We start from the raw sequence: 72,089 nt of genomic DNA, 5'->3' as shown, positions 1-72,089 counted from the left end.
TGATCCTGGCTTCTTGAGCCCAAATTCGGTCGCTGGTGCTCTTCTTGCATTCCTCGAGCTCCTTCGTGAAGTTCGCCTTCCTCCGGCTGTAATCCATGATCGCCTTCACATGGAGACTCCGAAAGTGGGCGGCCTCAGCGGCGGCTTCAGAATGGCCTTCTCTTGATTTGCGGAGCTCGCCTTCCGTCTTCTTTAACTTCCTCGTCAGGTGAAGGACCTCCTTTTTCAACCGCTGGATTGTTGATTTCAGCGGGACCCCCAGGGGCAAGGGGAGTGCTTCAGCAGGACACTGCCATCGGAAGATGCAAGCATCAAAGATCGACTCATTACAAGAAGAAAAGCAGAAAGAAGGAGGAGGGGGAAGGAGAAGCCTTCCACAACAAGAAATTCGACTTTATTGATTGAATAATTTTGAAGACAAACAGAAAGGAAATATGGCGACAAAATAAGGGCACAAGATCAGAGGTCTCAGACCTCAGGGGCAGGAGGTGGAGAACTCGGCGCGGCGGGTGCGACCGCGGTGGCGGCGGACGAGGGGCCGGCCTCGTCTTCAGACTCCTCAAGAAAGCCGAGATCGAGTTCGGGGTATTTGCTGGCCACCTTCTCTTGGCAGAGCTCGAACCCCTTGGTGAACGCCTCCTGGCCGAACTGGACATTCAGGTCCCTCATCTCCGCGGAGGCCTTGAATTCCTCCACCGCAAGGGCCCTGGCCTCCGAGACCAGAGCCGGAGTTTGCTCGACCAAATGGGCGACCTCGGCCTCCGCCTTCCTCGCCGACTCCTCCAAGATCCGTCTCTCCTCTTCCCGGGCTTGCCTTTCTCTTTCCAGGGCCTCCTGGAGGGCGACTACTTCGGCCGTCTTCGCTTGGAGGCGAGCAACCTCGGCTTGGCAGCGTTCCTCCGCCTGAAGGAGGTCCCTCCTCATGCGGCTCGTCGCCTCGACATAGGCGAAGAGCTGGTGCCCAATCTGCAAGGACGGATAGAGAATTACGACAAAGGCCGAGTGACCGTGTAAATAAATATCCGCTTACCTCGAGGAAGGACCCCAAAGAGTCCCAAGCCCGCTGCTCAGGATCGGCGCGGTCGATCCTCTCCACGACGTCGGACAGGATGCAGCCGTCGAGCAGCCGCCTGATCAAGTCCCTATCGTTGAAGGGGTTCTCCGATCCCTCCTCGGAGCAGACAGACTCGTCTGCAGCAGCTCGGTGGCTACTCGCCCTGCGAGCCACCGATTTCCTCCTCCCCGCGGCGGGCGCCTCCGTGGGGCGAACCCCCGGAGCGGGGGCCCCAGTCGGCGGGCTCCTCGAGGAAGCCCGGGGAGCCACTGGCTCGGCATCTGAAAGAATGTCGATGGCCGGGGCCGCCTGGACGGGCGCAGCCAAGCTCGTCTCCTCCGCCCTGGCCCTCTTCGCCGATCCGGAGGCCGCCGCGCCCTTTCTCTTCTGAGCTCTCATGCCCCTGGTGAGCATCCGCGTTGCTTCGGCGTCCATTGCTAAAAAAAAAAAAAAAAAAAAAAAAAGAAAGAAAGAAAAAGAAGAGAGTGAGAAGGAAAAAGAGGTAAAGAGAAGAAGAAGAGGAAGGCAAGAAAAGAAAAGATAAGATGAATACTCGCTGGATCCTGAGGGCTCAGGCCGATGTTGAAAAGAAGCTGCTCCCTCAGAAGATTAGGAAGGGAAGGAGCGGGATAAGTTAGAAGCTTCTGGGCGGCCTGGAGGTCGTCCTCCCCCAGGCTGGGAGCCCGGCGGATGGAATCCCTCAGAGAACCCCAAGGGGGCAGGCCCAGTTCCAAGGTCGGGCAGTGGACGAAGAGGTATTTCTCCTTCCAATTGTGAATCGAAGAAGGGGCGCCCTTCAGCAACCCCTTCTTACCGAACTGGGAGGAGAAGTACCACCAGTCCTTCGCCGAAGGATGACGTTTGAAGGTATAAAAATGCCTAAACAAGGAGAGGGACGGCTGAACCTCGACTATGTGGCAGAGGGAGAGAAACCCTATCAGAAACCTAAAGGAGTTCGGGGCCACGGAAGCGAGAGAGATGTCCAAGAAGCGGAAGAAGGCAGCGACAAAGGCAGGAAGCGGAAGCCGGAGTCCGGCACGGAACGCTTCCTGATACAAACAGAAGCGACCGAGAGGAGGAGTGCTGGCCCGGTCAGAGGGGCCAAGTAGCTCCAGATCGTACTCCGGAGGAACCCCATCAGAAGGAGTTCCTCTCGTCGAACATGGAATAACGCCCGGTGCGAAAACCGGGCGAGGCCCAGCCCCGGACGCGGGTTCGTCCGCAGAGACATGGACCTGGGGGTTTGAAGCAGAAGAACTCTCGGAACTGCCGGGAGCAGAAGAGCCAGAGGACATTTTGAGTAGTTTCGAAGGGAGGATCTAAAGGACCCTAAAAAGACGGACCGAAAGAGGAACGAGAGGCCGAAGGCTAACTCGGAGGGAGGCACAAAAGTAATGGTGAGAGGAGAAGCCCCTAGGCGGTGAGAGGAAGGTTGGCACTAACCTATATTACTCTGAGGGACCTGGGGGACGAGAAACAGGAGGCGCCTACGGCTCGAAAAGACGCTCACTAAAGCAGGGCTCTCGAAGAGAAGACAGACACCAGCGAAAACTCAGGAATGGAGTAGGACGCCTAAAGGAGGGAGGACGGGTTTAAATAGACCCTGGGATCCGGCGCCATAATGATCGCGAATCCCCCAGGCCAGTCCGCATCCAACACGTGTCCCACTCCCCCTGGCAGACGGCTAAAAGCGGCTGACGGTTGGCAGGATCATAATTGCGCCGTACCTAGGCCAGAGTACCTGCGGGATTTTCGAAGCATCCCCTCGTACCGCTCCAATTCGAAAAGACTCCGGCACGCGCTCATTTAATGCCAAAATATCTGGAGGCGGTAGTGCGCAGGATTCGAAGGGACGGTTCCGGCTGTGCCCATCTCTCTCTGTACTTCCTTCGTTTGAAATCCAAACTCGGAAGTAGGGGGACTGGTGTTGGGTATAAAATGCCCACAGCCGAAACCCTCAGCGGAATCGACTACAGGACAGCTCCGCCCGGACTCCTACGGGAGCCGGGCTCCGTCACCGACAACTCCAACAGTTACGAGCAGGACAGCTCCGCCCGGACTCCCACGGGAGCCGGGTTCCGCCGCCGACATCGACTACAGGACAGCTCCGCCCGGACTCCTACGAGAGCCGGGCTCCGTCACCGACAACTCCAACGGTTACGAGCAGGACAGCTCCGCCCGAACTCCTACGGGAGCCGGGCTCCGCCGCCGACATCGACAACAGGACGGCTCCGCCCGGACTCCTACGGGAGCCGGGCTCCGTCCTCAGCGTCGACCGCTGGTAAGTCTCGTCCGGACTCCTACGGGAGCCGGACTTCGCCTTTGACTTTAATTGCAGGGAGACTTCGCCCGTACTCTTATGGGAGCCGGGCTTCATCCTCGACGCCAACAACTGCAGCCGCAAGCAGACTCCGCCCGGACTCCTACGGGAGCCGGGCTCCGTCCTCATCCTCGACGCCAACAACTGCAGCCGCAAGCAGACTCCGCCCGGACTCCTACGGGAGCCGGGCTCCGTCCTCAACAACGACTGCTGGTAAGCCCCGTCCGGACTCCTACGGGAGCCGAACTTCGCCTTTAACTTTAATTACAGGAAGACCACGCCCGAACTCCTACGGGGGCCGGACTCCGACCGCTGCCGAACTTCAGCCGATGGATCTGCACCCCCTGGCAGGCCACCATAACGGCCACGATCCTGCTCCACTTCCTGTGGCGGATTCCGCGCAGCTCCATCATTCCCTGACAGGCCGCAGTAACCATCGCAGCTCTGCTCCACTTCCTGTGGCGGATTCCGCACAGCTCCACTACCCCCTGGCAGGCCACAATAACGGCCACGAACCTGCTCCACCTCCTGCGACGGATACCGGACGATTCTCCCATCCGCTGGCAAGTCACGACAACGGACGCTGCTCCACTCCTCGCAACTGATTCCACGTGGCGAGCTGCGGTGATAGCCACGATTCCGCTCCACTACCCTTCGCAATAAATTCCCTCTGACTATGGGCGGCCCACGACCAGACGGTTACAGACGTCGCCATCAATCCGTTACCTCCTCCGCCTATAAAAAGGGGGATCCAGATACGTTATTCTCTAAGCTCATTTCTTATCTCAAAACTCTGCTAAATTCTCCGTTCGAGCACTCCATTCTTGTTGAGGCAGAGAACTGACTTGAGCGTCGGAGGGTCTTGCCGGAGCAACCCCACCTCCGGTTTAGACTTCCTTTGCAGGTCCCGACGGCGACCGCGGCTTCCCCGACTCCAGCTTCTCCGGCGCAAGCAGATTTTTGCACCAACAAACTTTAATCATCAAAAAACATTCAAAGGAAAATTAGAAAATTCCAGATTCATATATTGGTATCCTCCCAGCCGATATATCTCAAGATATATAGATTAATATCAATAGAGATAATAAGAGAAACAATTTGTATGCACCCTATGGATAGGTATATGTTTGACGCCAACACAAACTGAGAGCTGAGTAAGAAAAACTTTAAACTGTACTGGATGGGCAAACAAATAAGCTGAAAATGTTTGTATCTTCTACAAAAAATAAAAAAGGTTGCATCACATAAAAGATTGAAATGAATGAGGCATGATTCACAATTACAAACTCATCATATGCCTGATCATGGACGTTCGGCTCCCTATACCATTCCTGGTATCTTTCGACATTGTGTGATTAAATTGACTTGGAAAGGTATGTTTGATACATCAACCAATTCATTATATACTCCAACCGTAACACCCCAACCAGAAAATGAACCAGTGGATCCAAAGTCTGAACATGGATCATGTAACGCTTTGGTGTTTGAGCTCCCAAGCGAGTTCGCTTGTTCGTTTGCAACCAAAAATAGCATTTCCCACCAGCCTTGGTCCTGTGGCTGAAAGGTGGAACCCATGATCCACAAAAAAATGCACCCAAAACAAGGACCCAGACAGATCACCTCAACTAAGTCATCCTACAAAGAACTCCTGATTCAGCAGTCCAATAGCCAGGAGGTAAGGATCTTGATCAAAAAATATTAATTCAAACGGCCCGAACAGAACATGAAGACTAACAAATTTCCAACTCAGCAGCATAAATGAAGGAAAGATTTAAATCATTCAGAATATAATGGGAAATCTCCAAATCTTGCTTCCATGCCTAAAATCTACCATTACGTTGAGCAGGTAACAAAAATATTTTAGGATACCCCTCTCAGACAAAACAAGGACACCTAAACGATTGACTAAAGCACTCACCTACTATTCTTCAACCATGGTACCTTTCTCACTAACATAGATTCCATCCAAAAACTTTCTGATATCCTTGTTTTTTACGTGGCATTTCTGTCAGCACAAAAAAAAAGGGGGATCTATGGTGTTAGTTTTAACACAGGAACTGTACAACAATAGAGTATGTATTAAATTCATTCACAAATTGACCAGCGATTTAGATGCTGACCTGGTTGATCAAGGCAGCAGACCGGGAAACAAGTTCAATATCACTACCCTCAATAATGAGCTCATCCTTGACCTTGTCGGACCGAACAATTGTCACCCCTTCAAGCATATCCACTTTCCGAACCTGTAGCATTGAGGATCGAACATCAACATATGGTTTAAACTTTGCAAAGGAAGAAAGCATTTGATTATTTTCTGCCCACTACAATTCTATGGTAACAACAGAATAAAAATATGATATCCAGTTTCCCTTCCAAGAACAAATCTGGACATTTTTAAAGTTCTTACCACAGCGTAGGTTGAAGCATAAAGGTCTAAGAAGAGACAAATTTTCAAAGGGGACTGAAAAGGACTACATCGGAAAGGGAGGTAAAATGATTGTGAGAAAAATTTGCTTGCAATGTTTAAGGTATATTCCCAAAGAAATTAAATTATCACTGTGAATACTTCATATATTTTCTTTGCAAGTAGTCTTAAATTTTTATAAGCTGTGCAATGTACATAGACTTGTTACGAGAAATCTAATTCAACAAATTATACAATAGTTGGGAAGTACATAAAAGCGGTATGCATATGCATGGGCACTTATGAATGCATAAATACATATATTAGATACATACACAAATACAAGTTATGATCACTAAGAATACCATGCTGAAAGCACAAGATTTATAGGCACTTACACAGGCAAAAATACACATACAGATGCATACACAAATACAAGTTAACATGTGTCCATACATGCATCATATGACCACTAAGAATTAAGGCATGGTGAACATGTATGCATCTTCACACCCCACAAAAATAAAAATAAAAATAAAAATAAAAAACCCTGTTAACCAGGCTCAAATTCAGATCCAGAAGCAAAAATATTACCACGAAGAAGTTACAAGTTTGCTGGTGACCACAAATTATGGACTACGTTGCATCAGCATGGTTTCATGGCTGAAACAACAGTTATCAACATGGCAAGATATCCAAGAGTCGGATCTAGTCTGTAGCTCAGGATATTCTAGTGTTCTCACAGCCAGCATGGTTAGAAGAAACTTAACATCCTCTAATTCATGTATTTATTTATAGTGCTGGATATTGTACCATTTTCAATAGGCCAACATTTATCATTTCCTCAAGATAAACTTTCATTTATAAAATTTATACTAAACTCATATTTAAAAAGCTATTGAATATACAATAGACATGCATATGAACACACACTTGTGCACATGTCTACACATCTACCCATATGCAATGCATGCAATCTCTAAGTTCTTTTAGTCATCTAAGTTCGTTAAGTATATAACCCCATTGTTTAGCACTTCAATTATCAGTTAATTTCATAATTTTCTAAAGCAAAATGATCTTTCTTTAGAGGTTCAATCTTGTGTAACTCACTTGTATCTTACTTCATAGTTGAATCCATGTTATTTATAAAAAGAAATGAAACAAGAAAATATTGATGCATATAAGTGCAAAACATGGACCATAATTCAAATTGAGATACGCTATGATGCAGCATGAGGTACAGCCAGTAGGTACTATGACCAGCTAAATCATGCCAAGCTTCACAAGGGCTAGTGAATTCTCGGGCAGAGACTTCTACAAGCAAACATTTGATTTTATTCAAAAATTGTCACCGAATTTTCCCATAAATTTTTCATTGAAAACAATATCAAATTCGTCGATTTTCTGTATTCATTGTTGAACAATTCTAGCACGTTTCCTTATTATTGGAACCTACTTCTAATATGATTTTGAACCAGGTCTAATGCCCGAGTTAGTTTTCAGAAAGAACTTCCTTCACAAAGCAACAGGTTATTTAATATAGTTTGCCTTCCATTGTATGTTGAACTTTGAAGTCTAATTCTGGCGATTGAATAGTCCTTTACTCTTCACGCTGTCACAAGAAAATCAAGTTGCAACTTGTGTCAATGCATGTGTTTGCATGTATCAACATGAATATATTTATATGTATAAATAAGTAAGTGCCTGGTAAATAGGCAAGATCTCCTGTAAGAAGAAAAATGTCCTTCGAGTTAGGATCCAAAAACCTAGGCATTCCAACACACAATGGCTAATCTAGACAGAGGTCACCCAAGCATTCTAAGGCCAGTCTACCACTATGGAAACCACTCTTAACAATGATACCTAATAGTCCCTTTTTGTTATCAAGGCTAATTGATGAAATTCATTATTTTTATGTAGGATGAAAGCAAATAAATAGACAAAGCACAGGGGCATAAGAAAGATGTTAGGATGTTCCGCTCCTCATGACGGCTCCTCCGCTTCGAGAATAACGAAATAGAAAAGAAAGTTATGATATTGCTGGCATTTAATGCAGAAAATAAGAAATTACAACTCCAGATTGCTTTTCTAATAACTCCAAGAAGCCACATTTTACCAATTTCCAATCATCAAACATCCCAGAAACCCTAGCGAACAAAGATCGAAACCTAACGAGTCGATCCACCACCAGATAAATCAGAGAGAGAGAGAGAGAGAGAGAGAGAGAGAGAGAGCAATCAAATAAAAATCCACTCTTTATCAAGAAGGAGATAAAAAGGGAACCGATCTAACCTTCTTCTCGCCGAGGAAGTTGCGGATCTCAATGCTACTGTTGGAGTTGGTGATGGAGGCGTTGATGGGGAAGTGGGCGTAGACGAAGCGCATCTTGTACCGGAAGCCCTTGGTGACGCCGGTAATGAGGTTTTGGACGTGGCTGATCGAGGTGCGGATGGCCGCCGTCGTCTTCCGAGACCCGAACCAGGCGTCGACCTTGAGCTTCCGGCCGCCGTCTGTGAGCTGGAAGTCGAGGTTGAGGTGCTTGAAGTCGCGGGTGAGCTTACCGCGGGGTCCCTCGACCTCGATCACCTTCGCCTTCACCCGGACTTTCACCCCCTCCGGGATGTCCATCATCTCCGTTGCCAGTATTGTCTTCATCTTCTCCGTCTCCGCCGCCGCCGCCGCCGCTCGCCGACGATCTCTTTCTCTCTCCTTCGGAGAGTGGAAGGAAGGGGCGATGGCGAACTCGACCGGGGTTTATGGCGGGAGGGAAAAGGGTAGGTGATTTTTTTTTTTTTTTTTGGTGAGAAAGAAAGGGTGGGGTGATTGACGTTAGGGTTTTGAATGGGTTTTGGGTGATGGGAGGGTGACTAGATCTGGACCGTCCAGATGGGGAGCGTTCCCGTTGGGCCGGTTGGATGTGCGGTCTGGATTGGTTGGGGTGCTACGGATGGGTTATCGGGGGGGCAGGTCATTATTTTCTACAGTTACAATTTGGGTTGGCTTGGATTTGGGTTAACACAAGCTAACATGAATTGACTAGGTTGGATTGGGTTCGACTAATCTTGATAAAGTTAGCTCTTGGTCAAGGTTTGAAATTATGGGCAATGGAACAAGAGTACAAATTGTGTCTGCCATTAATAATACTATCTCAAGTTCCATTGAACTAAAACCTGTGTTTTTTGTCTAGGTGAGCAATCAAGAGTCGGTAACTATTTCAAACCATCAAGTTTTATGGTAAACATCAAATCTACTTCCTTTTATGTAACACCAAGACAACTATATTAGACAATGGTATATGCGTCTCCTCATTGCAAGACTAGTTATAGACTCACTGCTCCTAATAATGCAAACATGATTCATGGGCGAGGCAAAACATATGTAAGGCTGTTTAGTTTTGGAATGGATGCAAGATTTACCATCCTCACAGGTTAATGGGAATAAAAATTAAATATTCATTAGCTGAATTATGAATTATAGGGTACTCTGTGAATCTCATATTAAATAATTTTAATTTTTATTATGTCTGAATCATGTTCTTATATTCATATAAAAATTAAATCATAAATAAATCATACATTGCATCATCGTGTGTCCAATATGATGATCCTGTAGCCTACAGAATGTCTTATCTTCTTCCGTGGGATGTTTGGTCTTTTTTCTGCTCACCCTCCTCCTTAATATGGATGATCGATGGGAATCACTCATATTTTTTTAAGAGTTGGAGAAAAAAATCAGGACACTTCTGTATTTATACCTGCACTTATCTTGTCCTATCAAAGACTAATTCTAATCAAAGTTAACTTCTAGTCCATATTTGATTAGGAATAGAACTTAATTAATTGGACTTACTATAATTGATTCAATACATATGACTAATCCAATGAGTTATACCTAACTAAGGAATAATTAAGCCACATAAGAGTCAAATCCAACATTCTCCCACTTAGCCTACACTATCACTTAAAATAACTCATTGATTTTTGTTAAAATATTTTATTTTAAAAGATAAAATACTTTAATTTTTTAAAAAAGAACAATCCTAAATCAAAATTTTTGAAAATGATTTGACGTACTCATTTTTTAAAAAATTTATCCAATTATCTATTCCTTGAAAAATCATTTATACTTTGATTAAGCAAAAACTATGAATATAGATTATGACGGTTATACATCTCAATTGATATACTCCTTTCCATATATCATGATATTAATAATTCTCACTTAATCCAGTCTTACATACTAGAGTACATAAGCTATTAAAAATCATAATACCTATGATAATGGTCCTTCTAGTATGTCATATGAATGACATTTTTATTTACTTTAATTTTGATAAAAATCAATCATAATGTATATAAATAATAATTAAACAGTAGCAACAGCAGTCATTAAACTATTAAGAGATCTCAAAATAAGTATCTATTACAAACTAAATATCTCAATAATAAATATTCATAATTTTTACATGCTCTTTGAAAACTTTGGACACCAAATATTTAATCAAAATATCAGTTATCATACAAGCAGTACCAATAAAATTAATAGACATCTAATGACTACTAATTCTCTCATTCATATTAAGATACTTGAATCAATACACTTATTTGCATTGGTTATCTTGCTATTATTAGAAAAAAAAACTATAACAGAATTGTCACAATAAATTATTAACGGCTTAAAAATAGAATTTATAATCTCGAGCTTTGAAATGAATTTTCTAAACCATAAAGCATGTGAGGAAGCCTCGTAGCAACTTATATATTTAGCTTCCATAGTAGAGCAGGCAACAATGTGCTGTTTTGCTCTCTTTCATGAAATTACTCTATCAATCAATAAAAAAAATGTAACATATTATGGATTTTCTACTATCGAGGTAACCAGCATAATCTGCATTTGAGTAACCGATTACCTCCAGCTGATCAGTCATTCTATAAGTGAGCATATTGGTCCTTAGTCTCTTGAAGATAATGCATCACTTTCTTGACAGCTTTCTAATAGTCCATACTTGAATCACTTTGATATCTATCAAGCATTTCTAAGATAAAACTAAAATTAGAACGAGTCGTACTTGAGCATACATCAGACTATCTACAACAGATGCATAGGATATATCTCTCATCTGATTTCTTTCAATCTCATTTTTGGAACACTGAAATTTATTGAATTTATCATCTTTAACGATTGGTACTTCACTTGATGAGTAGCTCAATATTCCAAACCTTTATAAGATCCTAATAATATAAGTCCTCTGAGATAAATCAAGCAACTTCTTACTCCTATCATGATGAATTTCAATATCAAGAATATAAGAAACATCTTTCATATCTTTCATGTCAAAATATTCGAAAAAAAAACTTTTAGTGTTATGCAAGAGACCAAAATCACTACTGACTAGTAAGATATCATCCATATATAGTACCAAAAATATAAACTTACTCCTACTTACCTTCAGATATATACATTGATCAGCAATATTTTTCTTAAATCCGAAGGAAGCAATGATATGATTAAATTTTAAGTACTATTGCCTCAAAACTTATTTAAGATCATATATGGATTTCTTTAACTTATATATCAGCTTTTTATTTTCTTGCACTAAAAATTCTTCAGATAGTTTCATATACACTTTTTTCTTTAAATCTTCATTCAAGAACGTAGTCTTTACATCCATTTAATATAACTCTAAATCAAAATAAGTTACTAATACCATAATGATTCTGAATGAATTCTTTTCAAAAATAAAAGAAAATATTCATGATAATCGATGCCCTCTTTTTGAGTAAATCTCTTTACTATAAGTCTAGCCTTATATCTTTCGATATTATTTTTGAAATCCTATTTGATTTTAAAAATCCACTTACAACTAACATGCTTAGATCCTTCAGCAATTCGACAAGTTTTTAGATTTAATTTTTGTCCATAGATTTCATCTGATCTTTCATGGCATCTAACCAAAGTTTAAAATTATTGCTATTCATGGCATCCTTAAATGATACTGAATCATCCTTCATCCTAATATCATAATTACATTCTTGTAAGTAAATAATATAATCATTTGAAATGGCCAATCTTCTAATTCTAATAGATCTTCATAATCCTCCAGATTCAATATCATTATTATAATTATTTTCAATCGGATCAGGTTCATTGATTATCTATTTGAAAAGTGATATATCAACCATTTGTTGATGTTTAATAATCTCAAGTTGAACATATTCATATGAAATATCTCTAGGTATTACTGTAATAAAAAAAATTCTCTTATTTTTTCTAATACTGCATTACGCAGTTTATCACTCCCACTATTTTTACTATCCTCAATGAACCTAGTTGTTCCAATTTCAATAATTCTAGTAATGTGCAATGGATAATAAAATCTAATTTTTTTTAATTTTTTTAGATATTCTATAAAATAACAACCAACAATTTTGAAATCTAATTTCTTTTCTTGTGGGTTATATAATCGAGCTTCTGTAAGATAACTCCAAATATGTAAATACACTAAATTTAATTTTCTATCTGTCTATAACTCAAAAGAAGTTCTAAGAACGATCTTACTGGGTATCCGATTTAGGATATATATAGTAGTTTTCAAGGCCTCTCCCCATAAATTCTGGGGTAATAAAGAATTACTAATCATACTCCTCACTATGTCTATTAGGGTGCGATTATGCTTTTCAGCCACACTATATTGTTGGAGATTTTTTGACATAGTATACTGTGCTACAATGCCATATTGTTCAAAAAATTTGACAAAAGATCTAGGATTACAATCAGATTTATCATACCTATCGTAGTATTCATCACCCCTATCAGATTTCATAATCTTAATTTTTCTGTCTAATTAATTTTCTACTTCAGTTTTATAGACCTTAAAAGTTTTCAAAATTTCAGACTTTTTATGTAATAGAAAAATATAACCATAATATGAGAAATCATCAATAAAAGTGATGAAATATCTTTGCCCTCTAAAATAAGATGAAAAATAGTCATAAATATCGATATGTATCAAATCTAAGAGTCTTTGACTTCTAGTGGCATGCTTTTTATGACTTTTAATTTATTTTTTTAATTCAATCAATGCACATACCAAAATTACTAAAATATAGATTCGATAAAATATTTTTTTTAATCAATCTAATCATCCTTTTTTTTGATATATAACCTAATCGCCTATACCACAACATTGAAAAGCTCTTATTTACAATACCATATTCTTTCATACCAACATTGACATATAACATAAGTAAAGATTGTTCAAAAAAAAATCCAAATTCATTTTATATAATCCATTGCGCAATATTCCAATACCAACCGAAATAAATTTTTTTATTAATTTAAAACTAAAATTCATAAAAATAAATAAAAAATCTTCTAAACCAAGTTTTGATAAAAGAAACTAAATTCCTAGATACTGAAGAAACATAAACGATATCATATAGATCTAATTAGAATCTGATATTTGTAATAAGTCTGTAGGTCCTAACTGAAATAACTTTAAATTTCATTCGATTTTTCATAAAGATCCATCGCTCTCTGTCATCTCACTTCCAACTTGAAAGGAATTTTCTTATTTTCGAATCATTTTCTTCTTTTCTCATAATCCTGCTTCATTTGTCCCTCCTTATTACAGAAGAAATATTTTAATTTGTGAAAACTTTTCTGTGATAGATTGCTCGATTCTTTATTTTATTTCTTCACCTTCTTTCTTTTAGGATACTCCCCTGAAACCACGTGAATCATTGGGATCCCTTTCTATTTCGATCTCTCTTCTTCTTGTATTCATTGGGAGATGAGTTCATTCATTGATCATGATTCCGTACGTGTGTTATAGTAAATTTTAAATTGGATAAACTAAGATGAAAGAGAATTGAGAACAAATTATATATAGAAACTTTCAGATACTATCATTCTCAAATCATTTAATTTTCTAGCTATATCACATATTTTCATAATGTGCTTTTGCATTTCAAAAATTTTATCATATTTCATAGAGGTTAATTTATTCATTAAGGTATCAGCTAAAGCTTTATTTTATTTGATAAATTATTGTTCTATAGAGGAAAGGTACCCAGAGGCCAATTCACTATCAAGAATAGATTTTCTAATATCTCTCATTATGGAGCTCTTAATAATCATGAGAGACAATCTATTAGAATGCTTCTACTTTTTATATAATTCTTTTCGATCTGGAGAACTAGTGGGAGTAAGTGGATTAGATTGAGGCTTACGAAAGGGCACATGTAAGTCTAGGCATCTTAAGAAAATAAAAAACTACTCGTACTAATCAAGATAATTAGATCCATCTAGTGTGAAAATATTAGAAAGATGCAGCAAAAGTGAAACATGGATCATAGCTGTAAATTTAAGAACATGCTTACAATTACGATTATGATGCAAATTTTGAAATATAATTCTATTAATAACACTTATTATATAACTATAAAATATCTTTGGACAAGAATCATAGTATATGATAAGTATCGCAACTAATTTAGTCACAAATCTAAACACAACAATCAATGCCCAAACATGCATCACATAAATCATAAATATAAAAATTTTCATAATCAATAATAATATGAAAATGTAAGTAAGAATAATAATTCTGACATGAACACATAATTTATGTTTAAATTGTGACCTATCATATTAGTTATATTTTCAATGATTTAACTAACTATGATTAGAAAAATCCGAAGTTATTCCCATCTTGGGTGTAGAACTCTCTGTTTTTATGCAATTTAAGTTAGCCAAGCTATCCCTGTTAATTTTGTATCTAATTACAGTCATCTGTGGTTCAACTATTATAGATACATCTTTATACAATTCTAAATTATAATGAGACAGAAAATCATTAGTCCTCAATAACTCAACTACCCAAGATCCATAAAGTGCTTCGAGCTCGAAAGTATACTTGAACATTGCAATAATGAGCAAAATTATTAAATAAATAATCTATAAATTATTTAATATTTTATATTACAAAGAACTGAATCAAAATATTTCTAAAGCTATCATGAGTCCAACGATTCGAAAATCACTCCAATCGGATGTAAAACGAATAAGTTACAGTGATTTTACCAAAATCTTTAATAATAGAGGACTTAACCATAAATCCTAGATAGATAAGGAGCTTTTTTATAAAATAGTTACTTTCAAATAAGATTTGTCAAAAAACAATATGGACCTTTCTGTAACAAAGTATTCTTCAGGGGGTTATTTGCAAAAGATTTAAAATAATCTTAGTTTATCGGGTTCAGGTCAGATTTGAAATCGTAACAAATTAAATCCAAAAATCGAAACCCAAATGCCTTAATGGGTGGGACCTGAATCGGAATGGGCTCGGATCTGGATCCATAAGGATCCAAAACCCGAATCCCATCTTCTTGACCTAAGAGAAAATCTTTGTGTACCGCGGGCGGTGCAGACCGCGCGCACCACCCATGATGATTGGTTCCCGCATGGGACTGAAATTTTTTTTTTTCGTATGTCGCACATCGGCCCTATGCGTGAACCAAGCACCACGGGCGGTGCGCGCGGTTCTACACTGCCAGTAGTGCGCAAAGAATTTCTTCCTGACCTAATCGCGTGATGCCCTACTTAGGGCCTCTCCCGTGCCATATGGGCAGCCGAGCAGTCGCCCCCAGCCACCCTGACCACCAGAGAAAACAGCAAGGAGACTAGCGGAAAACCCACCACCTCCCATCGCAACGGCACAAGCCGCTATTCTCGCCGCTGCACCGAGTACCGTGAGCGATGGTGCCACTGCCACCATGAAAAGCAACACCCCCACCCCTCCGTTCTAGCGATTCGTTGCTGTCGCCAGCATGGCAATGGCCGCGGCTGCTGTCCTGTTCACCGGACAGTGCGAGTGGGTCTCTACGGCTGACCCCAAAGCCCTTTTATTATTATTATTGTTATTATTATTATTATTATTTTCAAAAAATTAAAAAGCTATAATTTAATTTCTTAAACTTTGATTTATTTTGAAAAAACCAAAAATATGATTTTAATATTCTAAAAATAAGCCATAAATTTTTACATGAATACAAAGCATGAACCGGGGCTCTGATACCACATGTTAGATAATTTTAATTTCTGTTACACCTGGATCGTGCTTCTATGTTCATACAAAAATTAAATCCTAAATAAATTATACATTGCATCATCATGTATCCAATACAACGATCCCGTAGCATGCAGAATGTCTGGTCTTCTTTCTTGGGGTGTCTGATCTTCTCTCTCCTCACCTTCCTCTCTAACATTGACGATCAAAAGAAATTGCTCACACCTTTCTGAGAGTTGGAGAAAGGGACCAGGACACCTTTATATTTATGCTTGCACTTATCTTGTCCCATCAAAAGACTAACTCTAATCAAAGTTGACTTCCGGTCTAGATTTGATTAGGAATAGAACTCCTTAATTAATTGAATTTACTGTAATTGATTCAGTACATGTGACTAATCTATCAAGTTACATTTGACTAAGGAATAATTAGACCACGTTAAGAGTCAAATCCAACATCTCATTTTCTATGCAAATAGGTAGAATTTATATACTTGATTTAAAATCAATGTGCTAAAGATTGTGTTTTCTTTTTTTTTTATTTTTGGTAACATAAAAATTGTGTTTTATATCTCTTTTCTGACACCATAACATAACTTTTGATTATATTTTTAACAAAAAAAAAAAAAAGGGTCCAATGCAAGAGCAAACCCGGATGCTATTGTTATATATTTAATTTGGCAATCTAGATGGACAATAAAAAGAAAAGCAAAGATATGCATGCATAACATACTAGCATCTGCACATGGAGATATTCATGTTTTGAATGCCTAAACCCTAGTATATTGTGCAAATAAGAGAGAGAGAGGAGAGAAGGAAGAAAAAGTTGAGGAAGAGATTACTGGGTAATTTTTGAAAGGCATGCCAAGTGCGTGTACTCCATGTGGTACCTAGAAAAGCTCTCATCTATATTTTTTGCCTTCTCTTGTACTCATATCATCTTTTCAGGTATTGACTTCTTTTGATATGTGTGCAATGTATCGATTATATTGGTAATTTATGGAAAAAGAATGATCTTGTTCATATTCTTCCACTATATCTTTGATGGACCTAGCTCGATCTCTTAAGGCTCTACAGCATGGCCTGCTTCCGCTCAAGTCCATTCGTCGTCACTTTAACCGGATGCTGAAGAAGGCAAGTTTGGGCAACATGTCAAAATAGTCATTGAGGGTGAAGATGGTGGGTGGAAGTAGTTTGGAGGAGAGGTTCTCTGGCCCAAGAGCAAAGACAACAGCAACTTAATCAGAGGTGGAGAAGCGACCACTGTAACGATGGGTGAGGGCTGGGGATGCAAGGTCATGGAAAAGAAAGGGATTACTGCCCATATTTAAAATGTCAAGGCAAAGATAAAGAGCTCATCTCTGACTACGACTCTTCTAATTTTTAGTAAAAATTAATATTTAAATCTTAATAGTTGAATTGGTCAAAGCCATCTCAGAGTACCAGTATCACTAAAATTGTGGACATCGTTAACTTATCCTTTTGCGCTTGCTTGGTAGTGTTAGATTTTGCCCACTGAGTGAGAGAAAGGGGATTTGATTTCGAGTCGGCCCTTGCTTTGGCCCTTGAATTAAGTGTGCATGGGTAGTAGGCGGCACTACGGTAGTTGTCTGATTGAAAAAAAAAAAAAAAGGTAGTTGATATTTTGACCATTGGGACCAACCGAAGGCAGGTTTTAATGAATAATTTATTCATTCAGAATTTTGAATGTTGGAAACCCAAATGTTTGGTCCTAACGGATGCCTGTAACCAGACATGGGCATGGGCACTGGGCCGTGCCAAGCACGGCCCAGCTCAAGCCCATCGGCCATGATCTAAATGGGTCGTATCAAGCATGGCTCGTTTATTTTGAATCTCGATCTAGCATGGCTCTAGGTTTAGAGTCTGGTGGGCCGTGCCAGATACGGCCCGTGGTCCGTCAGATCTACAGGCCTAATGGATGATTTTTATTTTATAAAAAGTTTAATCCAAACGGACCGTGACAGGCTCATGGGCCATGCCAGTCCAGACCCTTATGAGCTGTGCTAGATTTAGATTACGGGCCGCAAACTCTCAACCCAGCCCGGCTCCTTTTCATGGGCCCTGCTTGGCACGATCTGTTTCATATCGGGCCGGATCGTGTAATCGACGGTCTGACCCGTTGCTTATATCTACCTTTAACATTTGTCCAGCCATCATCATTTTAAATATAATTTAAGTTTTTGATAGATTATACTCTTGAAAAATGAGGAGATTTGCTTTTCTTGGGTCCAAAATTATCAATGGGATATTCTGGACAAATCCACACTATTAAGTATGACATGTACCACTAAAAATATTTAGAAACCAAATACCATATGTTCTAGTGTTTTCTAGCATATGTAGATACAAAAATGAATGACGTCCACTATGATAGCATGCTAAGATACATGGTAAATCATTTAAATTAAGAATCTATATCATTGTACAAAATATGGTTTCACATCATTTTAATCATTCATTTTTTTATCTACTTGATGCATAGGTTAGAAACTACTAAAACACATAACTTTTTTTATTTTTAAGCAATTTAGTAATATAAATTATGATCAATGATATAGATCTTTAATTTGAATACCTCATTATTGATTTTGGATTTGAGAGAAGTAGATATCTTCTCTTCTTGAGAGGAGCAAAGTCTATCTCTTTAAAATTTTAAATGATTATGGTTACTATAGTTAGGTGCTTTGAGTATATAATTATTTTTTTTTTGACTATTTGATAATGAATGGTCATCTTTTACATCTCTTTATCTTTTATAAATAGAATGCATTGACTAAGAATTTAACACGTAGAAATCTCTTTCTTGCAAATCTTTCAAATCTCTCTCACAAATGAAACATCAAAAATCTTAGTATTTTCAAGATATTATTTCTTCAAGATGTTTTGGGTCTAGCTTAAAGATATTGAAAAGCATCACGCATTACGACCTAAAAATAGTATTTCCAAAAGTCTATAGCGGAGAAATTACTATTTTTTAAAAAAATACTTTAATTAATGTGCCTTGCATAACCAAATTGACTTTTCTTTCTACTATTTCTATTATTCACTTTCTTTTTCTTACTTTACTCCTATGTCTATGTTTCCTATAGATAGGGCTAGAGACCATTTCAGTATCAAAAAAAAGAAAAAAGACAAAAGATAGAAAAAAAAGATAAACAAGTATTTCTTTGTATTATATAATATTGATAGATTGCCGAGCAACTCTATCACCTTGCACAAGGAGGATAATAGAATGGGTAAAAAATGGGATGCTAAAATTGCAAACAATAATCACCAACATGCATAAGAAAATATCCTTGGTTCTAGTAAAATTTTTATCTACCAGGAAAAAATGGTCCTCAACCTTGAATAGGTTATAACTTTATTTCCCATGACAATAGTTGTTAGTGAGAATTATTAGTTATGTTGTTACCTTCTGTTGCTGTTGGTTCTCGGTTAGAGACTAATATTAGCTGGACGAAATAAATTGATATCGTTGTTAGGCTAGAGAAGTGTTGAGATAGAAGATAGGACTCGTAAAAGAAGCCCCATGCCAAAATTGTTCTCAATGAAAATTCTCGGATGCTCAAATTAGTCCGACATTAGGAATAGATTACCAAGCAACTCTATCACCTTACACTTATAAGATAATAAAAAGGGTGAAAAAAAAGGACAATACTGAACTTGCAAACAACAATCACAAACATGCATAAGAAAATATCCTTGATGCCTATAAAATTTTTACCTATGAGGAAAAGATGGTCCTTAACCTTAAATAAGCTATAACTTTATTTTTCATGAGTCGTAAGTGAGAATTGTTAGCTATATTATCACCTTCTATTGATGTTAGTTCCTAGCTAGAGGCTGAGGTCGGCTGGACAAAGTAAATTGAGGTCGTTGTTAGGCTGGAAAAGTGTTGAGGTAGAAGATAGGACCTACAAAAGATGTCTTTTTGTGGGGATTATTTTCGGCAAGACCTCTCCAATGCTTAAGTTAGTTAGTTACTAGAAATACTGGAAAGAAGAGAGAGAGAAGGCAGTTCGAGAGCCTACCTGGGTCTCTTGATGCTCCCAATTTGTAAAGGGAGGCCAATGGAAGTTGTTTTCCACAGTATGCGGAGGTCATAATCTTAAAGATTGTGCTTTGTGCACCAGATATGGCCAAGATGAGCTGTGTCACCTCATAATTTTAAATATATTATTAGGATTATCATGATTTGATACTAATTCCATGCGGAACCATCATCGAGAATCGCAGAGAGATAAGAGTTTGACTTCACCTCAGCTAATAGTCGAGGTAAATAGATCGGTCACACATGAAGAAGGTCCGTCTCGAATTCGATCGAGGTCAGCCAGTTGTCCTCGTAACACTCTCCATCTTTTTACAAAAATAAGAATATGACAAATATACTTTCATTTTTTATAACAAGGAAGGCTTCCTAGAAAGTATAAATACACTTCTATTTTTTTATTTATTATTTATGTAACTCAATCCATGCATTTTTATTTTAGATGCATCATAAAGTTTGGTGCAATATGTTCGACAAGTAAACAATGATGACTATTATTTTCCTTGTTGCATATTTAACTTGATAGAAATATTTTTATTTTTTGAGTCATTGCATTTTTCTTATTTCTCCCAATTTGCAAAATATTAGTAACAAGTATGATGTATATGCATTATAAACAATTGGTAGGGCCAAACTAAAACTTGAACTAAGTGGTGGAGTTACCAATCCACAACAAATCTTATTCCAGCAAGTTCAGGTTTCACACATATAGATGTGGCTATAAATGGATCAACTCGACTTCTTAATCTATTAAATGGGCCGGGTTTAAGTTTAGAACTTTGACTCATTTAACAGTTAAATTGGGTCGTATCTAGACCCTTTCAAGATCTCTTTAATCTTTTTCAGATTCATTTAACTTGCTTAAAACTTGTTTAGCTCGTTTAACCCAATCCAATCCATTTATCAAGTGGTTTATATTACTCAGATCAGGTTATCAAATAGTTTATACAAATGTGGTCAGATTACCTTGTTAAAAAAATGGCAAATTCAGTTTTGAAATTTTAACCTGTTTAATAAATATTGGGTCTGCGTTCACAGAGTTGATCCTCTATACTTCCACATTTTATACTCTATGCTACTACTATATAATGTGAATAAACATGGCAGGAATCCTGAATGCAAGGGGATTCCATAGAACGCCATCAGTTGGGAAAAACAAATCGCATTTTCACATATAAACCCCTGTCCGACTTAATATTATCAAACTCGGGCACGCGAGGACCCATAAATGACTTCCATCCCGTCTCCGAAACAAAATCCCGAGACCCGACCGATACGCGCTACCGCTGCCGAGGTTTTGCGAGGGTTCTCTCCCCCGCCGAGAGACCCCGAAAGAGGAGCTCCGAGAGAAAAAAAATGGCGATGTGGAGGGCCAAATCCCTTCATTTCTCCCTCCGAGCTGCCCTCGCCTCCCTTCCCGTCCGCGAAGACCTCCTCTCTCCTCCCCTCCTCCTCCTCCGCCGCTACCGCGCCGGCCGCCTCCACCGCGACGATTTCCCCTCCTCCAGGTATAGAAACTCTACCCCTATCTTCTCTCGATTCCTCCTGTCGTGTCTTCTTTCTCTTTGGATCTGGTGACGAGTGGCTTGCGTGGGCCGGGGAGGGATGGGGTAGGTACGAGCAGCTGGCGACCCCGACGAACTGGGGCGTCCGCATCGTGCCGGAGAAGAAGGCCTACGTCGTGGAGCGGTTCGGAAAGTATCTGAAGACCCTCGATTCGGGCATTCATCTCCTCGTCCCCTTCGTCGACAGGATCGCCTACGTCCACTCCCTCAAGGAGGAGGCGATCCCCATCCCCGACCAGTCCGCGATTACCAAGGACAACGTCAGCATCCTCATCGATGGCGTGCTTTATGTCAAGGTATCCAATTTTCTTTTGCTTATGGATTATCTCGTTTCATGCGCAATTCCTCTAATTGTTATTGCTTAAAAATGCTATTTTTGCCGAGTTTGTGTGATTATGTTGGTGTCTTTCTTGATCTTTTGTGAAGTTCTTTTTATCTCTCTGGTGATTTGATGTGGATTTGGTGGTCGGTTTCTCATTGCTCGTGAGAATTTTTGCAGATTGTGGATCCATTCCTTGCTTCTTATGGTGTGGAGAATCCAATATTTGCAGTGATTCAGCTGGCACAGACAACGATGAGAAGTGAGCTGGGAAAGATCACTTTGGATAAGACATTTGAGGAGAGGGACACACTCAATGAGAATATTGTGGTATGATTTCTTTATTGTGGCATTCTTTGCAGGTTCTGTTCTCCCTTTTTTGTGTGTCAGTGTCTGCCTGATGGAAATTATAGTGCTTTTAGAAGAGAAACATTTTTTTTAACAAAAATTTTTGTTAAACTTTATTCTTACTGCAGTTTCATATGTCTGGAATGATAATATTGGAGACCATGAAGTTTCTTGCTTCTCCTTGTAGACTTTAAGAAATCAAAACTCCCGTACCTGTGCATGCATGTGCACTGTTGTGGAGCGATAAATGTACTTTGACTCTGTGCTGCTAAGTTTCAAAACCCAATATAATGTAGCTTGTATCCTTTGGAGTAAATGGAGCACTGATGCAATGTTTCCAATTTGAAGGATGATTTATAGAGATGAAGGCCAGATCAAGTAAACAGTTATCAGTGGTGAGAAATTAACATGAATTCACAACCCACTGATGCCCCTCAAACCCATTTCATCACTGATGATGTATTCACAACTCACTGGTTAACATGAATTTAATGTAGCAATTCCAATTTATGGAGTTGAAGAATCAATTTTGCTCAAAGAAGCGTGTCCAATGAACTATCAAAGTGCTTTGTTAGCATGTTAGTCAATGCTAGCAGTTAAATTCCATTTTCCCTATTGTAGCAAAAAAATCCATTGTCCCTTCTCATCTTGTTATTGTAAAAGATTATATGAAAATTATAACTTGAGGTAAAGGAGCATGTGCTTCCATGAAGAAGATGTGATCTAGTGCTTGCGGTTCAGTAGATATACAAGTATTGCATACAACTATCATCACTTCTTATAATCACGCACAACTGCATAAGTTTTCTGAGATTATACAAGATACATTTAAGGGAGTTATGAGAAGATGATAACTGAAGCCCAGCAAGAACGACCGTTCAGCTCTATGTAATAAGAGCGGAAGGAAATGTTGGTGTTATTATTAAGCATTCACAAAATCCACCGCAGGGCCTTTCATGTGTATTTGGATTAAATTATGACTGTCCTGCCACTTAGTCAATACTAAGATATCAACTGTGAGAACATAACCATAACATTATTCGCACTTTGAAAAGTGAGATTGGCTTCATTGTCAGAGATTTGCAGGGTAGAATCAGTCATCGAAGTGTATACCCTTGCTCATCTCGGGTAGTGGTGGCAAGGGATTTTTGTCTGTTGCCAGTTGCAACACGATCACAATTAGAGACGAGCTCCCTTCCTATTAACCAATCAGTTATATAATGAATTACATATTCTCTAAGTGCAAGTTGCCTTGGTTAGTGCAAAACTAAATCTAAATGAACTAATTGTTGTCTGGAACATGGTTTGTTCCATACTTACCCGACATGAGTCAGGTCCAGACTTGTAAACATCAGCCTACTTTCAAGTTAAATCATATGTAGGCTAAACTCTCATATATGATACTCTCTCAACTTGACCAGAGCTGTACAGGATTCTATTCAAGCCCAAACTAAACTTAACCAAACTTATAGCATAAATTTGTAATTGTAACTAAACCAATTTGACCCGATTAAACACAACCTATGTTGTTTTTGGGTTGAAAATATAAACCTCTTGTAGCTATATTGGATTTGGTTTTGAATGGTGGGATTCACTATTTCATCAGGTTGAATTAGGATTGTGTTGTTTGCTGGTTGAGTTGTGTCTGTCTTGGCCCTTAACCTAATTACTCTGACCCAAGTTGCACTTTGGCATGGTTGAAGCCACTTCACCATGCTTGATCTTTGATCTAGCTATCATCAGTCTGAATTTTTTAGGTCATTTTTTACATGCTTGCTGAATTGAGAACTAGCATAATCTGTACCTAGTTATGGAGCAAGTTGAAAAGAGACTAAGGAAAAGAGAGGAAGTAGGTGATGGGAGGTTAACTTCAAGGGTGGTTTTCAAATGACAAGATACATGGGTTAATTTGATTTTCCATTTTCAAAAAGTGAAAATTAACAGCCCATATGTAGTGTAAATGATTGTCAGCAGTATCAAAAGTTTGTTTCCTTGGCCATCATGTGTTTTTGGTACCCTAGTTTGACTAAGTTCCCCTTTTTGGTTCTCATTGGACATGTAAGCCATAGAAACGTTCTATTTTTGTTTTTGAGGCATTTTAAATGTTGTGAACATTGTTTGATTGTTTTATCTTGTTTCCTCAGGCAATGTGAGGTATTAATGGCTTAAACTCGTATGGAGCAGAGTATTACATATGTATGGGGTGGTTTTATATGCAGGAATGGTTTGGGTAATTTCATCTGTCAATTGTTTTGCCAGTGTTATAGGTAGAGTGCAATGTGAGAAACATATTGTTTAGCCTCATCTTTGGGTAAATAGTCGTGCATACACAATGTGAAACCACCAAAATAAGATCAGTGGTGAAACTCCTTGAATGTACCATGATATGGTTCTTGTAATTGAGCAAATTTATCACTGGTCACAGAGAAAGGACTCATTTGTTTCACCTCTTAAGGGGTTACTATGTAAGCATCTTGATTCCCTGAAAATGCAATCATCGGAACATATTTAATACCTGTCTACTGCATCTATCATACATTTGTTTTTTGCTATTCTTTTATTCTTGTCTTTATTAATTTGGCTACAAGCCTAGATGGCAGCTAACATAAGGTTATATTTGGCTTTTTAAGACTTGGTTACTTTAGGCTTTTAGCATTTCATAACCAGACGAAAAAGGTCTCCCATCTAGTTCTTGCAACTTTTTGGCCAAGCACATATTTGTTAATTCTTGCATTATGGAGTTTTCTTTCTTTTTTTCTTAAAAAACTCGTAGGAGAAGGAATTGGTAATTAGTACTACTTATAATGATGTCCTTCTTATTAAAGTTTTAGAAGAAAGTGATGAAGTGATGGTATAACTAGTTTCATAATAATATTCCATCTAGATCCTCTCTCTCTCTCTCTCTCTCTCTCTCTCTCTGCGTGCGTGCGCGCGCGTGCGTGCATGCATGCGTGCATGCGTGCGTGTGTACAGAGAGAGAGAGAGAGAAAGAGAGACTTGGCTATGCTCAAGTGGATCTCATTTGCTTTAAAAAGCCAATATAATACCTGTAAAATTTTAGAATCTAATTATTGTATTTTGTGAGCATTTTTCTCATCCTCCTTCCAATTGTATGGAGATTTAGACCAGCAGCTTTGGACTTTGACTAGGATGGCTGTGTAGCCATGAATGCATGCAGAAAACATGCCCTTGCTATTATTTTATTTTATTCTAGTGGGTTCGTCTCCAGTTTCGTGAAATTTTGTTATCTAACAGAGAGCAATTAATGAGGCTGCTTCCAGTTGGGGTCTTAAGTGTCTGCGATATGAAATAAGTAAGTACATGAAGTATGAACTGATATAAATTTCTTGTTATGTGATGTATCTTTTTTTGGGCTTTATAATTTTTTTTATCTATCTAAACCAAGCTGGCTTTGCTTGTTTGTCATGTTTTCTATTTTCTATGAAGGGGATATATCTCCTCCACCGGGAGTGAAGGCAGCTATGGAGATGCAAGCTGAAGCAGAAAGAAGAAAACGTGCTCAAATTCTTGAGTCTGAAGGTGTGTTTTTTTTTTCCTGGAAATTAATAGATTTTTGTGCTCATCATTGCTATACACTGTTACTGATTACTTCATTAGGAAAGATTTTCTTCAGTATGTCATATGGAACATAACATAAAATGTTAATGTTAGATATTGTAGGCAGTCATATGCATCTATGTTGCATCTTACAATGAAGCGATTTAATTGCAATTCTTTCATTCAGCCTTCTGTGATAATAGAAATACAAAATTTTGAGAAGTACTGTTTCACGTGAGCAGGAGAAAGACAAGCACACATCAACATTGCTGATGGAAGGAAAAGTTCTGTGATATTGGCATCAGAAGCTGCAATGATGGATCAGGTGAATAGGGCTAAAGGTATGTCATTCTGTTTTATTTTAGGTTGTTAGCTTTGGCTTATCTTCTTTCTGGAATTGTACCTGGCAATTCTCTCAAACCCTAATCATCCAATTCATCGTGATAGATGGTTATTTCCAGCTGTTGCATGTTGTCTTATTATGTTATCAATAGCGCATGTTGTCTTGTTATCAAAATGCCATGCTGACGATACACTTGCCAAATAGGCTAAGCAAGCTACTTCTGTATTTTATTGTAATTGTATTTTCAAAATCTGTTGTTGGTGCCTGCTCTGTGAAGCTAATTATGGATCAATAAAGCATTAGACAAGAAGATTTCATTTCTCCTCTTTATTTATGATGATTATAGGAGTTATTAGTGCATGCTATGCCTGGGGTTATCATGCTTTCTACGGTATCTGGATAAGTATGTTATTCATTTCAATTTTAGCTAACATGGAATAAAAAGAGGGTGAAATTTTGATGCCTTTCGATCTCTTTTAAATGTTTATATTGGTTAAGAATCAAAACGAGGGTATGCATATATTCTTATAATGGCATTTGATTTGCTAGGTTTTGATGTATAGGAAAATTTTAAATAGTTTTGGTGCTGGATAAGACATGATTAGTTTATCACCATGGAGGAAAGCAGATAAATGTGGCTTGATGGACTAGACTGGTTTCTTTGAAGGCTTCATACCACTGGTCAAAGTGGTGCACATTGATCAATCAAAAAACCTGCATGTTGGTTGACAAAGTTCTTACTTTAACATTTATAGGTTCCCTTACCCACCTGCATCCACAACCACCTATATGAGCAACAAAAAAGGGCTGTTATCTTCGGAGGCTTTTGAATGGTTGGGAGGAAGGGACTGTTCATCCTAAATTGGGGATAGAGTTTGTAGATTTAAAAAGTAGGGTGTGTTGGTTCTTGACATTTTGGACATGATGAACATGGCCTTTTTTTGTTCCAACCATAATTATTGTTGCTTACAAGCTCAGGTTGAGTTGACAGATTTTGTTGGAAAGCTGTTGTAAGCACTGGGAGGGTAGCATTGGTTGGGTTAAAAAAATTGATTGTTGGAAGATATAAAAGAGGGAGGGCTGAGTTGAAGACCAGGGCAAATTCTAATACATTAGCTGCTTGAAGGGACATAAGTAAGGGGCCGTGGATATGAGTAATATATTTAATGGGTTATTGATGAAATATGTCCAACAACCAACATAGGAGATGTATAAAAAGAAGAATAAGAGAAGAAGCAATGTTTTTAAACCTAGAGCAACGGAGATGTACAAAAGTAAGAAAAAGAGATAGAGGCGATGTTTTTAAATGCGGAGCGGCCTGGACAACTCAACTGGTTGAACTACCAACCAGCGAGATCTATGGTCTGGATAGAACCTAAACCTAATTCCTCCCGTAAACCATTCAATTTAAGAAAACCAGAAGAACCACTGGTTCGATCAGTGGACTGGCCCAAGTTTCCTTACCATTAAACCTTGGTTCAAACATTTAGAATTGGGAATTTACATTATTGTTTGATGGAATAGGAAAAGGCAACCATCATGACCTCTACCTCTTCTTCATCTTCCTCATGTGCCAATAAAAGGCTGATGCTGGATGGCTGGTACATGGCAGATGCTTGGCACTAGATAAGTATGCCCTCCTATATTTTTTTCAATCTCTCTGTCTCTCTCTTATCTCAGTCCATGCTGTTGGTGGATGCTGGACAACATGAGCAGCCAGCATCCACCAACAGTAGCCAGCCAGACAGCAACCTGCAACCTCTCTCTCTCACACATCATTCAGTAAGCCACCACGTCCCCCCCCAACCCCGCACGGGCGAAGGGCCCCTCTTGGCTCATCATTTTCTCACTGCTACCTATCCTTTCCGTGTAGAACTCTCAGAGGAATCCTTGCTAGTTGGAATTGGAAAGATGATCGCTTTCCCCTCTTCTCTTCTTCCTCCTTATCTTAAATCCTTTTTAGTTTTTTTTTTCTCACCTTTTTTTTTTAATAAAAAAAGGGTTATGATCTTTGGAATGGATTAGGTTAGATTTGATTTTCATTTGGATTTTTTAAACGATTATTCATATGTACTATAGTAAATTTCTGATTGTTAGCTTTGATGTTTTATGTTTAGGGATATAGAAAGAATGGATATTTTATTAGATTGATTATCATCTAAAAGGTCCTTATCATTTTGAAGAGAATAAGTATGGTAGTTATTGTTTTAAGCAAACATTGTATTTTTTTCAGAGAAATATTGTAATAAGGTAGTGGGCTTAAGAAAGTATCTGTAACTGGTCTAAATTTTAAATATGTGCTGGAGTGTAGGATGTATCAAGTCCTACAAAAATAGACATGTTTAGTTTGTCAGAAAAATGAGTATATAAAATCATCATTCATTTCAGCTCTTTATTTATGTATTCAATGAATGTAGTTTATGAGAACTGGCTTTAATTGTTTTGGACTGATAAAACAAATAATAATGTGAATTTTAAACGAGGAATATCTAAGAGAGATATTAATCTGTTTTTTGTATTAAAAAAATAATAATAAATATTTATTCATGATGTCACAGTTCAGTTCTGGTTGACCTGATGATTCAACCGGTAAACCATGACCCGATCCCTTTTTCAGTTCAATGAATGTCAGTTTTTCAAAACATTCGATAAAAGGCTGCCGAGTAAGCGGGAGCATGGTTCTCTAGAAAAAATGCAGAATAATTAATAGAAGCATTCAGCTCTGATAATAAATAGTTGCTCCTCTTTGCTGCTCACTATTAAGTTTATTTCTACTGCTTTTCCATGACAAGTACTTATCTACTTTTATCTATATAATATCATGCCTTGTAATCTTAGCACCAATTTTCGCATAATAAGAATATCTCAATCACAAAAGTTCCTCTATTCATATTGTTGGTGATATGCACCACATGGTGCACCATTGTTATATCTCGAATAGCTGTGGCTGGGTTGGTTTAATCCTTTCACTTCAATGTGGTCATATAATTTTGGCACAGCTTTTGCCATCCTGATAATGTTAGTGTCTGTTCTGTGATATTGCTTGTATTTTTGGTGGTCTTTTGCACTCAGATGGATTTATGCAAGTCAAAGGTCGGCATGTAGGGATCTTGATTGTCATTTTAAGCACGTATCTTATGGTGTGCATGCAACTTCTACCTTTTTACCCTTTTTTTCTTCCTTCTCCATGAAATTTCTTGGGTGTTCATATATAGTTGTCCACAACTCTGCTCTGGATGTGGATAATTTCTTTTGAAAGTAGGAGACATGCACTTAAAACTTGTTCAAAATCCACCCTGATGGATTTTATTCCAAATATATCAGGAGAAGCTGAAGCTATCCTTGCTAGATCACGGGCAACTGCAGAGGGACTTAAGGTGTTATCAGAGGCCATGAAAGCAGAGGGAGGTGCTCAGGTAAGACTTCCTTCAACTTGGTTGCTTGTTTCTTACCATGATGTACTTCTCACCATGAAAAATCAATTATGATAGAAGCCTCTTGGCTTTTCAGTGCTTTCATTTGTACATCTAGTCACTATATTGGCTTTACATGGGAAGCATCTACTGCATCACCACATAAACCTTACGAGAGATGCATGCCCAGATTTTGACATGATGTCCCTCTGGAACCGTACCTTTTTTTTCCTCCTGTATATCAGACTGTTGCTTCTTTTTTCCCCTTTCAGGCGGCAAGTCTAAAAATTGCTGAACAATACATTAAAGCATTTGGCCGCATAGCCAAGGAGGTGAAGCAACGAACCTATGATACCCAGTTGAAAGCTTTAAAATGTGGCTCACTCCTGATCTCTGTATCCTGCTCCTTATTGTTGTCATTGCAGGGAACTACTCTGTTGCTCCCTAGCACTGCCGATAATCCTTCTGCCATGGTAGCTCAGGCTCTGACAATATACAAAAGACTCAGTGGTGATAGTTCTAATGCTTCCCCCGGGGAGAGGGCCCAAATAGAAACCAAAGATGGGAGTCAAACTGATAGCCTTACGGGACCAGATTGGATGGAAGGTCCCTCTTCAGGTACAACAGGTGTCCCTAATACTACCGCCGATTCAAGTGAAAGAGTGTTTTCTCTCCAAAGCCCACCAAAGGATTGAATTAATTGTTGGTTTGCCTCCAATTTATAAGAACAACGTTCGGCTGCTCGATTTTGCAAGCACGTGATATGAGGCTTGTTAATTTGTAATTCCACTGTCTTGAGAAGTCCTCGAAGGTATTTCTACATTTTTGATACATTCTAGTGATGAAGAAGGTTAAGAAATTGCTTTGGAGGTCTTACCTTTGTGCAACAGATCCGAGCAGTTGATATTCAGACAGTACTAGAATTAGCGAATTCATATAAGGAAGGAAGAGAAAGAATTATATCCTCTGGAATCCATGACATCTTGTCTGTCTTAGTCCAGCCTATTCCACCAAATTCTTGGCTTTTCAAGTGGAACCCCAACTGGTGGGGAATAAAATTTGTAATTTTACATCATTATTTCCTGCCTTCTTCATTTAAGCTGCGTGGAGTTTGTCAAAATTGTAAGCTCACGGATTTGTTTTGAAAGTTTTTGCTAATAAATACCTTTATTGCAGGCGTTAAGTTCTGATGAGTGGTCAGAGTAAGAGCCACAGGGATTGTTTTGTGTTTCGGTTAAGTTTTAGTTAGGATGACTAGGTTGAGATGTAAGGTCGGTTGATTTCTCATGGTCATGGGATTAAATAGGTAGACTTGTATTTCATGCCTAGTTCCTCTGAAATTGATGGATTATGTAGTGATAAATTCATTCCTTAACCTCTCTTTACTGGATCCAAAATTTCCTTTCTTCTAAACATCTGTTTCTTATTTTTAACTTCATCTTGCAATCGCAAGGAATTTGATTCTGGAGCAAACTACAACCTTATACAATACAAGCTACATCAAACATGTATCAAAGTTGCGTAGTTTATCAATGCATTTTGAGTGATCCTAGAGTTGCCATCCAAACTTAGAATGTTTGGACCATGACATTTTGATATATGGTTTGAATGCATGACCCAATCCAGAATGTCAAAGTGCTCGAGATCAGCATGCTGGAGGGCAGCCAATAGAGAAGACGAGATGCTCATCCTTTAATAACGTGTACAGGGCTTAAAAGAACTATGAAATTTGAGGCATGCAGCCACACACAGGTCTGAAATTTGAGCCTTGTGATATTTGACCAAGATTTCAAATCCAGATGACTGCCAGAACCATGTGAAAACAAGCAATGGAGTTTGAGACTCGATATAGATTAGCCATCTAGTTAGGACATGTACCTAAAAGCAAAACCATGAAGAAGATAACAGTTCTAGATAAAACACTGAATAAAACATCAAGGTCCAGCAGGCATATTTAGTCTAGAAGAATGACCAATATGAAATGGCCACTAATACCTATTAAGCCAATTATTAAAAATATAAACTTGGCAGATGATAGGGACTGCTTTACCAAGAATTAACCTGTAAGCATCTCATGAACTCAGCCTTCATACTTGGATAATGCTGGTAATGGTATAGGCTGGAATAGGTTCAGATCAGGATAATTTTAAATCAGTTTGGATAATTTGCAGCCTAAACTAGACCTGATCATTATCATGTCCAAGGAAGAACAACCAGACCCAACCAAGTTATCTACTCAAATGCAGTCATTTCTAGCAAGTTTTTGCTGGCTTAACCAACAGTAGGACGAATTAACCACACCATGTCAGGTCAGTTTCAGGTTGGATCAGAAAACCATCTGGTGCCGTATGTTTGGCCAACAGGTCATTGCATACAGTTTTGTTCTATAGATAGGGTGGAAACAGGGGGATGCCAACAACAATTGATATCTTCTTTTCCCACTGTAATCACTGCCATCTATTGATCCATGAATGAGTTCGTGGTTGCAATGCCATGCTTATGTATATCAAGCATATATTTGATCCTACAAACCTATATGTGCTACCTTATGGGAAATAGCAACTACTACTGCATGTTTGTTGAACAATTCAGTTCAAATCAAGCTCCCTCCAAACGAGAGAACTAACAATCCAGAAAAGTAAACTGAATGAATGTGTAGCTAGAATATTACATGCCAATCTATCCTGCTGCTAGAATTTTTCGCGTGAAGTTGCAAAAAATAAGGACATGATATCAGTTGAACATAGATAAACATTAGAGACCATATTTTCAAAATCAATTGCAGCTAGATTCTAATCTAGCCTCACCTCTTTTTTTCTTTTCTTTTTTTTTTTTTTTCATTTTTTGCTTGGGGGCCGGGGTGGGGGGGAGAGGGGGGGTAAGTTGTCAGGGGCTGGTATCCAGAGACTAGAACTCATAGAGGCGCAGCTCAACCATTGCTTCTTTCCTCCTAGGAGAAAACCAGGCCAAGATTTTCCCAGACTCTAGCAACCTAAAAGAGTAACTTAAGCCATACATGACATCCTCAACATGCGGAGTATGCTTGCCAGATGGGGAACTGAAAGAAATCCTCGAATCCACCCGAAAGATTATAGGCCCTGCCACCTGCACAAACAAAATGTTCTCTAAAAACATTGGACTATAGATAGAGCATCAGATAGATAATCCAGTTCAATAAATTGTCTCCCATGGAATACTTCATGCAGTAGACAGGACCAAATTTTCAACTCAGAATTACTTTTCATTGAATCTGAAATTTTTTAATTTTAATTTTATATTTTAATGAACTTCTAAGGAGATGAACTATGTCACTTTTGCGCGGGGGGAGGGGGGTGTGGAGTGGCATGAATTTCTTTACTTTATTATCAGAGCTTTTAAAAAGAAAAAGAAAAGGATTTGGTCTTCCAATGAGCAAACAATATTAAAGCTTAATTCAGTCCTAACATGCTAAATTCTCTACTTTGCCAGGTTTTTTTTTAATATCACAAAATGATTATGTACTAACACTTGATGCCTGAAGATACAAAACTAGATCATATTTCAGCTTTTAAGGTTACAAAAAGAATATTGACATACTAGAAACATACTTTGAATTCAGGGTTCTGATAATCTCATAATTACCCCTGAAGAAACAGAACAAAAGAACCAATTCATAGAGCTGACAACACGAAACTGATGGAAGGCCTGTTGGTTAGAACTTAGAACTTTATTTGAGTTAAGCTCTGTTGTTCATGATTATGCTAACAAATCTAAGCACATGCAGTATAGACCATAAATCTGAAAAAGAAAAAACACATAAAGAAAGCATGAAAAGATATACCTGCTGTTGAAGGATCAGGTTAAGCTTTGGGGAAGCAAGAGGATTCACTTCTCTGTCAACTCGACCTCTGAGGATGTCAGAAAAAAGATGACAAGCACCCTTCATAAATGCTGAAGCTGAAGAGATGTCTAAGCGAGCATCTATTCTTGTAAGGTCATTAAAATCATTTTTGAATTTCCCATGTTGAAGTGTGGAACACAATGAGCCAAACAAGTCAACACTGAATGGATTTCTCTTTTCAGAAGACAAACTTAGTCTGTGACCAACTTCTCCTTCCCCCGATTGGGCTTCCAATTTAACATCTGTGCTCCCATCTCCTCCAAACCACACCGCACAAGTACCACCTAACATGCAATATACAGTTAGGGAACAAGTAATAAAAATAATCCATGTGAATGGGCTTTTCAATACAAGCATTTCAATGATCTAAGAGACACGGTTCTGTCATACTTCATTTCATTCACTAAAATCCAGAATTGCAAGTATTAACTTGCGAATTACCCATCTATAAACATCATAAAAGAATGATAATATTTGAAGCTTTGCACAGCACACTGATGAAAGAAGATATCATCAACTACAACAATATATAGAAAAGGAGTAAGATAATCAGCTAGCAGATTGAGATTTATCCTAAAGACATATTTTCAAGTTGCGATATAGTTGTAGCTAAATAATTCAATGGACTAGACCATTCTTGCAAAGTTTTACGTTTAACAGCACTTATGAAGGGTACCAATCGTAGCTATGCCAGAAAGAATAAGCTAGCATGCACAGAAGGGTAACTGAAAATTGTGGTAAAACCTAAAGAATAAGAAGAATCTAGAATACAAGAAAGCATGGATAAGCTGATCATAATCCACATTCCGAATCTCATGGCTCATCTGCTTTATGATTGACACAACATCAAGATATAGTCAAATGTATCTGGTGCTAAGTAGACTAAATGATAGTTTAAGAGCTTTGAAATGACACACTCTCTATTTATTAAAAAAGAAAACACCTGCTGCCTTATCAGTTATCATTATGCTCATTTAGGTCATAGAGAAAAGTGTGTTCGCTCACCTCCATATCTTCGTCCACATATAGATGAATCAGAAAGTAACATAATGCTGAACTTTTTAGGGGAAATTATCACCTGGTCCTTTTCCTAACAGCCATTTTACTTTTAGTCCTTACATATAGAATTTTATGTTGAGTCCCTCGTCAAAAGTGGTGCCCATTTTTTGTGAACAGTAATGTAAGTGTCTGTACACAGTTATCCCTGATTTGAATGCACTTATATACAGCATATTGATCAAACATAAAATGGCCATGGAAGTCAATGGGTGGAAATAAAATTTTTAGTTAACAGGGATTGAATGTTCATCAATTCAGGGAGCAGACCTCAATTTTCCCTAATATTTATCACTGGCCTATGAAAAATATATGCAATTGATAAAGAGATGGAGCAGTCAAATTATCACTTGACTGTTGGATAATACTGTTAATCAACCAGATGTATCAGTTGGCTTTAGAAGTAAGGCCATGACAGAGAGCTAAAAGAAATCAAATCAGGACAAGAAGTGGTGGAAATGGTTTAAAGGAAAGAGCTGCATAACTAGACCCTTGCCAATGGAGGACGGCATCTCCACAAATCTTCACTAAAGGCACAGGGTAGTCTGCCTTGATATCTTTGATCAGCTTTACATCTTAAATTTCACCATCGATAAATTACATCCTGTCTTACAATGTGCATGTACTCAGCCTTTGGTAGCAAAAAAACTTTTTGTTACTGCAATATAGATTTCCTTCCTGAATAAGTGCTCTCTCTCTCTCTCTCTCTCTCTCTCTCTCTCTCTGTGCGCGCGCGCGTTTGTGTACGTGTGTTTGTGTCTGAAATTCGTTCCTCTTGCCCCTTACACAACAACAAAATGCCTCTCTTACACCCAATTAGCAAGATGCAGTCAACATGACAATGTTGGATCATGCTCTAAGAGTGAGCTAGATCACATGAGCATTAGCCACAGTATCAAACTGACCCAAACCTAATAATATATGGTTGCAAGGTGATAAGCAAAATGTAACAGAAGAAACATAAAAGAAAAGGAGAAAAGGAAAAAAACAAATTCATCATAGAGAAAATTTATTGTTAGCCTACTAGGCAAACTTCATAATCAGTAACATGAAATTCCATTTGTGGGAGATGGCCTTCCAGTACATACATGCGCATCTGATAATTCTAAACTTTAACATGCATCAGTCTGGAAATGTTGATAGAATGAAACTAACAGTAGGTTTTCTAAAAGGAAGTCCAACTAGAAATAGTCATAATATGACTCAGGCTCTAAGGATGATCCAGTGCTTAAACTTATGCTATTTTTCAGCTCCCATAGTGACTAGACTAAATAGTGGGATTCAAGGTTAGCTTTCTAATGGATGACTAAATGCCTTGAATGAGTAATTATTTTCAAGTTGTGCTTCCAAAAAGGCAACAAAACCATGGAAGGATAGACCATGAATGTTTGAGTCTGAACAGTTCAAACTAGTGAGAATCTACTTGATTTTTGCATGTCTAACAATGTCTAAAAGATGCCCTTGCAGCATCATTAATATCAGACAGTGCTGCTATGATGCCATGGAGGCACTTCCGCCATTTACCTAAGAAATTGGATTACTTAATTCTCCTTCCCAATGACCTATCATTGAAAACCATGCCCACTCTTTTAAAATCTCAATGGAAAGTATGCAAAGTGAAATCCCAGCCTTAACTTTACAGAAAGTAACATAATAAAACTGGATCTGCTATAAGCCCTCACTGCTGCACTTTAAAAGGAGATGTTCCTTAATTATTGAACTGTTAATAAATTTAGCTCGAGCCTACTTAAAGGAAGAAGTTGCTGCTCCAAATTTGGACAAGACATTTTACATCTAAAATCTCAAATACTGTACTACTCTTGTCTTCATAATTTTCCATATATCCACACATCTAGGAAAAATAACTAAACAACCTTCATAAAGTTGGGAAAAAAAAAACTCCAAAATGCAAATTCCAGTAGGCACTGCATGAGACAGATTCTATTAAATTAACACTGATACAGTTAATGCAGATGATTGTCATCTCATTGGGAAGTGTTGTTATTCATCAAACTCTATAAAATGCCACAGAAAACTGAATAGTTGCAGATCATACAGAAAATAAATGCATGAAGTTCAAAATTATAGCAAGAATGTATTTTTACCAACAATTCCTGATATAGCTGCATGAGGTTCTTTAAGCCGCACATCATATGAGGACTCCCAAGTAGGTTTGTTTTCTATTATCCTTCTTCCAGCATTCTTGTTGTCCTTTTCTCTCCAAAGGTCTCTGCTCCTCTCATAAGAAAATGCAGCTTTAGCACATATTCCAGGCATCAGAGCTAAGGGAATCTTGCAAGATGAGGAATTCAGAGCCTCAGGTTGACCACCATTTTTATGTAAGCCAAAACGATATCTCAATCCAGAGTCAGATACTAGAGATGTTATATCCAGTGATATTGAGGTGGGAACGTCCCAATAAGTCCCATTGCTGTCCACAAACAACTCTGGCCATGCTGCTTCTACCGTGATATCATGATTTGGGAGCTGCACAAACATTACTAACTTTAAAAATATTGCTAGATGAAGGAAAAAAATACAGGATCACTATAGATTACAAAAAAAAAAAAAGGAAAACACATAACATGAGCCATCTAGCATGAAGTGGAACATCAAACAAGACATGCAGAAAGGAACAAAATATGAAATCAACAATAAAATAAAATAAAAGGTCAGTCTTTAAGATGTAAACTAATTAAGATTGACATGCTCTGTGGAGGACATACAGAATGTGTAACTTCTTAAAAAATAGCTTTAACTTACATAATAGCTAGGTAAATACTGCAAACTGCAATTATCTGGAAATGTTCCCTAACAAAACTATATCAAAACCATGAATATAGCAGAGAGTTTTTAATAATTTACCTTGTGAAAGAGCACTGCTTTTAAGCGGCGGACACTCCTATGATAATGTCTTTCCATGTTAAAAAGTAGAGATGTATCATCGGTTAGAGAAAGTTGGGAGAACAGACCCAGTGCATAGAGCGACTTATCTAGAAAATGTTTTGCAACATCTTTAAATGCAGGCAACTCTAGCTCATCACCAATTCTCAGTTCTTTCTTAATACTGGATATTAATTTTCTTGGGCGAAACTGGCCGACTAGTGCAACCCACCTGACACAATTACAAAAAAGGTTAATGTCTACAGATCCACATAAGCTTTCACAGAAACTTAGTGTCAAGTACCCTTGCATGAACAATTATACACCATGCATTAACCGAAACATGCTGAAAGAAGAAAGAGGTGGGGGGGGGGGATATTCTAGTATGGTTGGAACAATAGTTAAATTTAGGTATAAATTAGTTGTTTTTTTTAATATATTGTATAACATTAAACTTGTAAGCAAAACTACATGGCATGCAGTGATAAGAAGGGAAATGGAAAGGGAGAGAGACATGGGTATTGGAGTGGAAGAAAAGGGGATTGGAAAAGGAGATGGAGAGGGACATTTAGATTTGGAGAGAATGATGGAATAAAAGTAGCATAATAGATGGGCATGTAAGAGGGTTTTAGGGAGGAGACATGCAAGGCGCAAGACAAGAAACAAGGGAAGGACTTTGGATGGGGAATGTTGAGGCTTAAGCAATAAATGTTGGCCATGCCTGTGGTTTTCTTCTGTTTTTTCAGGTTGTTGTGGGCTGTGGTTCTTCATATTGTTGCTTGAAAAGAAACAAGTCTACGAATGGATAATGAGTGCCTGTGCTGAAGTCAGATTTTGAAAGGATGAACAGAACTACCTGTAAATTGCCAATATTTCCTGCTACAAACGCATCACTAGCATGAGTCTTTTAGGGTTTAGCAGAAATATTTAAACTCGTATTAGTGGCAAGCATCACAGTTAGGTTTAGCAGAAATATTTAAACTTGCATTAGTGGCAAGCATCACAGTTAGATCCAATCACTTAGATATACTTTCAGGTTTCCTTCTTTTATCTTTAATGTGATCTTTATGTAAAGAATATGAGTGAAGCTAAAAATCAGCCAATAGAATTAGTAGTAGCTCAAAAACATTTAGTAAAGAATTTTCTCAAAATTTTTTATGTTTCTAGGAATCCCTATCCTTCCTGAGACCCAATGTTCTATCTAACATCTCCCATCTTCTGAGCAGCAACCAACATTTTATGATGTTAGAATTGGAATTAAAAACTGAAGTTTTTGTTCAATGATTAGAATATACATACATGCATGCATATATATGTGAAGTGTGAACCCATATTAATGTCATCTCAAACAGGTTCATTGATAAGAAATTCAAAAACTTGTCCATGGCACAAATCAGAAAACCAGAAAACGACCAGAACACATAAGAGAAATCCCCATAACCACAAAATTAAAGCATCACTTGTTCAAAAAGATGGTAAAATAACATAAAGAAACCCCAAACTCCCCAATGCCAGAGTAAGTAAAACTCACAGCAGGAAAACTCAATATACTCGGCAACAGATCAAAAGAAGCAAAACTTAAGAAAGAGATTAACCTCGAGGCTGTTGTTTGTTACCAGACAAAAATACAAAATATAATTTGAGAAAGAGGAAGCAGTTGGATAAAAGTACAATGACTCGGTCTCTTGCGTAAAACACAGCTGCTTCAAAGACCTTCATATATTTCATCCCAAACACACCCACTCCAAGAAACAATGAAGTATAGAAGAGAATAGCATCTTCCTCACAAATAGCCATCTAACATATAAAAGCCATAACTTCCCAAACGCCAAAAAGAGCTGAAATTACATCAGACAACCCAGAAATCCAACAACAGGCTCACCAGCAAGTCAAGTAAAAGCAAAAACGACATATTTGAAATTTATGATTCTCATTCCTGTCCATATTTACTCTTTCTCTTCACTATGGAGACGATAGACAAATTCGCAAACTGAAACCCCAAAATCCCAGCCAACACCAATCAAAATTGCAAGCAACTAACCACAAAATGTCCACAACGCCCTAAAAAAGACGACTTTACATCGAAAAACAGCAAAATTTCAAAAACGGACTCCCCAAAAGTCCAAAAGAAGCAATTTTAAAGGGCAGTTTGCAATTAATTCGTCTCGCTTCTTTCAGAAATGCCCTTTTTATTCTTCCTGTTCCCGTCAAATCTACTTTTTCCTCAACCAAAGAAAAGAAAAGCCACAAAAATCTATAAAAACTAACCCCCAAAATCCGAATTACACCAGCTTAAAAAACGCAACTTCACATCAGAAAACCGCGAAATTCCAACAGCAGACTCATAAGAAAGTCCAAAAGGAGAAATTTTGGAGGAGCTTTTGCAATCAAGTATTCTCATTTCATTCAAAAATGCTCTTTCTATTCTTCTCGACATACCAGTTGGAAGTGGCGGGGCTGGGCAATAAGGATTGGATGGAGAAGGAGCCGAGTTCTTTCTGGGAGGTGGGGGCCAAGGAGGGGATGATGCCAAGGGGCAAGGCGTTGGCGAGGAAGGAGAGCTGCTGCGGCCGGATGGTCCGGCTCGCCCGGGCCAGGGCCACCGGGACCGGCTCGCCGGGAACGGCCCGGGCAGTTCCCTCCAGTGTTTGGGGCGAGGAGATGTTCAGGTCCCAGAAGGCCGCGTCCATAGCCAGCCGAAGGCTCGCCATTGCCGCTCGCTATCTCTCTCTCCTCTCTTGTCTTTGACCCTTATCTCTCCGCCCCCCTATATCCATCCTATGAACTGAGGTTTTAAGAGGGCTTTGTTAACCCTCGAGTTCTCACTTCTCGCGTCAGAATGGGTGCTTTCTTGGGCCGTTTGGTTGGATGGACTAAGTTCGGCCCAAACAGGAAAACTAGCTCACAATCATGACCGTCTACGTATCAGAATTAATTTTTTATACACTACTAAATATATCATCCTATCAAATTGGATCACATAATCATTATTTTCTAATACATATTTAATACCTATAATTTTATATTTTTATTTAAAATTTTGAATGATAAAAATACTCCTCCTTTTCTAAAGGAATTATGATATCGGTGAGCATATTAATATAACGACATCGCACGGTTAAATTATGACTTTCTGTTCATAATTTGACCATAAGATGTTATAAAAAAAAGAGAGATATTTTTATCATTTAAAAATTTTATAAAATTTTAATGATAAAAATATTTTTTTTATGATTTTTAAAAAAAATTAAAAATTTTTGTGTGCAATAAGTTACAATTTGACTATAGGATGTTATAATTTTTTCGAAATAGGAAGAGCATTTTTGTCATTCAAAATTTAAAAAAAATAAAATTATAAATTATAAATATATTATTAAATATATATTAAAAAATAATAGTTATATATCTAATATATATATATATATATAAATATATATAAAAACTAAGGCCTCTCAATGAAGAAGCCTCCGTTTGCCGTATGGGTGTTGGGAGAGAGAGGAGGGAGCCACGTGGCAAAAAAAAAAAGTTTTGTCAAACGCATCGTGAGAGAGAGACAGAGAGATCAGTTTACAGAAGCTTCCGCGAGTTCATTGTTGTCGGAGGAGGGGCCATCGGGGTTGGGCAGTGGACGTCGGTGATTTGAGAGCGTGTATAGTGACAGAGAGAGATCGGCTCGCGGAAGCTTCTGCAAGTTCACCGCCGTCGAAGGAGGAGGGGGCACCAGAGTGGGGCAGCAACCATCGTTTACCGATCTGTCATCCCAGCCACCGTCAGAAGAGGAGACAGAGAGAAATCAGCTCGCAGAAGCTTCTGCGAGTTCACTGCCATCGGAGGAGGAGGGGATTTCAGAGTGGGGCAGTGGTTGTCGTTCACCGATCCATCATCCCGACCGCCGTCAGAGGAGAAGGAGACAGAGAGAGGTCGGCTCACAAAAGCTTCTGCGAGTTCACCGCTGTTGGAGGAGGAGGGAGTGCCAGAGTGGGGTAGCGATCATCGTTCACCGATCCGTCGTCTCGATCGCCGTCGGAGGAGAAGGAGATGAAGTAGACGATAAGAGAGAGAGAATAGAGAGCGTGGTTGATGGCTTAGCCATCTATCCCCCTCGATAACTTCAACAAAGACGTGAGCTCCTCTCCATCTCTCTCTCCATAAATCCTACTCCTTGCCTTCTTTTCACGATCTCACCATTTTCCACAAAACACGATCTTGCTTTGTGGGTTATATATCAATTGTTATCTTACACAATCTACTTTAAGAAAAGATCCCATATCAGCTAATAAGCAAGGGAGGAGTGCCGCTTTCTCTTTCGCAGCCGCTGGAGAGAGCTTGATGTAGTGATGGAGCGAGAGGCCACTATCATGCCCATCATCTCCGTGAGCACCAGTGACGAAACCAACAACCCCAAAATCGGCATGTCCCAAGAGGAGTGCAAAGATAGGATCCGCGAGAGCCTTCCGTTGATGGCTTGCCTCTCTCTCTTTCCCAGGCCCGAACCTGCACCATCTTCATCATCTCCGATGACCTCCGCCAAGATATCGAGGTAGGAGGGGAAGATCTTACACCATCGGTAGAGACGTACACCAAGAGGGCCGCCAACTGCTACTCAATTTCTTTCACTTTTACCTGTCTTCTCATTTGACTGCTGGATCTCCACATTTTTAGCTTTGAACCCAAGGGCAAAAAAAATATTAATTGAAATTATCCCCATTGGTCAACTACTACAGTCATGCATATAAATACAAATACAATATGACTACTGCCTACCTCCTACTACTACTTAACCTTCCATTCTTAAATGCATACAAAATGGACACAAACTACTGATCTCAGATATGTATAGATCATCATTGTCTCTTTGTCATTCTGGATGAAATTTCGAGTTGCTGGGACTAAGAAATTATTAATAATTCAACTATCAAAAAATTTGTCTCTACTTTTTCTCTGAAGTAAATCTTTAATGATGACTGAAAATTTAATAAAATAAAAAAAATATAATAAAAAAATATATATTATTTTTATTGATACGACTACGAAGACAAGAGATGTACGTGGGATGCAAATAGATGGTTATGCTAAGCTTAATGATGAGGATTTTGAAACAATTGATGTTAAAAATATTGATTCAAGAAATGATTTTTCTGTCAGTAAAAGACGAAAATGATTATGGTACTTCATATTATTATGTTCTTTAAATATTTTAAATTTATATTTTAATTTTAAATATTTAATATCATATATGATGTATTTTATATTATGTTAAATTTTTAATTTATAAAAATATTATTTGAAGAAATAAACTACTGACCTCAGGTATGTATAGATTATCATTGTCTCTTAGTCATTCTGGATGAAATTCTGAGCTACTGAGACTAAGAAGTTATTAACAATTCAACTATCAGAAAATTTATCTCTACTTTTCTCTAGAGTAAGTTTTTAATGATGATTAAAAATTCAATAAAATAAAAAATTATATAATAATAAAATATATATTTTTTTTATTGATAGACTATGAAAAAAAGAGGTATACATAGGATGCAAATAGGTGATTATGCTCTGCTTAATGATGAAGATTTTGAAACAATTGATACTGAAAATATTGATTCAAGAAATAATTTCTCTGTCAGTAAAAGACAAAAATGATTATGTTACTTTTTATTATTATATTATTTAAATATTTTAAATTTATATTTTAATTTAAAATATTTGATATTATCTATGATATTTTTTTATATTATAATAAATTTTTAATATATAAAAATATTATTTAAAAAAATAAATATATGCTGTGCATAGTACGAGGTTTTAAGTTAGTTTCAATATAATTGGATGATGTGCACGTTAATTTTATTGTAAAACACATAGTGTACAAAAGCTTTTTGATTATAATTTATCGGACAGCTCCGGATGTACCGGGCCTCATTTGTCAGCATGCATTGTATCACTTATGTCGCAGTGTATCACAGGCTAACCTTTATCATACGAATAGCCGTGATTGCGGAATCTTCGTAAATCGAACCTGAGACTTAAGAGGATCCAATGGTTGGATAAGGTGGAAAACTCTCCCGTACCCTTTTGATCCTTTTATGATAAAAAATTTATTTAAAAATTTATATTTTTTTAATAAATATTTTTTAGATAATATTTAAATAAAAAAATAATTTATCTATATTTTTTTATGTATGAAAAAGAATTTTGAAATATGTAATCCATATTTTCTTGTATTATTATTTTTCTAAGTAACTTGTTAAAATTTATTCATATTTTTTATAATATCTTTTATATTAGGGTTGGAGAAAGTAGATGCAAAATATTGAATGATGAAGATATTAAAAATGAGGATAAGATATTTTAAAAATAAAATAAATATTTATTTTATTAATTAATAAAAAAATAATTTAGCCATCCCTAACATTTATTTTTTTATGAGTAAATATCATGAAAAAATTGATCAACTTTTTTATTGACCAATTTATCCATATTCTCATATTTTTCGAGACAAAAAATGACTTTCCATGAATAGCATTTACTCATAAAATAAAAAAAAATATATACATTTAGAGGGTAGCTAAATTATTTTCTCATAAGTTAGTAAAATAAGTATTTAAATTTATTTCTAAAATATTCTATCCTCATTTTCGATGCCTCCATCATTCAATACCCAATAACTTAATCATCCACTTTCTCCTAACTTAAAAAGCATAAAAGATATTAAGAAAAATATAGATAAATTTTAGCAATTTATCCAGAAAAATAGTAATGCAACAAAATAAAGATAACAGATTTTAAAGCTATTTTTGCATACGTAAAAAAATATGGATAAATTATTTTTCTACTTAAATATTATCTAAAAAATATTTACTTAAGAAATATAGATTTTCAGATAAATTTTTATCTATAAAAGAATGGAGCTCTATTTTATAGATAAATATTATTTATGAAAAAATAATTTATTCATCTTAAAAAATATAAAAATATGAATAAGTACTGACAAATAAAAGAATTAATTAATTTTTTTAGAATATTTATTTATAAAAAAATGCCCTTAGTGCATAGGATACCATCTAGGTCCCGTGGAATGTTGTGATCGGTAGATTGGAGGCTTCTGTTTGCATCCGAACATGGAAGGATCCCGGGATTTGGATACCATTGGGATCCAACTCAAGCAAACATGTTCATGGGTAAGACTGAGTAGACTCGGACCAAGCTTTGTGCACAACTCAACAAAATGTACTTGGACTTAGGCCTGGCTCATCTTTGGACCTACCTTCTAGACTCAAGTCCGACCCTGTCTCGCACTTCATGATCATTTTTTTTATTTTTAAAATACTAAAAAAATATATTGATACTAAAAAATATTAAATAATTATCATTAAATATTACCAACAATATACAATATGCCTATGTTAAGATCATTAGAGTAGCAAACAAGTTGGATCAAACTGAGGCATGTTTGACCCCATCTTGACCAGATTCATGTATGGGTCTTGATATAAATCTAGTAGATGATCAGATTAGGTTAGATCACTGAAAAATATTTTAGACCTAGCAAGCTGCTCAGATCGCATCAAGCTTATTTATGATCCGAATGTAATCCAAAATATTCAAGTCTGAAATAAGTCCAATTCTACATTTGTTGACTAATAAGATTTCATGAATTTTTTTTTTCACTTCTAAATCAAACTAAATTTTGGCCACCATGAAATTATTTTTTAACATGATCAAAACTTCATAAATTAATATTTATAATCTAGAACTATAATTGGCTTCAAGTGGTTAATAACCTCAATAGTTGGCCTTTCTTAATGTACCGAGATTAGTTTGATTAATTTTTTCTTTATAGCAAAAAAAAAAATGGCTTGAAATATTTTTTTTGGTTAATTCAGGTGGGGTTGGGCCGGATCAAATAACTAATAAGAAAACTAAAATTAGACCCATACAATGTATGGAGTAGGCCGAACTAGGTTGGGCCGAACTAGGTTGGGTCAAACTCTATGAAATCTAAATCCAACACCAAATATGAAACGGATCTAATATTTGAACCCAATCCGACTCTACAAATCTACAACAACTAGCATGGGTCGAATTGAATCATGAGCTGACCCAATCCATTTGCAACCTCAACCACATGACTTGCAAGTAGGCTAGAAATCCTTGCACATCATCACACATAATGGTGGTCTGTCATCGTCACCATAGTTTGGGCTACTCTACTTTCTCTTTGTTTTTTTTTTTTTTGGTAACAAGGTGCTCTACTTTCTTGGAGATAAGCTCTTAAACAAAAAGTACCAGCCAACTAGACCAACAACTCTTGATCTATCATATGAAAATTGAATGCGTGATCCTGATCGGTAAAATAGACTGGTGCCAAACAACTCATCTAGAGGTTCTTTAGTCGTGCATGAATTTTTCTGAAACGTATATTCCAAAAATAATGACACAAAAGAAATATTATGAAAAATAATAGTAGATATTTATTTATAAAATACATCTTTCCTATTTATGATTTGATAGGTTCTATGAAACAGTTTTTATGAAACCAATTTAATTTTAATTTCTGCAATATTTCTAAAAAACCTAAAAAAATTTGTAATAAAGCAAGAAAATAATCTTTGAAAGTAGTTGGCAAGTTTCACTCGAATTTCTTAAGAAACCCCACGTGTACACCTTAAGATTCCTACAATTAAGTACATTAGAGGCCATCAGCATCCATTCCACCAAGTTCTCATCAACCGAAACGCTAAACCCGTGAGGTTGGAACCATTCAATGCCTCTCACTACGTAACACCTGCATGAGCTCCAGAAGAAGAGGTCTTCACTCCTCACCACCCAATACATAAATACCAACACACACCCATCCTTCCCTGCTCTTCCTCTCTCTACCATCACCCCCACCCTATTCCTCACCACCTTCTCTCTCCCTTGACCTAATGAAGCTTCTCATTTGCCTATATCTTCCTCTCCTCCTCTCTCTCCACCGCACCACCTCCACCGACGACCGGCAATGCTCGAATCCGGCCGACATCAAAGAAGTCTGCAAGACTGTCACATCTAGCATGGGAGCCGACGACCATGATTATTGTGTGAGGACACTGAAGTCCGACCCCGAGGGCAAGTCTACTGACCTCCATGGCCTGGCAACACTTGCAACAACGCTTGCCATCTCCCATGCCATGAGCACTGAGTCCAAAATTGAGGAGCTGATGGACTTGGAGTCTGATCCTAAGATAAAGGAAGGGTACAATGCTTGTTTGGATGCCTACAATGATGCCATCGACCAGCTTCGAGATGCGCTTGATAACCTCAACTCCAAGCTCTATTTTGGGGGGATGAAACTGCTTAAGTCCACTCTCAAAGGGGTTGAGAGCTGCGAGGAAGCATTCAAGGATGTGAAGAGCTCACCATTAATAATGGAGGATAAGGACTACCAGAGGTTGGCGAACATTGCATACCACATTACTGCGTCTGTGGAGTGATTGTTTTCATTCTTTGTTTTCGCTTGTTGTTGGTCTTTATGATTTTGTTTTCAGTATGGCGAGGGTAAGGTTTATTTTTGTTAGTTTTGGGAAAATTTAGTTGATTGTGTTTGGCACCATTTAGCTTAATTAAAAATAGAGTTTGAAAATTCTTTGTTGCTTTTTTTCTTTTTACTGCACAAAAAATGTTCCATCTTTTTGCTTTAGCTATTTGAATCCGAAGAACATAAATCCAATATTCATCAGTTCATTTGCTTTTAGGAAGGAGTGCAAGTCCAACTCACATTGGACGCAATTTAATCTAAACTTGTATACAAATGAAGTTCAAACCTACAGGTTAGGCATATGTCGACTCAGATTTAGAGCCACCTAAGGAAAAGACTAGTACGCTCATACACCGTTGCACTCGTCACAATTCCTTCTAATTGGTTCCATTTCAGTCCTGTATTTTTTGGTACATATAGTGCAATGGGTTGGAATATATATTTGATATTTAGTATTTGGTAGGTACGAAGGGTTTGTTTGATTAATTATTTGGCTGGAGGATTTAACTAAGATAAATAACAGAACTTCTGTCACATAGCTTTTGGTGAGAAAATGTTAAACTTTTGCCTGAAGAAAGACCTATCCACTTTTCCATGAAGAAAGATTTGTCCCAAGATATTGCAAGTCATGCAAGAAACTAAGTATGCAAATCCATCCAAGTGCGATGCATAATATTAAAGCCATACACTGCAATTCGGGTTGAAATTTCGATCAAAATCTAGTATCTCGAGTGATCCCCATGTCATGTACTCAACCATAGATGGTCCTGCTAAATTTCACTTTGAACCTGAAGCAAATCCAACATTGAACCAACTTGCCAAGAACTCATTTTGTAAACATAGCTATAACTGTACGTCAATCATTGCATTGGCAAGATTCACAATAATCTACCAAATTCTTGCAAAGATTCATGCGTTTCTTGTGAAATCTAGCACTCAATTAAATGAGTTGTGTCGACTCATGAACTGCCCCGATTATGTAAACTTTCTTTCTTCTTCCACCCTCTACCCTAAGAAAGCCCGGACCTATGACCAAACCAAGCCATGCTCTACCGAATCGAAGGCAAGAATTTGTACCATCCGAACAAAAAGCTCAATGGTTCAAGATCTATTGGTTGAGTGTTGAGGATATTATTGTCTTAGGTGACAAGTTCAATTAATATTAATCATACCATTGTCAGTACTATTAATGGTGCCACCTCACTTTTAACACTATTATTTTCTTAGTTATCTTCATTTTTCATTCATCTTATAACTTACTTTTTTTTAAAGATAAAATGAACGGTTATCTCTTATGTTGAAACTCAATTAATATTAATCATACCATTGTCAGTACTATTAATGGTGCCACCTCACTTTTAACACTATTATTTTCTTAGTTATCTTCATTTTTCCTTCATCTTATAACTTACTTTTCTTTAAAGATAAAATGAACGGTTATCTCTTATGTTGAAACTCAATTAACATTAATCATATCGTTTCAGTACTATTAATGGTGCCACCTCACTTTTAACACTATTATTTTCTTAGTTATCTTCATTTTTCCTTCATCTTATAACTTACTTTTCTTTAAAGATAAAATGAACGGTTATCTCTTATGTTGAAACTCAATTAACATTAATCATATCGTTTCAGTAATATTAATGGTGCCACCTCACTTTTAACACTATTATTTTCTTAGTTATCTTCATTTTTCATTCATCTTATAACTTACTTTTCTTTAAAGATAAAATGAACGGTTATCTCTTATGTTGAACCCACACCTAGACTCGAGCCAACTAGAACGTCATTGCCTTGGGAAAGGTTGAAAAACGTTTGATTTGGCCCAGCCTAAGCAACCAGTGGGTCTTAATTATTGTATGGACCCGACCAGGCCCAACCAGCTAGCCAATTATAAGTTGGATCAAGTCTAAAATCATGATCCCTAAGACATTAAAAGATGTCCATATCCAGCCCATTTGCAAGCCTAGTAAATCATCGGAGATCCCAAGATCCATTGAAGATCTTGTCAAGATGCACTAGATTCTCATCAAGATCCAGTGAAGACCTACAGAGATCTCATCTACATCCATCAACATCTTCTTCTGGGTAATGCAACTTTCTTCTCCCCAAGTTGTGATTTTAAAAGGCACTACATATGTACATCAAGACATATATGATAAGCAAATAGTATTTTTTTTGTAAAATCATAGATATGCCCAAGATCATAAAAAAAAATTATAAACAAACGCTATAAGTAGGACAAATATCGTTGGAACCACCCCATAGGAAAAGAGAAATTCTGCCACTTTGATGTGGCCTTCATCTTACATTCCAACTCCAACCACTTGACTTGGCTCTATGAATCATTACCCATTCCACTAAAGGCTTTTGGGTAATGCCAAAAGGCAAGAACCAATTTGAGTAAAGTCCAAAGTGCACTTGACTAAGTCTTCTAAAACCAAGAGATTGAACAGGAATTTTCATTATGGAGGATAGATATTTTGACAGGGTTTGTTTGCTTGCTTATGCTGAAAACCATGTGCAACACCCTCTGAGTGGTTACCATATATCTTTCTAGTGTACAATAAATTAGATATCTTTCTCCACCAAATGATGGTGATGGTGGCGCTCAACGGTGCAAAATTAACTCCGACCCCTAAATCGTACACACCTTGTAGAAACAAAATAACTTTGCTTGCACACTTGATTAAGACTCCCCATTATTGTTTTCCTGAAGCCTACGCTTAGAAGCCCTTCTCTCCCTTGTAATTAAAGCATGTAATCCCTTATATAGAAGTACATCATGTGACACGAAGCTCATTAATTGGACGGCTCATATTAGAAGGATCACAGACTATGGCATCGTACGTAAGGCTATGAAACCGTAGGGAGAACAAAGACATCATGGTTAAGGAAAGGGTAAGTAAGGAGAGAGAAATCTCCACTCCCCCCTCTAGAACGTGCCAACTGCCACCCAAAGCTCACCACTCCCACAAACCTCATACCATTGGAGCCTGTCATCACTTTTTAATTGCTTCTCTTCCTCTCCTTCACATATTCCTTCGCTCTCTCTGAGGAAGATTCCATGCAATAGACTTGGATACATAGAGAGAGATAGAAGACAATAGGCTTCATACAGACCATTTCAACCATGATTCAATTCACCTCCTTCTTCCTCTCCATTTTCTTCTTCTTCTTCTTCTTCCTCTTCCTCAACCCAACTAATTCTCCGATGGTGGCCGCCACCCACCCAGATATAATTCTCGAGACCTGCAGGCGCTGCGCCAAGGGTGATCCCAACCTGAACTACGCTCTGTGCGTGGAATCCCTTGCATCGGTGCCCAAGAGCCATCACTCCGACGTGCGAGGGCTGGCGATCGTAGCAGTGAAGCTGTCCAAGGCCAAAATGAAGCATGCCAAGTCCATGGTGAAGAAGCTCTTGAAGGCGAAACCGATGGGACGGTACATGAAGAATTGCTTGCTGACCTGCAAAGATATCTATTCCGATTCGATATCCAACCTCAAGGACTCCTTGAAGGCGATCAAGTCCGGCCAGTACAAGGATGCCAATATACAGATTAGTGGCGCAGTAGATGCCCCAGGTAATTGCGAGGATAGCTTCCAAGATGGGAATATCAAGTCGCCGTTGATAGGGGAGAACAAGGACCTGTTCGGGCTCGCCGTCATTGCTCTTGGCATCACCGCCCTCCTCGGGTAATCACTGTTCCAGATTATCCTATCTTGGATAATTATGTGGTCGTTTTCGCTAAAATAAACTAAGTGGATATAGAAAGATGTTATTGTTTATACTGCACTAAAACGCTTAGAATCAGGTTCCTTACAATGGGTTCTTTCCTAGAAATATAATTATAATGTGGTACATATGCCTTTTTATTTTGTTTGGGTGATGAAGACACGTGGCTCACCTAACAATCCTCCAGAGAAGATTCGCTGGCGCCGTTTTCTACTAACGGAAGTCGTTGGTATTGAGGAAAATCGCTCTCAAAACAAAGGTTCTGAATTTTTTGTTTCATATTTTTTATACCATAATTGGAGCTGTTGATAGAATGCCTCTTCCAAGGTACTGTGTAATTCAATGGATAACTTAATCTAGCATACGGTATACGTGCCCATACGAAGTACTGCAAGATTGTATGCTTCATGTCCAACACGGTGTATCTATGTGTCTCGGTGCCGTATCATGTTTCGAAATTTTGGCAAAGTTATAGTTTTCTCCTGCACATATGGAAGCCAGTGAGGTTGCTAATAGGTCCAGTGGCTCTCAAAAGAATGAGCAAGTCCTGTTTTGCTCCGGATTTACTGATAATACTCTTAGACACTGCCTTTTAAGGGGGAGGAAATTAGATTTTACTGGTGATAATTAGTGCTCTTTCTCCCCATCCCCAGCCCCCTCCATCCCTTTCGGCAAACCAAGTGTTGTTCAATTGTGCTGTCGCGTGACTGATAAAATATTAGGAGAATGTTTGGTTTGTAATCGAAATTGAAATGAAAATGACTTGGAATCGAAATTGAAATGGTTTGGAATCGGAATCGGAATGGTAAAATCCTCTGAAGTATTTGGTTCGTGATCGAAATGAAAATTTGAATCCTTAAAAAAGAGTAGAGATTGAATTCTATATAGATTGAGTAATTTTCATTCTACCTTGAAATCGAAATTGAAATTTCTCTCAACCAAATGGTTAGAACGGAAAACCATCTATTTCGATTCTAATTCCAGACCACCACTCCCTCTAACCAAACATCCCTTAGATTTATTAACTAAGCTGCGGAAAAAAAAAAAAAAAAATGATAACTGTTTGAGTGCAAATTGACAGAACTCTTCTTTTGAGTCTCAGTCTCACCACCAAAAGTTCTAACCGACCAGTTGATCTAGAGGAAGCTTCTGCCTTTAAAACTTTCCAAGCACTCGATGGCCTGCTCTCAAGCGGTGTTCGTGGGACCATGGAGTGCAAGTAAAGAAAACCGCATGCGTGGGAATCCTCCGTCTCTGGCTGGTCAGAAATACGACAAAAAGATAAGACTCGGGATGCCTGCGTGATCCCACAAAGCATAACTTGGGGGGCTCATCTAATCAACGAAACAAGACATAGATATCATTTTATGGCATACATCAGAGGAGGGTCCGCACACGGTATCTTTTACCAAAATAATTTAAATAAAAAAAATTATTTATAAAAATAATATAAATTTTAATTTATTTATCAAATTAATATAAATTTTATAAAACACCATTTGAAACGATATTTTATAGTGTTCACGTCACCACCTCTTTTCTACCCATTTTCCACGTGGATGACGAAAAAAAAACTCGCCATTTGAAATGATATTTTTAAAAATATCATTTCAAATAACGAGTTTAATTATTTATTTTTCAAAAAAAAATAAAAAAATAAAAATTATAATTTAATTTTTTTTAAAATAAAAATTTTAATTTTGATTCAAATAAAAATCATCATTTCAAATTAGTATCCCCGTTTCAAATTATTTTTTAAAAAAATATCTAAAAAAAAATTGGTGTAAAAAAAATAAAAAATACCATAAAAAAAAGAGAAAAGAATTGAAAAAAATAAAAATTGTAATTCCAAATTTTAAGAAAATAAAAATTTTAATTTTAATTCAAATAAAAATCATCATTTCAAATTACAATCTCCTTTTAAAATTAATTTTTTTAAAAAAATATCCCAAAAAATTAATACCTTAAAAAATAAAAAATATCATTAAAAAAATGATAAAAAATAAAAATTTTAATTTTAAATTTAAAAAAATAAAAATTCTAATTTTAATTCAAATAAAAAACATCATTTCAAATTACTTTCCCCATTTCAAATATTTTTAAAAAAAAAAATATCCCAAAAAAATATCTTAAAAAATTTAAAAAATATATACCATAAAAAAATAGAAAAAAAATAAAAATTATAATTTTAAATTTTAAAAAATTAATTTTAATTCAAATAAAAAACATCATTTCAAATTACTTTCTCCATTTCAAATTATTTTTTTAAAAAAATTATCCCAAAAAAATATTTTTTTAAAAATTAAAAAATAAAAAAATATCATAAAAAAGAGAAAAATGAGAAATAAATGAAAAAAAATAAAAATTATAATTTTAAATTAAAAAAATAAAAATTTTAATTGTAATTCAAATAAAAAACATCATTTCAAATTACTTTCCCCATTTCAAATTAATTTTTTTAAAAAAATATCCCAAAAAAATCTTAAAAAATTTTAAAAAAAATATCATAAAAAAAGAAATAAATGAGAAATAAATGAAAAAAAATAAAAATTATAATTTTAAATTTAAAAAAAAATAAAAAATTTTAATCGTAATTCAAATAAAAAAAATCATTTCAAATTACTTTCCCCATTTCAAATTAATTTTTTTAAAAAATATTTCAAACAAAGAAAAAATATCTAAAAAAATATCATAAAAACAGAAAAAAGAGTAAAAATGGGAAAAGTAAATTTTTAATGAAAAATTTTATTTTTTTAATTTTTTAAGATATTTTTTTAGATATTTTTTAAAAAATTAATTTGAAATGGGGAAAGTAATTTGAAATGATGTTTTTTATTTAAATTTAAATTTAAATTTAAATTTTTTAAAATTTAAAATTATAATTTTTATTTTTTATCATTTTTATATCATTTTTTTATGATATTTTTTATTTTTTCTTAATTTTTTAAGGTATTAATTTTTTGAGATATTTTTTTAAAAAAATTAATTTTAAAAGGGGATTATAATTTAAAATGATGATTTTTATTTGAATTAAAATTAAAATTTTTATTTTTTTAAATTTAAAATTATAATTTTTATTTTTTTTCAATTCTTTTCTCTTTTTTCTTTTTTTTATGTTGTTTTTTATTTTTTTACACCAATTTTTTTTACATATTTTTTAAAAAAAATAATTTGAAATGAGAATACTAATTTGAAATGACGATTTTTATTTGAATCAAAATTAAAATTTTTATTTTTTTAAAAATTTTAAATTATAATTTTTATTTTTATTTATATTTTTTTAAAATAAATAATTAAACTCGCTATTTGAAATGATATTTTTAAAAACGTCATTCGAAATGACGAGTTTAATTTTTTTTTTCATCATCCACATAAAAAATGAGTAAAAAAAAAATGATGATATGAACAGTATAAAATATCATTTCAAATGATATTTTATAAGATTTATATTAATTTGATAAATAAATTAAAATCTATATTATTTTTATAAATAATTTTTTTTAAAAATTATTTTAATAAAGGATTCTCCACACACATGTAAAATACTACTCCAGGAACAAAACCATGATGACAAGGCTACGACACCTCATCCATCAATTAGGTTCTAGCACATTATTTTATAGCGCACACGAAAGAGCAATGAGATGACCGTAGTTCATGTAACAGCAACTCATCAGAATTTCCTCTTATGGAAAAAGGAACATCAATCAAGCAAGGCTCCATCGTAGACCTTTCAGTATAAGGCAGCAGAAACAAGCAACCAAGGAGTTCCTTTATCTAGTTTCCAGTGGTAACTTTCCTGAAGCGCGCCCAAAAACAAAAACTTTAGCAACTAATCATTTTCATCAATAATCATTAATTAGATTTTTTTTTTTTTTTTCCATAGCCAACTTACAAACACATTAATCTTGCACAACTTTGAAAAATCTCCTCTTCCCGTGCTGGAAATTATATACACCGTAGGACCCTTACCTGGTCACCTTGGCTAATAACTGCAACTCCTTACATATCTTCCTAAATAAAAGAAAATACCAACATTCCATTTTAAGCACACCCACCAGATTCCAGTTTAAGCACGACCACCAGTCATGATGCCAATATTGTAACATTTATCCACATATACACCCCAGTTTAAGCTCAACCACCTATTATGAAGCAAATATTGTGACATTTCTCTGATTTAACAATTCCTGGGTGAAGCAGGGAGATGTCGAGCGGTAACAATTAAAGCTGCCAAAGCAAATATAAGTAACTGACAGGACGCGGCATGTAAATTCTATATCACATTTGACACCCAAGAAATTGGCTACCTCACAAAGAATGAGCTCGCTAGGTGATCAACATAACTGGCTTGCGAGAAGATACTCCGCATGGCAAGGCAGGAGTTTAACAAAATTAATAGTCTAACAGCTAAAGTTGACTGCTATCTTACAAAGAACTTTGTGTTGCAGGGTTCCACCCAATCAGTATCAACAAGATCGTTAGTTACACAGGTACACGTTTGCCTCTGTAGCGATCAAAGAACTGCAAGGCAAGAAGCAAAGACAAATAGCAAAAATGGTTAGCCAAATTTTCAAAGATAAACAAGCCTTGATACAAACGCCACCCCAAAAAGTCCAGTCCCCAGGGTGAAATGAAAGCATGCGGACACATCATCTTACCGATGTCACAAAAGGCTGCTGGAATAGCCAGCCAAGCACAGGAATCCTCTGCAAGAAAACTGCAAGAGTCGGCCAGAAGCCACTGCCAGACAAACCAAATCAGCACTCCAGACTACCAAAATTAATTAAAAAGAAAAAGGAGAAAAAGCATCAGGTGGTGATGTCCAGCCATCAACATAAACTCTGGTCGGTTAAACACCATCCACATGTAACATCAGAGAAGCAGAATCCATATGCACCAGCTACCTAGCAAAGCTCTTGACTTGATAGCAAAGAGTGGCAATGCCTACTTTTTCAATGCTAATACCAAACAATGCAAGCCACTCAACATATACCATCATCCATGCTTAAAGAGGCAGAAGAATATACTAACCTGAAGAGAACAATGAAACCGTAGGACTCAAAGATCATGCCAAAGAGAGGCCACCCAATCAGGACCAGAAAGAAGCCAAATCCGAATGAGATTGTACCCTGTCAAATAAGCATTTAAATTAAAACAAAATGGTTGAGAAATGAAAAGTTGACTTATGTTACAAGCAAAAACCTTGTAGTTTTTACGCTTGGTGAAGAATTGCATGGTGGATTTCAGTCCAATGGTTAACATGACACCTGATAGGAAGAGAATCTGATACAGCCCACAAAAAAAAAAAAAAAAAAAAAAACACCCAATGGTTGTGAATGCATTGTATCAATTTGTCAGGGAAAACAATACTAGAAAAATAAAATAGAATGCATTAAAATAGATGGGGATCAAACTTACATTCCCCATTGCTAGCAGTCCCTTGTCAAAGAAGAAAATGATTCCCAAAAATGAAAACAATATACCAAACCCTGTCAGTCCCAGTCCAATCTCTGTTTCAAATGCAAACTCACGGTTAGCAGACAGCTGCAGTTAATCCTTTAAACATCATGAGCGTCCAATATATGATTTTATAGTATCAAACTGTCTCTTAATTAAAAACCAAAAAACAGGAACTCTTTAAATGTGATCCTATAAACGACATGGAAGTACAACTTCAGGAGCCCAGATGGTTCACATTCATAAAATAAGAAAAAATAATAATTATCATCCAGGACAAAATATTGTAACAGCTATTTTTGGTTTTAAGCATGCAAACCTTTTTCCAATGTATTTAGGACATTCTAGTTCTTTAGTTCTAAATATATACCAATAAGATACTCAAATTAAAATATCATAGATAGATCCATATACTATAGGGCTGTTTGGATACCCAACCATGATATAATCAGATATCCTGTACGTGAATCAGAGATGCTTTTGTAATGGCATACTATATACAAGGAGGTACATGCATGCATTGAGTATGACTTAAGTATCCAACCACATTGTTGCGAGTCATTTGAAAGGTGATCTTTGATAATGATGAAAATCTTGATTGGCTTAATGAGTAACCTTTGATCCTTTTTATCCCTAGATTCACTTCCTCACTGAATTTGAAGCTTGCAGTTCTATCTATGCTGCAAGCCATTTAAAAGATGATCTGTGATATCAGCAAAATCTTTGGATCGCATGATGAACCCCCTCTCCAATCTTCCGACTTCTCCCTAGTTCTGGCTCCACTCAGCTGAATATAGAGCTTAAATTGATATCTGCACTCATGCACACAAAACCATATGTATAGGGTAGACAGGCATTAAAAAAACCTCTAAAGGAAATATGGAGCTTATACTCTAGTTCCACTCTTTTGCTTTTCTATTAAGATAAGACTTTCAGAATGACAAGGTTTTCTATCCTATTAAAACTCAGGGTATATCTAAAAAGGATTAAACCATGCATCAGCTTGTTGCCCTTTTTACACTAACCGGAACTTGGCTTAAGCAATTGAAAAGGATCAACCACCAAAATGCGAGACACTCCATACTAAATGAGGATTCTTAAAGCAATTGACATGGCAGTCAGCCACATAAGGAAGCAAGCTCTCCCAAACATCATTATGTAGGATACTCTACACTGAACGAGGCTTACCAAACCTATTAACATGACTGTCAACCACATTACAATGAGAGAGATCTTTCAATTTTACCTGAAGATTATAATCAGTAAAATTATCTGATAAATTAGGTTAACAGAGGGAGCACGACTATTAGAGACAAGCTTTCCTAGTGAATACTCCATAATGAAATGAGGCTTATTAAAGCTATTGGCATGACTGTCAGGCACATAACAAAGATGCAAGCTCTCTCAGTTTTGTCTGAAGATTCTATCTGTAAAATTCCTCCAATGTATGAGAAGAGGGGTGTCAAAGGGCGAACATTATAACCAAACCCTTAATCTACATTTCACTTTAAATCTAAATCTATTTAGGTTCTCACATGATGCACTCCCAAAAGCAATTTTGCACGGCAAAAGGCTTCCACATGAACATTCTACAAGGAGTGGCAACAAATTTTGAAGCAATTAAACAGATAAAAAATGATGAATACCAAGATCCTTGAGATGTAATTAGAACTATGCCAGTCTATCAGGATTGCTTTTTTGAGGGGAAGGGGAGGGCAAAAGCCCATCCCAATTTATTAAGGAGAGATAATTACAAGAGAGTACAGATGAAAAGAGGAGGTACAGCATTAAGGGGAAGGTAAGAGAGAAGAGACAACATTCCAAAAGGCTTGAAATTCAGACGATTATTGGGGTTCTGGATAGATGCATCCAAGATGTCTGCCAGCATTTTTGTCCCCATGTTGCAAAAAATGGATACAAATTTCCAAAATGGAAGCCTAAGCACATCCATGAACATACTTCCTTACCTTCAAAATATTGCATGTCTTCTTCGCCAAGTATTGTTAGTTTTAGGACGATAAGTAAAGTAGGCATCAAAGAGACTTCCTCCAAAGGGAGGATATCTTGGAGAAAAGGATTAATTTAGTTTGTTTATACAGATGTGTTAGTCAAGAAGGTTAGTTTTAGATACAGGTAATTAAAAAGAGAAAAGTGCTTTGTAGCTAATGGATTGGACAAGAAGGGCAGAAATGCAGGGATAGCTGAGATACTATACCCTCCTTGAGCAGCTCATTCACTGGCACTGCTCTTTTGACATGAATATTTAATTCAAGGTGCGCACTCTGGTTTCTCTAGCCTGTCTACGATTGCAGTTGACATTAATATTAATTGAGTTGAATCCTTTTCATGCATAGAAATGAAATTGCTTGCAATATTCGGTTACTTGTGAAACATGAGAGGTCATGCAAAAGTAAGTTTTGCGTCCTTCGTCACCCTATCCTAAATGTTTTACATCCTTCCTTTCAACTCTTACTAACTCTGATGCAGCAAGGAGATCTGGAAATCAATGGATTACAAGGCCCAGTGGTAGAATTTGTTTCAGAAGATTTCTTCAACTTCTTTAGACTAAAACAAGATGACCTGAAAAATTTTGTATGTGGAGCAAATGCCTTGCCTCAAGATGAACTCTCTTATTGAACGGCTACAAGAAGAAGGATCAAGAGCTGCAACACAAGGTTTCTATGACACCGATATCCCCAAATAATTGACCTCATCATTATAGTAGAAATAATGGCCATACATGGACATTTCAGCCCAGAATGGGTATATACGGAGATTAAATTATTGGCTGTTATAATGGCCATTCTAACAGAAAATAACGATTAGTAAGGGAAAAATATCATCACAATTTACTTATGCATAAAGTATTTCTTTCCAGCTGGCCTAAAATTTTGAAAACAATTTTTATTAGGATGTATAGCAGGTATGCGAGCTGTAACAAAATAAGGAAAAACATGGAATGATTATAAATCATCAATACATTACATCACCTACAAGAAAGAATAAACTATGACATGCGTTAGGCACAGAATCATACTTTTACGGTCATTCATCTCAAAGGAAACCATTGTGCAGGCCAGAGACACAGACCAAGATGCTTATAGGCAAAACCTGCAACAGCAATAACTTATAAAAATGTTATTACATGCAATTCATCCATGCTCACCAGCATAAAGAGCACTAAATTATAAAAACCAAAAATCTGCAAATAAATTTAACAATAAATCTTTCTCAAGATATGATCAGCATGAGTGGAATGTTAAGTTCCTTGCGATTACTAAAGTTCAAAAATAATCCTGTTAACTAAAAGACTTAATCAGATTTTGACACCCTTACATATTTTATCAGTAGGTGATAGCTAATTCATGACAGCTTAATTTTTTCGTAGGTTATAACAAAGACATCCCTCTTGCACCTTTGTCTTTCACTTTTTTTGGAAACATTGTGGAGCACAAAAGAAGGAAAAGTGTGCTTGTTAGCATCTTCTATCTCATATACATGCAAGCATGCATGCACGTGCACATTATTACATGGACACTTGAATATTGTGTAAAATGAGCTTACTTTTGTGGCTCCCACTGCCACATGCAAGCATGCGAAAAGCATAGATACATCCTTCATTATCCACGTGTAAAGCCATAACTACATGAGGAAAAATTGATGTTGCTCCTAACCTTTCCCCATGCCATCCTGGTATTAGTCTTAGGTTTTCCTTCTGATAATCCTTCTCTTTCAACAAATAATTGCTTCTTTCCTATTTCTTTGAGCCACTTATGGCTACATGCAAGTACTAGCTTTGATAGATCACTCTCTAACTGCAATTAATTTTGGTTCAGTCACCTCCTTACCATTTATTCTGATAATCATTATATATCATGCCGGTGGATATTCGTATTGTACGATGAACACTTCTTTCACTTCTTGCTCCAGTTTCTCCCCTATTTTGTATTAGTGGTTGATAATACATTCATTACATGGTCAAGTTCCTCATATTTTGCTTTAGGGAAAAAAAAAACCATAAACCCCTTTTTTTCAGTGTTTGATAGAACGATTTCTTATCTTCAGTTATCAAAATGAAAGTCATAGATTTATTTTGTTAATGTTGTCTCTTTTGGTGGCAGTTTTACCCAAGGTTTTAAGTTCTACGAGATGGGGTTATTCTGATTTTCCCATGGAATGGAACGTGCCACCGTCCCACCCCATCCCAATGCTTAGGATGGATGATATCCTACGGCATGCTGATCAGGATGCTAGGACAATAGCAAGATTGTCCTATCCCGACATTCAAGATGGTACCATATCCCGGTGTCCCACAAGATGTCCCACCTAGAGTTGAGTCCTTGCATTTACCATAAAAATAAGCTGCAAAAAAAGTATAACATACGAACTTCCATTGACTAGTGTTTCTTATATCTCAACCTTATCTATTCTTAGAGCTTTAATTACTTCAACATCACCACCTAAAACTAGCTAAAATACTTTGTAAGCTTAAAGTGTAAGTATATCTCAAGTTGAACATATCAAATTCTATTATTACTGTCATGTCCTAACATCAGCATACATTCAACCTTAGATGTTTTTATTTACTCAAGCTGTACTTTATAATGTTGCATAACACAATTTTTAGGCTTTTTCTAAAGATTAGCCATGTATGGTAATTTATATTCTGTTAACATACTGATTGATAAAATAAAGATTGTATATAGGTAGCATATGCACACATAAAAAGAAAAAAGTAGAAATAAATTTTATGCATTGATATGAGCTTACAAAACCCAGGTCTTGGTTACAAAAGTAAAAAAAAATTTAGTTATACACTAGTTAAGATGTTGCTTAAATTAACTCGTATCAGCGAAGTTTATGCGAATTTTTTTATGTTAAACTATTGATTCTTCTTGCACAATGCATGAACCAACAAGAAGCATAAGGAAATGAGAGAATAGTTACCAAAATAGGAAAAGAAGCAAATAAACTCTCCTCAATTAAATGTTGACCTACATAATGGATTATCATACACATTATTGTCCTTGGTCATACTTCACATCATCCAGTATGAACAAGGTGAAGAACATTATATATCAAAGCTCTTAAATCTCATATCTTTAGTGTTCTAAGATTGATTTTCAATCTAGCATTTAATTTCTATTTCAAAATGATATTTCCAACAATGTTGTTAAAGGCCCTAGGTGCACTTGGGTACTTGGGGTCCCTGGAGCCTAGGCACAAGGCGCAACGCGCAAGCACCTAAAATAGAAAAACAGAGAACTAACTATAGGCAAAAATTTCAGCAAGTAAAAACTAACACCTTGTTATTAAAAAGTAAAAATAGAAAAAAATCTAGCTATAAACAAGAAGTCCAACATGTAAAAACTAGCTCTAATCCAAAAATAATCAAATAAGTACTTTCTAAATTCTTAATTGGCTAATCCTCCTCCTCCTCATCATCATCATCAACCAAACTAGCTTCATCATTTTCTTCTTATTCCTCTCCAATATCTTTCTCATACTCATCATCTGTCTTCTCTGATTCATCTACAAGCTGCACTTGGGATGATGTTAGACGATGAGATGAGATAGAGATGCTTCTTAGGCAATGAGATGAGATGAAGTCTGATGGAGATGCTTCAGCTTCTGCCTTCTGATTCTTTTAGATGATTATAAGAGCCTTATGTAGGTTTTTAAAGCCCATTTGACTTTCAATGATGTCTTTTCAATCTCTATTTACTATAATTGACATTTTCTATATACTATAATTGACCTTTTCTATTTCTTAGAAACTAAAAATTAATACTTACTGAAATCCTGTGCCCCTTGGTGCCTCTTGGGTGCTTCTAAGGCTGGAATTGGGTTTGGGTCGACTCAAAGCTCGTCGGGCCGGACCGACTTCGGGTTGGGCTTCGGGCTCAGTTCGAAACAGTTGAGACTGGATTTGGACCAAAATATAAGGCTCATTCATATTTCGGGTCAGGCTCGGATATACCTTTGGCTCGGCCCGAACCCGAGCCTGAATTGCAACCCAAAAAATCTGACTAATAGCCTGATAGCCCAAGTCCAATTCCAAATGGGTTTAGTCTTTCCTCTCTTCGTCCATGCGATTGGCTCTTCCTCCCACAGGACACAGAGGAGAGGAGAGATGAGCAACAAGTAGGCGGCGATGGTGGTGAGCCTGTGGATCCAATGCACAAGCGACTCCATCTACTGCTTTGGCATCTACTCCCCCCTCCTCAAGTCCTCTCAGTCCCACAACCAGTCTACCCTCGACACCATCGCCTTCTTCAAGGACCTCGATGCCAATGCCGGCGTCCTTTCCCGCCTCCTATACTCCTTCAGCCCTAGGATCGTCCTCGCTGCTGACGCCGCCCAGTGCTTTGCCGGCTACTTCCTCATGTGGCTCACTATCATCGGAGTCCTCCCCCGCCCTCCCGTCCCCTTCATGTGCCTCTTCATGCTCCTCGCTGCCCACACTTAGACCTTCTTCAACACTGCTGATGTCGTCACCATGGTCCATGGAAGGCCATGCTCGTGCAGGAGCTTGTGGATCGAATCGCCGCCATCGGCAATCGCCGCAAGGGGCCGGCTACTTCCTCATGTTGCTCGTTGTCACTAGAGTCCTCCCCCGCCCTTCCGTCCCCATTATGTGCCTCTTCATGCTCCTCACTGCCCATGCCCAGACCTTCTTCAACACCGCTAATGTCATCACCACCGTCCACGGGAGGCCGTGGTCGCGCAGAAGCTCATGATCGAATCCGCACAGGGTGGATAGAGAGAAAGAGAGAGAGGTAGGAGAGAAACAGAGGGAGAGGGAGGGGTCTGGGCTGGGTCTTAGACTTGGGCCGGCCCGATTGGATTCGGGCTTAAGCTCGGGCCAGACTCGGACCGTAAGTTTTAAAATATTTTTGGGCCTAAGCCCGGCCCGAAACCCAAAAATATATTTCGAGCTGGGCTCGGGTAGGGGTGTGGCTCAGTCCAACTCGGCACGTTTTCCGCCCTAGGTGCTTCATTGCGCCACTGAACAATGCAAAGACGTGCACTTGAGGGCTGTTGCCTCGCCTATGGGGTACAGAGGTGACGGCCCTTGCGCCTAGCAGCTCAGGCGCACCTTTAATAACACTGATTTCCAAGATATATTGAAATGATGCTCGAAAGATAGCTAAATGGGAGAGCCTAGGCATTTAATCAATAAAGATTATGCTGGTTTGTCTTGCCTAGGAGACCCAGCTAAGTTCCTAATAAGCTTAGGCCCCACTTTGACAAATGCTTAGGTGCCTAAGTGAGTAAATCTGCATAGGCAAATACTCAGATGTTTGACTTTCACCAAGTTTGCCTCAGGGTAAGGTCAGTTGGCTTGGAACTAATAATGCCTTCTTGGGTCAACTTGTTTCTTGTGCCCAGGGGTCTTAAAGGGCATTTAAACAAGCATTATATAAAAAAAGGAGACGACATGATTGAATGAGATAACAAAAAGATGCTGTCATTTTTTGACAAGTTCAGTGCTACCTGAGCACCATAGGGTATTCAGTAAATAAAAGAGTATAGATAATGTAATGCTGACTGTGTATCAATAATCTAAAATAAAAATATATGAAGCTTTCATCTGAATTTTATCTTCTTCTTAAAGTGTTTTTGCTCTCCTCAGATTATCTAATTATTAGTTCACTCAGAAGATAGAGGTTAAGAAAACTCAGGGTGCACTAACAATAGGCATCACCAACATGTGCAAATATCCTGATCTCACATTTGTATGACAGAACATACACTGCCAGGATGGTGCACCTAATTACCAACATCAGATTCCTTAACGGATGCCTTCTGTACATATGGCATTATTTATATCACTACTGCTAGGTTATCATTGTACTCCTTTCTTTAGATCTCTCGCCACCTCTTGCTCCAGAAATCAATATTTTGATGACTATCAAAATGAAGCCCGCTTTAGCTTACATGGTAAGTTACAGATCAAGATGGTGCCTTAACTATTTCACAAGGAAAGGTTTGACTGAATTCTTTGAGGGAGACAATAAAGGGGAAGATGGTCTACAAGTGAAGCTAAATGAGAAAGAGACAACATAGAGGTATAGAAAATTGGGTGACCAGCTGAATTACAAGCAACGAGCAGCCATTCACAAGAAGTCACCCAACAATTAAGAATTAAGCTCCATACGAAAGTTCTCCATTCATAACTACTGATGCAGCCTAAGATTAGCCGTTCATATAAAAAATCTAAAAAAAAAATGGAAAAGCAACTAGGGTTTCAAAAATCTATGGCACAATCAGAACATGAGAATAATTAAACTTTTAAAAAAAAATACCAAACTAACTTTGTTAAATTAGAAACCAAGAAGATATCCAATAGCTCTCTTGACCTAGAACATGCGAAACACAACAGAACCACATCGAACTCTTGGAAAACTAACGAGAACACGAACCTTCTTTCTTAAAATTCATAGATTCAAAGGGAAACAAAAAAATAAAAAGGTCATAAGAACTACTAACCCACGAAATTGGGACGAACAAAATCACGAATTCAAATAAAAACGAAAACCAAGAAGAAATCAGCAACTGGAGATCCTAGGATCTCCCAAATAAGAACACTGACAAAGAAATCCAAGGATTTCTATCACGACGACCTCCATATACACACAAATCCACAAAGAATTGATCTAGAACCGGAAAAACCCCGAAAGAAGGAAAGAGCAATCGACCAGTGACTATGACACGAATCCGCACCAAAGAAGAGAAGAAAGAAATTGGTACCTTTCGAAGACCCTAGAGAGGGAGGGGGGGAGCGGAGGAAGAGCGAGCGAGTAATACTTCTGGGGCGAGAAATCCGAGCGGTATTTATAAAGGCCGGAGGTGGATGGGCGGGAAAACTAAGTGACCACCGCGTCGGAAATGGAGATCGGCTTGCGATGGGGAGAGGAGGAAGATACGATAGAGAGAGAGGAGGAGAAACGCTGTTAATCACGTGGGTTTTCGGAATCACTGCTATTAACCGCCTCAATATCCCGGTTCATGGAATAACGGGTTTCATGTGGTGCGAATCAAATTGGTAAAAAGGAAGACCCGGCGCGTCACCGTGCCAATTGGACCTTGTTACTTCGTAACCAAGAGCTTATGGGAACAAGCAGTTTCGCGGGACCTTCCGTGGAATGAATTGACGGTTGACGGAAACATGTGGAATAATTTCAAATAAGCATAGTGTTTTTTTTTAAATTACACAAATACCCCCTCATCTCAATATCATTTATATCTTTTATATTTTTAAAAATATCAAATTAATCCTTTTAATTGTCAATATATTCTCCACTAATCCATCTGTCTATCTCCATTAACAAAATGAGATCATGACCATCATATAATATCACTATTTTATAAAATGATGAAAATATCCTTATCTTCATCTCCTCTCTCTTCTTAGATTGACCGCCTTCTCCATCACCAACGTCCCTCTTTCTCCCTTCTCTTTCCCCCTCTAATTCCTCCCCATCCACTTCTCCTCTATAGTAGCTCCTTCCTTCTTAACCCGTTTCTCACCAACAATCCCTCTTTCCTCTCCTCTTTTTTCTCACTAATTTCTCATCTTCCTCCACCTCCTCCTAACTTGCAATGAGCTCTTCTCCTCTATGGTGGCTCCCTCCACCTTCAATCATTCTTTGTTGATGACCTTTCTATCCTCCTCTTCATCTTCATATATTTTTTCTCCTTATCTTCCTCCTCCTCCTCCTCCAAGCTACCCATGAGCTCTCCCCCTCTACGGCAATCTTTTTATCTCCACTTATTCCTTATTGGTGGCCCTTCTTCCATTCTCTCATTCCTTCTCACCTACTTCTTCTCCTCATCCCCTTCCTCTTCCGAGCACACCCATAAGCCCTATCCCTCTATAATAGCCCCCTCCACCTCCACCACTCCTCATCGACAGCTCATATTTTTCCTTCTGTTTCCTCTTCATCCTCTTCTTCTCCTTGTCATCCACTTCCTCCAAGAGCCTTCCTTCATAACGAATCTCTTCATTTCCACTCCTTCCTTACCAACGGCTCTTTTCTCCCTCCCCTTCCTGTTCAACTCCTTCTCCTTCTTCAATCTTATCCATAAGGCCTTTAACACCGTCCTCCTTCTCTACACTGATCTCCACGATCCCATCCTTCCTCTTCATGATAGCTTCCTTCATCTCCATCTCTTCTTCACTAGCGATCTTTCTTATAGGAGCAAGGGATATTTTTATCTATTGAGAGAGAAAGCTGATACTATTTATTAGTGAGTAAATAGCTGGACCATATTCGAACATATCGATAAGTATAAGAGTCATTTTGATAATTTTAAAGTACAAACAACATAAGTAAAATGGAATTAAAGTTGAGAGGATATATATTTTTTAACATCAAATATGCTACTATAACTTTAAAGTCACTACAAAAAAATGGATTATTAGCGATGGCTAATTATCATCACTAATATCCCATTAGCCATTGCTAATGCTATTATCGACAACTCCCTATCGCTAAAAATTTGATGAAAATAACATCATCGCTAATTATCATTATTAACGACAATAATTCAGCCGTTGCTAATAATGTTAATTAGTGACGGTATTAGCGATAAAAGCCATCATCAATAATTTTAATTTTTTTTAATTAAATTGTTAAAAAATTATTAGCGACGATGTTACCATCGCTACTGCCGTCGCTAATAGTTTTTTATATTTTTAATTAAAATTTTAAAAACTATTAGTGATGGAAGGTACTGTCGCTAATGCCGTCACTAATAGTTTTAATTTTTTTTTAAAAAAATTATAATTAAATATTTTAAAATATATTTTAATCACATTAACAAATAATAATATTTTTTAAAACTTTTTATAAATAAAATAATAATTATTTAACATAATCATAAATATAAAATTAATTATATGATATTAAAAATATAAATTATATAATTTTATAAATTTATACTGCTTTACAAATATCAAATTTATATATATATCAAAAAAAATCATGTAAGATCCTACTCATCGTCCTTCTCATCCTCCTCCTGCTCCTGTACATCATCTCTAGCAGTTGGTGGATGAAAGCTAGATGTCCCAACATCCTATAATGAAGAAAACTAAAACATTATTAATAAGTTTCGACACAAAAGTGTATATGTCGATACGGAGATATATATTTCAATATACTACTCTGATTCTGGAACAGATTATTTCTACATGTTCTATTTGATTATACGGATCTATAAACATCTCCGGCTCATCGTTTGGATGGTTAAATTAAATTTTTATGCTTTAGATCTCTTTTTCGGACTCAAATCTAAATATATGAAGCTTTTAAATATAAAAATTTAAAATAAAAAAATTATTAATAAACTTACTTGTTGTGATGGCTATGACAATGAGCCCAACTGATCGCATAGATATGCATCCAAAAAAAATTTAATGACCGTATCGTGGATGGCTTCTTGGAAGCTTTAAGGTCGCTGGCTCAAAAGCCTTTGCATGACCTCCTCTACATCTGTCAGCCCATACTCGGATCATCGAGTCCTGAGAGGATGATATCGACGAAGAGTATCGAGCTACTGGAGGGTCGAAACTGTGGCTGAATCCTATGACCCGTCTCCTACTCACCCTCCTGGTGGCCCTGAGCCATCCCTCGAGGTCAAGAAGGGGTTGAGAGGATGGATCCTCCCGTGCCACGATACGAGATACTCTGTATAATCTGCTTATACACTTTAAAAATTCATTAGCTCATATATATCAGTATATATAAAAACTTAATAAATAATATTTTAAGTTGTTATAGCGATCTGTCGAGATCAAGGATCTAAGTAATCATCAGTCCTCTTAGCCTGATGTGTGCCCTTCCATATCTGTAGTTGTCCTGATGCACGACCCAGCTGCCGTATCTACAATAAATAAATAATTAAATTAAATTAATTAAAATATACATATAATCAATTTAATATGAAATTAATTTAAGTATAGAATTTTTACTAATCTATCAGCCACAACATATGTGCCAATGGAGCCGCTAGTGTGCTTGATCGGATGCTGCTGGGTGAACCAATTCTGTCGTGCTTTCTGCCGTCTATTAGAATACTCCTTAGTACTCTACTGGTCACAGAGGGCCTCCCATATATGCACCCACATCCAATGATCTATGTAAGACTTTCAGTTCGATGGTAACTCAGAACTAGAGTATTATATGATGAACTGTCGAAGGCTGTACAGTCCATCTCGAAACCTCCGCGTGGCCACCTCCTCGAAGGTCTGACGGTCAATCTCCTCATCTTGAGGAGTCTCGAATCGATAGTAGTCCTACAAGTAGAAGCAATCGTGTATTGATAAATAAAATACAAACCTAATATGAATTTAAAAATTAAACATCTTTGACTTATCAGAAATATCTCCCAGACTGCATCACGAGCCCCCGATGGCCAACTGAAGAACTCATTCATCGGTCCCAACATCAATCATCGGATGATCTCGATAACCACACAAGGCACCTCAGGCTCTGTAAATATGCTAAAAAATTAATTTTGAATAATAAATATTACTAAATTCTAAATATATTCAGTAAAGATATAGTATTTACGAGCGGCTCTAAATGTAAACGAGCTCTTTATCCTCCGACTGAGTCAGAGGTGTCACAAGTGTTGGATTTTCTACAGGTGCTAGTACATGTAGATTTCAAAATTTTTCTAAATCCAAAACGCAGCGAAAAAAATCAGATTAAAGTACTCTTAATCTAAGCATACATTCATCATATGAAAGCATTTCTAGAGTTCATATGCTGAAATTAATATAAACTGATTTTAAAAATAACAAATGAAAGTCTGTTACCTGAATCATTTTTTCTTTGCTTCAAACATGTAATTAGGATTGAATCCAATTCAATCCATGGATCTAGGGTCTGAATAGATTCTGAATCAACAACACAAGCATCCTGCCTCTACAGATATCCACAGGACCAGTCTGAATAGATCCTCTTGATTCCTGCTTGCTTGAACCAAAAGCCTGAATAGACTTGAACCAAGCCTGGATAGAGATAAACCTTTTGTGATCCTTTTTGATCTTTCTTTCTTGATTTTTGAAGAAATCAAGAATCTTTCTTGATCTCTTAACTAATCAAGAAGAACAACAACTAAGAAGTGGTTGAAACTAACTCTCAACAAACTTGAGATGGAAGGAAACAAACCAAAAGCAAGTTGGCACCAACTATTGACACCACCCCTTTGTTGCCGCCCACCCCTCTTTTGGTTCCAAAGAAGGATGCCTAGAGAGAGAGAACATGGGCTAGAGAGAGGAAGAGGAGGTGAGGCGTGGGTCTAGTAATAGGTGGCGGCAAGATGGGAGGAAGAGAGCTTATGTGAGAAGTAAAGGTTAGGGTCCTTTATATAGACAACTTAAAGGTGTTCTAATCAAATTAGGATCCCTCCTCCTAATCATATTAAAAGTTCTAGCTATAATATGCTTGAACCAAATAAATGGGGCGCCACCCAAAACTCACCCAAGTCCACACCCAACGCTAGGCGTCCCATCATATGGGACCTAATTAAATGCGCACATTAGCCCACATGATTTCATAAATTCTCTTCAAGGATTCTTAATGAATAAAATCAATAAATTCTTTTTTGATTTAATCCATACTATAAATTAAACATCCAACCATTGAATCTTATTGAATCAAATTCAATTAGATTCAAATCAAGTGTAGAAATTGGTTAAAACTTAGCATATAAATAAACCAACCACAAGAGAAATTGGGTTCACCAAGGTGCTAGCAATGTTAACATGAACCCAATGGGATTTCTCCAAATTTATATAAATTGATGCTTCATAAGCCTAATTATTATCAACTTAGGTCTTCTCCCTTTATGTATGACCCTATAGGTTCAATTCTGTTTGGTAGTAAGATATACCATGATCTCTATCATAAATATCACTGAAAACTCCTTTCAGTAGGTCAGAACAATTTCACTCTAATTCGACAAGGATCATTGATGCAAAACGATCTTATTGAGCTCTCATAATTCACCAGTGATATCTAGCAATACGTAGTGGCAACCTAGCAGAACCGAAATAGAATCTCTAGGTGTAGTTAATGTATGATACAGTCCCTCTATCGTGAGTCCCGACTAGATGGCAGGTCATGAATAATTCTTCAAATCTCATCATCAGTCATATGATAAATCTGATCAGCTCAAGTCCATTAGTGATACCAAATGGAAACTCTTTTTCATCAATCACACTGTTATGGCCATAGACTTGTGGACTTATCTTCTCAAATCTCATTGGACTACTCTTTATCAAGATCGATAGATCCCATATAGACGCACACATCGCTCTCACAGCTCAACCAACTGAAGCCAACATCCACTATAAAAATTCATAATCGAGTTAATATTTATGTATAGTCAAACTACAGTAATCTTACTGTAAGCAACTGTGATACCGCAGATCAAAGGATCAGTCACATAATTACAGCATTGAGATAATCACTAATGATTGAATAGAAATCTATGTGATCTCTCGTATGGTCATGCTCAGTACTAGTTGTTCTCTAACAACTATCTGCACTTTCTGCTCAGTGTCTCTACACCATAAATTAAAGACTCATCTATCCCAAAGGAAGCGAACTGTGCACTGATTTATCTAGATAAATCACCGTCGCCATGACTATCCTAAAATCAGGAGTAATTTAGGAATCGATCATACATGCTTCTAATTCTCAATATTTGAGAATATGTATCATAACATCAATTTCAAAGATGATTCAAGGACACATAATACTTGAATGAAAAAGAAAAATTTATCATTTATTGATTAAATCAATAATTTAAGTATAAATTTGTATCATAGAATAAAATATGTCAGCCAACAATTAACTTTTAAGATATACATCTAACAATCTTCTACTTAGACTAAAACCAATTGGCCATTAATCTAAGCCCCATCTTCTCAAGATGAGCTTTCATTTTGGGCAGGCTCAACTACTTTATCAGTGGGCCTGCCACATTATCCATAAAGTCTACTCTTCACACCTCGATATATTACTTTTCAAGGTAGTCATGTACGATATGGAACCGCCGTTCAATGTGCTTTGATTTTTGATGAGATCAGAGCTCCTTAGCAAGTGTTATGGCTCTATTATTGTCATAGTATAGTGGTGTGACATCCGATGTCATTGTATCAATTTTTGCGGCAAACTTTTTAAACCAGAAATCTTCTTTTGCAGCATCTGAAGCGATGACATACTCAGCCTCTATGGTCGAATTTGCAATGATGCTTTGCTTGGAACACTTCCAGCTGACTGCATCACTATTGTATACGAACACATACCCCGATATAGATTTTTTATCATCAGAATCCGTCATGAAGTCTGAATCTGTATAACCCTCAATCCGCAATTCAGGTGCTCCTCCAAAGATCAAGAACAAATCTTTAGTTCTTCGTAAGTACTTAAGGATGTTCTTCACAGTTATCCAATGCTTCTCATTTGGATTTGACTGATACCTACTCGTGACACTCACAACAAGGATAATATCAGGTTGAGTACATAATATGGCGTACATAAGGCTCCCAATCATTGAAATATAAGAAATCCTACTTATGTGCTCGATCTCCTCAGAAGTATTAGAACACATCATCTTGGAGAGTTGAATACCATACATAAGGGGTAATAAACTCTTTTTGGAGTTTTTCATGCTGAATCGCTCCAGCAACTTTTCTATGTACAGCTTTTGTGACAAGCCAAGTATCCTTCTAGATCTATCTCTATAGATCTTTATCCCAAAGATATAGGATACTTCTCCTAGATCTTTCATGAAGAATTTCTTAGACAACCAAGTCTTGACCGATGTCAGTATAGAAATTCATTCTCAATAAGAAGGATGTCATCAACGTACAGTACGAAAAAAATAAGCACACTCCCACTGATCTTTTTATAAATATAATTTTTTTTCATTTTTTATGAAACCAAACGACTTGATCGCATCATCGAAACGAAGATTCCAGCTCTGAGAAACCTGCTTTATTACATAGATGGACCTTTGCAGCTTACAGACTCGGTGATCACTATCATCGGATATGAAATCCAGAGGCTACTTC

At 37.1% G+C, this 72,089-nt stretch overlaps 6 protein-coding genes across 9 annotated transcripts in view; 3 read left to right on the top strand and 3 right to left on the bottom strand.

Annotated features, from left to right (window-relative positions):
• Positions 1-8,583, bottom strand: part of LOC105054941 (large ribosomal subunit protein uL6) — a 16,227-nt gene extending 7,644 nt beyond the window's left edge. For 2 of the 3 annotated variants that reach the window (XM_010936596.4, XM_010936595.4), the window contains exons 1-3: positions 8,071-8,583; positions 5,495-5,617; positions 5,293-5,379 (exon numbers count right to left, since the gene is read on the bottom strand). In XM_010936596.4, the coding sequence (XP_010934898.1) occupies positions 5,296-5,379; positions 5,495-5,617; positions 8,071-8,433 (570 nt within the window). In that variant the 5' untranslated portion in view covers positions 8,434-8,583 and the 3' untranslated portion in view covers positions 5,293-5,295. Of the gene's footprint in view, positions 1-4,600; positions 5,023-5,292; positions 5,380-5,494; positions 5,618-8,070 lie in introns of those variants that run through there. The other variant, XM_010936594.4, reaches the window with a different exon arrangement.
• A 12,582-nt stretch (positions 8,584-21,165) lies between these two features.
• On the top strand, positions 21,166-30,644 carry LOC105054939 (uncharacterized). Its single transcript, XM_010936590.4, has 9 exons — positions 21,166-21,423; positions 21,530-21,776; positions 21,980-22,129; positions 25,403-25,460; positions 25,595-25,687; positions 25,948-26,046; positions 29,373-29,464; positions 29,734-29,793; positions 29,887-30,644. The coding sequence occupies exons 1-9, from the start codon at positions 21,272-21,274 to the stop codon at positions 30,154-30,156; spliced, it is 1,221 nt and encodes a 406-aa protein (XP_010934892.1). The 5' UTR covers positions 21,166-21,271; the 3' UTR covers positions 30,157-30,644.
• Positions 30,645-32,053: 1,409 nt separating this feature from the next.
• On the bottom strand, positions 32,054-40,062 carry LOC105054938 (protein TRIGALACTOSYLDIACYLGLYCEROL 4, chloroplastic). The gene is made up of 5 exons (XM_010936589.3): positions 39,720-40,062; positions 37,263-37,512; positions 36,503-36,884; positions 33,282-33,625; positions 32,054-32,566 (listed from the first exon to the last, which is right to left on the bottom strand). Exons 1-5 carry the CDS (start codon positions 39,989-39,991, stop codon positions 32,369-32,371), a joined length of 1,446 nt encoding a protein of 481 aa, XP_010934891.1. The 5' UTR covers positions 39,992-40,062; the 3' UTR covers positions 32,054-32,368.
• A 6,110-nt stretch (positions 40,063-46,172) lies between these two features.
• LOC105054992 (putative invertase inhibitor) lies at positions 46,173-46,753 on the top strand. The gene has a single exon (XM_010936677.2). It carries the CDS (start codon positions 46,208-46,210, stop codon positions 46,751-46,753), a length of 546 nt encoding a protein of 181 aa, XP_010934979.1. The 5' UTR covers positions 46,173-46,207.
• A 2,930-nt stretch (positions 46,754-49,683) lies between these two features.
• Positions 49,684-51,051, top strand: LOC105054937 (putative invertase inhibitor). 2 transcript variants are annotated; one of them, XM_010936587.3, is made up of 2 exons: positions 49,684-50,493; positions 50,693-51,051. In XM_010936587.3, the coding sequence occupies exons 1-2, from the start codon at positions 49,931-49,933 to the stop codon at positions 50,748-50,750; spliced, it is 621 nt and encodes a 206-aa protein (XP_010934889.3). In that variant the 5' UTR covers positions 49,684-49,930; the 3' UTR covers positions 50,751-51,051. The 2 variants fall into 2 exon arrangements, with proteins under 2 accessions (XP_010934889.3, XP_073103237.1); XM_073247136.1 differs by lacking the exon at positions 50,693-51,051 and having other exon boundaries at positions 49,692-50,659.
• A 3,544-nt stretch (positions 51,052-54,595) lies between these two features.
• LOC105054936 (vesicle transport protein GOT1) lies at positions 54,596-64,956 on the bottom strand. The gene is made up of 7 exons (XM_010936586.4): positions 64,748-64,956; positions 59,031-59,104; positions 55,955-56,046; positions 55,739-55,819; positions 55,568-55,665; positions 55,195-55,276; positions 54,596-55,057 (listed from the first exon to the last, which is right to left on the bottom strand). The coding sequence occupies exons 2-7, from the start codon at positions 59,059-59,061 to the stop codon at positions 55,019-55,021; spliced, it is 423 nt and encodes a 140-aa protein (XP_010934888.1). The 5' UTR covers positions 59,062-59,104; positions 64,748-64,956; the 3' UTR covers positions 54,596-55,018.
• Positions 64,957-72,089: the final 7,133 nt, after the last annotated feature.

The sequence above is a fragment of the Elaeis guineensis genome, chromosome 12 (assembly GCF_000442705.2).
Source record: "Elaeis guineensis isolate ETL-2024a chromosome 12, EG11, whole genome shotgun sequence".
NCBI lineage: Eukaryota > Viridiplantae > Streptophyta > Magnoliopsida > Arecales > Arecaceae > Elaeis > Elaeis guineensis.
Note: the sequence above shows the minus strand (reverse complement) of the source record. Positions and strands in the feature narration are given on the sequence as shown.

Coding starts and splice junctions, on each gene's coding strand:
- LOC105054939 (XM_010936590.4), top strand. CDS start 21,272: ATGGCGATGTGGAGGGCCAAATCCCTTCATTTCTCCCTCCGAGCTGCC. Junction 26,047..29,372: donor TCAGGTGAATAGGGCTAAAG/GTATGTCATTCT, acceptor CAAATATATCAG/GAGAAGCTGAAGCTATCCTT. Junction 29,465..29,733: donor AAGCAGAGGGAGGTGCTCAG/GTAAGACTTCCT, acceptor TTCCCCTTTCAG/GCGGCAAGTCTAAAAATTGC.
- LOC105054938 (XM_010936589.3), bottom strand. CDS start 39,991: ATGGCGAGCCTTCGGCTGGCTATGGACGCGGCCTTCTGGGACCTGAAC. Junction 37,513..39,719: donor AGCCCCGCCACTTCCAACTG/GTATGTCGAGAA, acceptor TAATTGTGTCAG/GTGGGTTGCACTAGTCGGCC. Junction 33,626..36,502: donor AGCTATATCAGGAATTGTTG/GTAAAAATACAT, acceptor ATTGCATGTTAG/GTGGTACTTGTGCGGTGTGG.
- LOC105054992 (XM_010936677.2), top strand. CDS start 46,208: ATGAAGCTTCTCATTTGCCTATATCTTCCTCTCCTCCTCTCTCTCCAC.
- LOC105054937 (XM_010936587.3), top strand. CDS start 49,931: ATGATTCAATTCACCTCCTTCTTCCTCTCCATTTTCTTCTTCTTCTTC. Junction 50,494..50,692: donor GGCATCACCGCCCTCCTCGG/GTAATCACTGTT, acceptor TGGGTGATGAAG/ACACGTGGCTCACCTAACAA.
- LOC105054936 (XM_010936586.4), bottom strand. CDS start 59,061: ATGGTTTCCTTTGAGATGAATGACCGTAAAA. Junction 55,820..55,954: donor GACTGCTAGCAATGGGGAAT/GTAAGTTTGATC, acceptor GGGCTGTATCAG/ATTCTCTTCCTATCAGGTGT. Junction 55,666..55,738: donor CCAAGCGTAAAAACTACAAG/GTTTTTGCTTGT, acceptor CTTATTTGACAG/GGTACAATCTCATTCGGATT.